Genomic DNA, 60,948 nt, shown 5'->3' with positions numbered 1-60,948 from the left:
TAGTTGCAGAGTGCTATACAGGCAGTACTGCCTTCTTCTATATTACTAACTATCGCTAACAGTCGTTTTACGGTAGATCCTATACTAAATATAAGACCTTCAGTGCCTTCTTTACAGAGCGCTCCATCTGATTCTACTTTATCCTCTAAAACGCCCACTAGTCCTTACCATCTACTCTTAAATACGCCTTCTACTAGCCTACTACCTAGCAGCCCTACCCGCAGCGATATTAAATAATTAGATAATAAGCTTAGCGCCTTTATTAAATGGCTATAAAGCCGTTATCTAGCTTTTATACACGCCTTTACTAAAGTAGAGTTAATTTTAGTTAACAAGTACTATACCTTTAAGATACTTAAGCAGGCGCTGCTTAATAATAATATAGGCCATGCAAAGCTGTATAGGGTTGGTTTGACGTACGGGCTTATTAATTATATAGTAGATAACTTAGAGGACTTTAGAATAGATTAGCGACGTTATAATGCTACAGCAGAGGCCTTACTTAACATCTTAATTGGTAGGCGCTCTATATAACAATAGACCTTATCTTTCCCTTTATTTACTTCTTAATACCTACCCGTAAGAAATAACCTTTCGCCCTTTTATTAAATCCTTATTGCTCTACTATATGGTTTAAAAAGTCGCTAAAGTTATTTTATAGTTTAGCTTTAAATTAATAAATACGCAGCCACTACTTTAGGTCGTAAAAAGAAGCCTTAATTAGATTAAAATCGGGTAAGTAAGGAGGAAGATATTTAAGTCTAACACCAGTAGCGTTACAGAGGCGTTAAACTTCCTAGGTTTAAGTAAGCAGCAGCGTTAACGCGCCTATCCTTTATAGTTATTACATACCTTATTGCGATGGATTAACGTATTATCTATTACTAGAACTAAACGAGGCTATAGATAAGGCTGTATACGAGTAAGAACCTCATTCTTTATCCACTTAATAAACATTAACCTGTTAATAGCGCCTTAATATATTAACCAACTAGGCATATAGCCCTACTAGGTGTACGCTGGCAGTAAGCTCCATCTTTTAGATCTCTTTAATTCCAACATTCCTTTAGCAGGCTTATTAATAGGTGCCTACCCATACTTCCTATTTATTGTCTTCTCGTTATAAGCTAATTTGTTAACAAAAATAAACTAATCGCGCCTATAGTCACAAATTTAAATAATCTAGTTATCTCTTAGGCCTAGGTTGCGTTGTTATATAATTATTCTTATAACCTTTCTGCTCTATCTCCTTCGCTTTAATCCAGCCGATAGCGTACTCTATGCCACTATTATATTATATTTATTATATAAAAACTAGAGCATCTCTTTAAAATAGGCGTCTGGGCTATGTAAAAGGTATTTAAAAAGGCCCTAAGGTACGCGTTAATAAATTAATATTAATAATACCTAACGTTATACATCTAGGGCCTCATCCGTAAGCAGCAGCGGCCTACTATTCGCCTTAATCGGTGGATCAATCTAGCTATATCTCTTTAAATTTACCCTCTAGCGTTAAAGAGTAGGTCGAGGAACGCCGGTCTTAACTTCTATATAGAAGTCGTCGTTGCCAAGGTTAATTAGAGCTTGTACAATCGACTTCTATTCAATTGACCAAGCAGGTTTACCCATGGCTTCAAATATAAGGTAATAATAAGGTGATGGGTGGTGGCATGCGCGAGTACAGAAAAAGGGTTCAAACAGGTGAGGATTCGGCAAATTTCTGTTTTTGATCATGGTTTCTGACATTTAATCGTCCTTTTCCGAAGCGACTGTAAGCTTAAATAGCAAGGGGTAAGTGTCAGATAACTCATATAGAGCTATTCATTGATGAAATGGGTTGATTAATTGATGATCTTGATTCGTCTTGACTTGATTATTGATTTAATGTCAATCGTTTGACCCAGGGCCCCTGGGGCTCTATGAAGAGATTTACAATGCACGTGCCCCGTGCACGTGACTCGTGTACGTGTCCCACGCCTTAGAGAATACAGATTATCTGACACACCCCCTTAGCTTCGAGCTCTTTGAGGTCAAAGCTAGCCACCTTCTCGTGTCCGTTAATGTGTCAATTAAACCCTTAATCTTATTTAAATCCTTCCTTCTTACCCTAACCTTCTCCCTTAGGTTCTCCAGTTGCTTCTCCTTATCCAGCTACTCCTTAATATCCACCCTTTTGACTAGGTTGACGAAGTTCTAAAACCTCTACTTAGGCAGGGCCTTTATAAGTCCATCGGCGATTATCTCCTTCGTTACTTTTTATTAAAATACCACTCATCTCATTGCGTATTCTTAACGCAACTAGTATTAATAGATGTCGATATATCAGAGAGTCGATAATTAAGGGCTCGTTTAGTTATAACGTTATTACTTTAAACAGCCTGCTAATAAAGATAGCTTCTTTCGCGTATTCTGCTTATTTGCTCTCCATGCGATCGGTCCCTTAAATAGCTTTATAATATATCCTTACGAGCTCTTTCTGTCGACGGAATTGTCCGTAAATAATACGTCGCTGGCATAGAAGAATAATTACGCTTTACTTCTACCGTCTCTTCCGTTGTCTCGTCCTTTATTGCGTATTCCTTTATCTCTCCCTCTACCGTTCGTTCCTTTCTTATCTCCTCTATAGTAGATTGCTCTGCTCCTCGTGCTATATAGGTACTGGTCTCTAATATAGCATCGTAGAAGCTGCTTCTCTTGGTAGGAATATAGGACGGACTAGTAGGTCTATATTGGAGGACGGACGCGTCAGACGGATTGATTAGTAATTGGTAGGGAGGAGTTTTAATTCTGCTATAGGAGTATCTGGAAGACGCCCTTTAAGATCTATCTTATACTAGTTAGCTATCTTCTTAATATAGGCTTCCTAGGATAGCTATAGGAGCCTCTGGCTATAATCGCGTAGCACATAGATTCCTAGGAACCATTTTTAGCTCTCTAAAGGTACTTATCTGGTATTCCTTGCTTAGCTCCTTAATTGCTTCTTAAGCTTTCTTTAAGGTCTTTTATATGCGCTTCCTTAAGGTTAGTCCAGTCAATATAGATATTAAGATAGGGTTTATTAATATTCCGATCTAAGAACCTTCGTAAGACCTAACGCTTAATTTTTAGTAAGGCTGCATATATTAACATTCCGTCATCTTAGGGCCTCGAAGCTTAATAGGTCCTAGATAGCCTAGACGCAGATACTATAGTCATACATTACCTTTCGAGTCTGGACAAACGTCTCTTAACGATATTCTGCGCTTCCGTTGGCGGCGTAGTAGTCGGCTTATATTAAACGCTAATAGACTTCCTAGTTAGACATATTTAATAGTCTATTATCCATAATATTCGTATTAAAGTCCGTATAGAAGGCAACGTCTTTAAAACATAGGACTCCCTTACTCTCGTCTTGTTGTTATTAAGCTTTATTTTCTTATTTAAGTCTAATTTTAGCAATTAGATTAGTAAGATCCTAGTTCTATTCTACCTTTCTTAGTGCCTTTTTAATACAATTATCTCTAACCATAACTTCTACAGGTCTCTTATCTTTAAATAAACACTAATAGTCCTAAAGTAAATATCCTTGTCTTTCACACGCTAAGTACTTGGGTATTAGCTTCTTTTAGGACGTCTCCTTAACTAGTAACCCGGCTCTCTTTAAGCGGCTAGTATATACTAAGGTATTTCCTCTCTATAAACCTTTAGTAGTATTAGAGTAATCCTTAATAGCTTACTCTGCGAAGTCTGTATTAAAGGTACTCTCTCTTATAGTAGTATTAGCTTTCTCTAAGGGTCTTCTAAGTCCTTCTTATAGCTCCTTTACTACTCTACGGTATTTAGAAGATCTTAACTTTTGCGGGTTATTTAACTTAGTTATATACTTTATACAGTAGGCATCGCTAAAAGGTTAAATAATTTCTGCTAGATCTTAAAGCCAGATTCCATTAGACATTTAGGGTATTTTATACTTCTCTCCTAGTACTATTACGTGTTCCCATTAATCTAGCCACTAATTCAATTTTAATAAGTGTGTAAACCCCTAAAGGGCTTCCGTATATTAGTGTTGTACCTTCTTCCTAACAAACGATAAGGTAGGTTCTATGTTCTCCTTTAATTAAAATAGCCATTCTTTAACTATAAGGGAAGGGTCAAGCAGTAGCTTCTTCTGAATTAATACTGTGGACGTAATTTAGGTGCGGATCTGTTAAAGATAATCTTTCTGTCTTAGGAAATACTTTATGTCCTAGTCGTAGTATCGTCTGCTGTTCTCGTACGCTTTCTGTTGATTCGATAAGAGCTATGTATATAAGGTTGCATTCTTATTAAAATCTGTAACCTTTGGATGAGGTGGTTTTTCAAGTAGACCTTCTTAAGGTGCTTCTATAGCTGGGTCAACGTGGGCCTAAATTTACTAATCCACGAGGGCTCAGAGTTGCTATAGCCATTGCTCCTAGTCTTCTGGCTTATTAAGGATGATTGTATTTGACGAACTCGACGTCGGTGGAGTCATTTGACTGATAGGCAGATGGGAATTGAGATGGAATTCGTCGTCAGGATCGTCCTTGTCGCAGAATCGTCCTTGTCGTCAGGATCGTCCTTGTCGTCAGGATCGTCCTTGTCGTCAGGATCGTCCTTTGACGATTGAGGTGGAGTCTTGTGGAATCTCGTGGAATCTCGTGGAATCTCGTGGAATCTCGTCCTGTGACAATTGAGGTAGGATTTCGATCAGGGTCGTCTTGTGACGATGAGGTGTCAGAGTCTGACGATTAGGTAGAATTTCTTTAAATGATTGAGTAATAGCTAAATAGCTTCTTGTGTCGGCGGACCGGGCTTATAACTGTCAGATAACTCATATAGAGCTATTTATTGATGAAATGGGTTGATTGATTGATGATCTTGATTCGTCTTGACTTGATCGTTGATTTGATGTCGATCGTTTGACCCAGGGCCCCTGGGGCTCTATGAAGAGATTTACAATGCACGTGTCCCACGCCTTAGAGAATACAGATTATCTGACAGTAAGACCATCCTCAAAAGCCCCCCAACCGTAAAAAGCCCCATAAGCTACGTTACCTTCCATGCCCTGGTACGACGCAGAGAAAAACTTTTATTTGCTATATCTAAATTACTTACTAAGTAGCTTACTAAATAGAATCTCCTATACACAGGTCACACTTTGCCTACTCAATACCTGTTCTTTATTCTACTAGAATGGCCACAGGTTGAAGAAGACCCACCCGCATTATGATTTGCGAATTCTGCGTGAAAGCCATCTTAGCGTCCGGCAAGCCCTGGGGTTATCACCAGAAAATCCTTTCAGACCTCCAGACCTCTAGTGCCTGCGTTTTCTGTGCGAGGCTGCTCCAGGACGTGGAAGAGCGCCGCGCGACTTCATCACCGCCGCTGACGAACGCCGCAAACTGGCCCTTGCATCGCTGGAGCGTGCGCAGGCCGGGCCGGATCAGGGAGAGTGCTGACGCCGTTATCGTCACGTTCCGGCCGACCTCCCACGACGGCGATCGCGATACGGGACAACATGACGAGCAGCCTGCAGTTGAGACGGCACTGCCGGAGCGGGCATTCTATCTCTTCCCGGAGGAAGGTAAGATTGCCATAAAGCTAGTCCGTTATTGGCCACGAGCTTCGGCTGACCGAAGGGAATAGATCTTGGACATGTTCCTTCACAGCAAGAGCTTGGGGTAACGACGAATCTTGAGGATTCAGGTCAACAGATTAAGAAATGGATGCAGAAATGCGTGACAGAGCATAAATACTGTCGGCGCCATCATAGCGGCGACTTCGTCCCGACACGACTGCTTGCCATTGGGTTACCAGACCAAAGTCGCATCCGCGTTATAGAAACGAAGCGGCATGGTATCAAGGGCCCATATGTGACATTGAGCCACTGCTGGGGCAAAGATCCTCTTATCAAACCCCTAGAAATCACCGTCCAGAACCAGAAAGAGTTCATGGAAGAAGGCATCACCTGGGACGCGCTCCCTGAGAACTTCAAGCAGGCCATCGAGGTCGGGCGATTCCTCGGCATTCAGCACATTTGGATCGATTCTCTATGCATCATCCAGGGCCCGGGCGGAGACTTCCACGCTGAGGCTTCACTCATGCATCAGGTTTACAGGAACTCGTACTGTAATATCGCGGCTGCCGACTCGCCTGACTGCAGGGGCGGGCTCTTCCGCTCCAGGACTGCGCGCGACGTCCTCCTCGCGCGGTACAAGGCGGACGGCACATCTGCCATATTCGAGCATAAAGCGTGGCGCGTTGTGCCCGAGGACTTCTGGGACGCAGAGCTGCTCCACACCATAATCTACACCCGCGGCTGGGTCTTTCAAGGTAAGTCAATGGCGAGCCACCCCCAGGCCCCAACCCACAGCGCCCGTACACACACCACACCCCAGGCCAGAGCAAGATAGTCAGATATGCTAACAAAACCCGACCCCGCCAGAGCGCATGCTCGCCCCGCGCCTCCTCCACTTCGCCCACCACCAAATCTTCTGGGACTGCGCCACCACCAGCGCCTGCGAAGCCCTCCCCTCCGGCCTCCCCCAGCCCCTCGACACTACTGCCGGCACGGACCGGCATTGGCGCGGGCGGCTGCAGGAGTCCGACTCCCTGCGGCACCGGCCGCTCGCCGGCGCGGCGGACGACTCGCTGGAGCAGTTCTGGAAGGCTGCGGTGCGCTCGTACACGGCGTGCGAGCTGACCAAGGGCCGCGACAAGCTGATTGCGATTTGGGGCATTGCGAAGCTGGTTCGGGATGCATTGGGCGAGGCGTACGGTCCGGGGCTGTGGGAGCGGAATCTGGAGGAGCAGTTAGCGTGGAGGGTGGTGGAGTGTGAGGCAGATGGACGGCCGGAGGAGCAGAGCCATGTGCCGAGTTGGTCGTGGGCGTCGGTGAGGGGGGTGGTGGAGGTGCGGGATCGGATGCTGCGGTGGCGGGTGGTTAGGGGACATGAAGGGGAACCTATTGCGTTTAGCTTGGTTGGGAGGAAGCCTTCTAAGCGGGTGGAGGAACGGTCGGACTCGTGGGATGAGGAGCTTGCAATCATGAGCCAGCACCTCACGAAGATGGAGAAGAAGCAGCAGGGGGGTAGGGAGGCATCAAATCATTCCACCAAAAAGGAAAGTCAATCGAAAGAGGTAGCGGAGCAGGGTCAAACTGGGAGTCATGCTAAAGCTGACGGAGACCAACCCCCCAAACTCCAAAGCATATCCATCCCAATCAGAGGCCACGTCGGCGCCGCGCCCCTCAGACGTGATGCCTTGGGAGGGAGGTGGACGCTTGAAATCCCCGAATGCCCCGAAATCGGCGAGGAGGATGGTACGCTTGAAGTATTTCCAGACGTCAAGCCTAAGTTTGATGATCTTGGAGGTGAGAACTGGTATTTCGTCGTTCTGGCTTCAAGTAGGCTGAACCCGAACAACGAGGTGGTATCTGCGGGTGGCGCCCACGCACACGGTGGCGACGAAAAGGATATCACATACACTTACTCTGGAGTTGGGATTACCTTGAAACCGGCAGAGCGGGACCGTCATTTCTACCGGACCGGTGCATTGCATTTTCGTGGCATTAGCGCGACCATGTGGACACGCATGCATACCACGTATTGTAAAGAAACTGCTTCACCAGATGAATATAAAGATGCTGAGGGCCTTAAGTTTTGGCTTGATTAGGGGAAAGAGCAGGCTGAGACTGGGAGATGTGCTAGTTTAACTTTCGCTCTGCGAATCTTACGGTAATAATTACAATGCGAAATGATAGGCAAGGAGTTCTCTATCTATTACAAATATCCCCCTCCTTTCGACCTTTCCTTCAGCCATATCATCCAATCCCTAAGTCAAAATTTTTGCTTGCCTAGGACCGATAAGTAGCGCTCCTAGGTAAAGAAAAACCAACGTTCTTGTAAGCTTCGTTAGTCTTCCTTGAGCTAAAGTTACTTCCTGTGTTCGTTAGTGTAAGCTTCAGCTTGTCGGCTAGGGTGAATGATCGAGCCAATCTGTCGAATCGCAACTGTGAACGCGCCCAAAGAAGAGACTCGTTATAGTCTTCGGAGGCGTAGAGATAGAAGTCGTTGTGGTAGTATTGAATAACGCGGTCCACTTCGGAACTAACGACTAGAAAGCCTTGTGCCGCTTGGAGAACGTCTTCCAAAGTGTGAGGAGGGATTTTTACCGCACCAGACTTTGAAGTGGCCTCGTGCACCCATCTCTCCAGGGTTGCGAAGGGCACCCCTTCATAGCTGTGAACAGCTGCCGCTATAGCACAGAGCCCCAACTCTCGCTGGGCGTCGGGTTGCTTCTCGAGCCGTTGGATGCCGGCATCAAAAAGCGCGATAATGTTTCCCGGCAAGCGGTCTCGGACTATCTCAACTGCCTCGAGAGACTGCGTACTGTGAACTAAGTCGAGTCTAAGCTTCGCGATTCCTACGTTTCCGAATGCCTTGAATACGATCGATTCTAAGTGGCGTTGAGCATCGCCGCCATGGCGCTGACGGAGCTCCTTGCCTCGACTAGACAAAGGGGGTTTCGTGTCATTCAAGCTTTGTAGGCCGAGATCTCCATGCTCTTTTTCGAGATCCCAGGCCACGAATTTCTGGATGGATTCGGTAGGGATCCAGCCGACCTCAAAGTCGATATACTCGTAAGGCTCAACAAAACCGGATGCACTGCTACTTTTGTGCCATTTTCAGAGTCAGTGAACGCATCAACAATTTTCTAGGAGCAGGAGATAGAGGCAAATACACTCCACTTGGACCATATTGATTTCGTATGCGTGGATTATTGAATGCGCTTCACTAGACTTACCAGTTTTGACAAACCTCCCCCTTCTCTCTGCAAGGATGACACATGATGAAGTTAGTGCCATTGCAAGTCTGACACTCCCAGAAGAGTCTCAAATCGGTGTGACTCTCATTAACATCGCACGAGATTGTCTCAGGGTCATCCTCGAGGAGAAGAGGGACTCGCGAGGTGACCATGATGCTCAGGCCCCAACGCTGCAGCTGCGACAGCTCCTCTATAAGGAGCAGACGAAGTGCTGGGCTGCACCAGTCGAAGTCGTCTACGACTAGAAAGGTGCGATTTAGATCGGAGAGGCGGGAGTAAAGCGCGTTCCGGATGGAGTCAATACAGGGTGCGGCGCGTTTAGCATTTTCACGCACCCCATGGCCGTTCAGATAAGCGCTGCTGGAGGAGTCATGGGGGAAGTTGGATGCAGCGAGCTGATGATAGATGCTCAGCAGGAAAGCGTTAACGAAGGCGGCCTCGTTGGTCAAGACATCAGATCGGATAAAGACAGCGGCGACAGCATCAGCACCGTGGCATCGTTCGTGGAGATATCGCACGGTCAGGGCAGAGAGTGTCGTCTGTTGGTCATCAGCGCAAAAACCGGCGATGACGGCTGCGCAAGTTGTGCATATGCATCATTCCTAGTGGAGGGGAGCAAAATACCTTGCCTGAGCCAGGGCCTCCAATACAGCGCAGCTGCCAGTTGCTGCCGCCCTGATACCAGCATTGAAATTCCTCTGAGGCAAAGAACCAGTCGAAGAGAGCAGGATAGATTTCAGACGAGATGGCAGGTGGTGCACAGAAAGCAGGATAGTTAGAGGGGGCAGCATCGCGTTCGAGTGGAGGCATGATGGAACTACGCTAAGTCTCGAATAAGCTTTAAGTTTCCCGTTAGCGCAGGTCCATCAAAACAGCTCTGTCAAATAGTCTATTGAATATATCGTGTACCTACCGGCCCTACACACTAGTTCGAAGTTGAGAGTATTGGTATCTACCTGATAGGTAGATACGATATAAAACTCCAAGAATTTCGAAAAGATACAGTCAACTTCTTTAGAATGTAAATCCCTGAAGGCTCCCGGCACATTTTCGGCCCGCCCGCCTGTGCTTACTCTAAGCGTGATTAGAAAATGGATTTTGTAGCGGCTTTAGCATGGATTTAACAGCACGCCGGACGTCTCGAGCATGTTGTGCATAAATCTGCCTCGACGCCACCCCTTTGTAATTTGCTTCTCATTGCCACGATGTTCCTTCTACATCACCTCAGTGCATCCGGTTGAAAGCGCGTGTTGATCGCGCGATCAAACTACGCGGATTCATACCCAAAAATACGTTAAAATACATCGAAATGGTCGTGCCTATTACCTTGGACGTATAAAATTGTGCCGTATGATCGCCAAGATCAACGTGAGGTTCCATCCGGATGCTGCAAGTGGCGTACAATACCCTTGCCCAAGCCCTAGGGCTCAGCCACCGGCTCCTATTTATACTCATTTCAGGTCACTAGGCTGTCGCACTTGCTTACCTAGAATCTCAATCGGGACAGAGGTTTAATTGTCACCGATGGGGGCCAAATCTCTTAACGTGGGCCGCAAGGCCCCTTTATTAATCATGCTGTGACCCGGAAATCACACATTAAGATGATGCCGCCGAGCAGAGGCAGACAACAGTAATTACAGACAGGCCTTCGCTCATTCTTTGTGCACCATGTCCTTCATTTACCTTTCGGTGCTCCTATGCCTGATCGGCGCCGTCTGCTCGAAGCCAGCCCCCCGGCCCATTCCCCAAAATACGCCGACGACCACTGGCGTCGCTGCTCCACAGCCGACTATCTGCGGTGATATTATAGACGAAGTCAACGAGGGTATGCTAAGATCAGGACGTCTGGCGACCACAGAATAATAACAAACGACTAACGGGTTTCCCAGGCTTTGTTGTTTTCTTCGCTTCCGACGCATACGACTGCCTAACTAGTGTTCCATTTAACCCCGCGGTAGCGACACGCTTCATCGACTACTATAACACCACGATCCAGTTCCAGAGTACCTTAGCTTATCTCAAGGATCCCCCACAGGGATATCAGCAGCCTGCCGCCGATGTGTTCCAAGGGCTGGAACTCATCCAGCAGAACGTTAATGCGGGATCTTATAAAAACCAGTATGCCTTCGAGGCCGATCTGCAGCTTCTCATCTACTCTATGCATGATGCCCATGTCACCCTCACCGCTGGCGCCCTCTCCGCTTTCTCGTTCGCCAGTCCGTACGCTATTACTTCCGCCTCGATTGACGGCCGACAGTCTCCCCAGGTTTACCTCACTGGTATTTGAACCCCCCATTCTCCCCTTCTCTCTCCCTCTCGCGGTGGAGTCTGCCTCCGCGCTCAACCCGCGCTAATGGGAAAGCAGATGACATTGTAGACAGCCAGCAGCAAGGATGGAAACCCTCTCCAATCGTCGCCATCAATGGCGAAAACACGACTGCCTTCCTGACCAAATTCGCAGCTCTAAACTCCATTGGCACGCTTGAACCCCATGCGGACTGGAACGAGCTGATGACGACCCCGTCGCTTGACATTCTGGGGTATCTGAGTGTCTTCGCCGGCGCAGCGACCTTCTACCCTGGCGATAATCTGACTTTTACCCTGGAGAACGGCACCGACATCGACACCTTTTGGCTAGCCATCTACAACAACCCAGACCCAACCGGCCCGCTCTCGACTGGCGGCGACTTCTACAATTATTTCGTCTTGGGACTCCTTCCTGCATCTTACAACGCGAGTTCGACACCTAGTGGCTTGCTAACTAACGACACAACCGGTGGCGACACGTCTCTAACATCCTGGTTTAACGACAGCTCCGGCGCGTACCCCGACAATCCGGATGTGGTCCAGCTGGATCTCTCTATCGCAGGAGGTGGCATCGTGACTGGCTATTTCCTGCACGACATCTCAACGGGCGTTCTTAGTATCCCCAGCTTCGACCAGTCCGGTTGGGACGTCGGAAACTTCTCTCTTACCGTGCAGGAATTCATCGACGGCGCGACGGCTGCAAAGCTCTCCAAGGTCGTTATTGACCTCCAGCAGAACACGGGCGGCAACATCGAGCTGGTTTTCGACATTTTTAAGCGGTTCTTCCCGGATGTGGACCCCTTTGCCGGCAGCCGAAGGCGGAGCCATGAGCTAGCAAATGTTCTGGGTGGTGCGACGACAAGTTTCTGGGATTCTCTACCGCTAGACGACGCGGCCTATTATGATCTCGCAGCAAACGAGTGGGTTATCACAGATCGGTTAAACGCTGACACTGGACGAAATTTTACCTCTTGGTCTGAGTATTTTGGCCCACTGACTGATCATGGCGACCACTTTTCACTGACAGTAAGTTCATATCCTGTCTTTTTTGTAGCAATTATCAGATGCTGAGCAACGCAAACTCTTCAGGAACGTTATAATCTTTCAAGTGTAATCTTCGATGCAGCGGCCTTCGACGGCTGGATCCCCTATGGCTACGGTCCGGCAAACCCAGTTGCGTCGACTCAGCCATGGCGTCCTGAAGACGTTGTTATCGTAAGTGAAAACCGCATGAAAAACAGTGCAATGGGATGATACTGACCATCGTCTAGCTCACCGATGGCCTGTGTTCTTCGGCCTGCTCCCTCTTCCTAGAGATGATGACCCACCAGGCCGGCGTACGCACCGTCGCCGTTGGCGGCAGACCCACGACAGGGCCGATGCAGGCGGCCAGCGGCACACGTGGTGCACGTGTCTACTCCGCCGATGCCCTTGACGGCGACTTCGAATTCGCAAGCAGCGTGAACCAGACCGCAAACTCGTCTCTACCGCAGGTCAGGGATTCAGGCATGTTTACCATTTACGCTGGCTTCAACCTCCGAGACCAGATCCGGCCCAACGACGCGGAACCACTCCAGTTCAAGTACGAGGCCGCCGACTGCCGCCTCTACTACACTCTAGCCAACGTGTACAACATGACGCAGCTGTGGCAAGACACCGCGCGCGCCATCTGGGACGACCCCTCGCTCTGTGTCGCGGACTCGACCGGGTACACGACACCCAGCTCTAACACAACAAACACTGCCAAGCCCCCTCCACTACGGACAGCCCAGCAACCCTCCCTGAACCTGACCATCGCCAACTACGCCGCAGACCCGGGCCTCTCACTTACCCAGCTAACCGACGGCCGCCAAGCCGCCACCCGCGTCGTCGACATTCAGCCCTGCGACCGCAACGGCGGCTGCACAGGTCGCGTAATCTGCACGCCTATCCTCGTAACCTGCACCGGCGGCAGCCGCGTGTCGACGCGCGCGTGTCTGCCCTCGTGCCAGAATCGCGGGAAGGGCGACTCGTGCAACGGCGCTAACGTCTTCTGCGATATCGGCGGCTTGCAGGAGAGCAAGCTGGCGTCGATCAACGGCGCGAGTAGTTCGTCGCCGAATCCGAATTTTGGAGGGTCGTTGAGGACGGGGCTGTGTAAGCCGCTGGTGGGGACGCCGAAGTTGGGGTGTCCGGCTTAGAAGGGGGATGCATTGGGAAGCGTGCGGAAATAAAGGATAGATTTAAGATGGGTTTGCATCCGACTAGGGTTGTGGTTAACGCCTAGCGGCAGTACCTTTAGTGTAAAAATTATAAGTCTATAGTCTTAGCGAATACTAATCTTTATTAAGCCGAAGGATTTACTAACTTCATAAAGATAGAGTTAAGGAGTCTCCCTCTTGAGCCCTTAAAAAAAGCTTCTGCCACGTAATAAATGAAGTCTACAGCCTGTACGAGCTCCGGCGCCCCCTATGTGCGCGCAACACAGCAATTTCGCTTCGTACGTACTAGAGAATTTCAGGTTTAACTCTTGTAATTAAGCTTAAAAAATTAAAGGTTTTGCCTTTCTTGCGGGTGCACAGCTCTTTTGGCAAGCGCACAGTATCTACGTTGGATGGTGATTACCGAAATTGCTGTGTTGCGCGCGCACATAGGGGGGGAACGCCGGAGCTCGTACGGGCTGTAAGAGAGTCTTCCCTTTGAGTTTTAATACAGAAGCTTTATAAATGTTGGTGGGGGCGTACTTGGACGGTCTCTATGTGCTCGGCGACGTGCACGTGATAGGTCACGTGACAGTGCGCGGGCCACTTGTAGATACTTCTCGGGACATCCCTCTCGGGACATCCCTCTCGGGTCATCCTTCTCGGGCCATCGAGCCCCTTTCCTCATAAGTTATTAAGAAAAAAACTTAAGTATAGGTCTAGAATAACGGCCAGTTAGCTGTTGGACGAGCGTTTGGTTAGCGTGAGAGTAGTAGGACCTCTGCAGTCAATTGCACGACCAGCGAGAGCTGCGAGGTTTCAAATTCGGTACGCGCATTCAATTTCGCTTAATCGCCACCAACGTACGTAGTAGTTATAGCGAACGGCTGTGGCTGCACGCAAGGACCTCTTTGGTTACCGTGGAGAATCGCCTTGGTTAGCCAGGAAAATCAAATTGAAGACGTGCGCTTCCTCTTCCCCCCCTTAACTACGCCTCCGTTGTAGCCGCTAAAACGCGAATGCAACGCTGTCCCGGCAATCGCCAATGAAATTTGGCAATATCGTACGAGTGGAAGCCTCACAATATTTGACAAAGATCACGACACTGCAGAGGAAGGCCGATCGCGAATAGCTTTAAGTCCGCCAGAGGCAAGGTTCTTGCAGCCAAGCATATACGGCTGTTAGACCCTTTTGCCGATCTATTGGGAACCAGGTTAAATCTACACGCAGTAATAAGGGTGAAAATTCGGGAGAAAATGAAGTCCGTTGTTTCGCTGTAGAACGCGTATACCTAGAATACGTCGTTCAGCGTGGCGTTTTAGTTGATTGGTAATGCTATGTAGTAAGGTAGCACAGCGAGAGTTGAGATAATCTAAAAGCATAAGTCCGCATAATCAATTAATGTAATCAATTAATGGCTCAACGAGCTACCACCTCTGAGAATAGCATAGTTCCTTTCTAGTACCAAGAACCGAGTACAAGTCCATCCTTCATGCCATTTTGACCCTGCTGAACCCAATGAGGATCTCCAAACCAAGACAAGTATCACCTTTACCAGATCTTGTTTGATGGTTCTGATGCTATTTGAGATGGTGTTTGTACTCGCGTTGGTGATGGAGATGGTGCTTTTTATGGCAACCACAGGGATGAGTTTAGAGCAACGTGGGCAAGGGACGTTGGTTGTGCCCGGGTTCGTCTCGGGGGTGATAACGGAGGCATTGCCGTGAGAAATCGGAAGAGCGCCTGATGCTTTCAGATTGGTGTCGGTAATTACGATGGGAGCATTGCTGCAAGATGTGGGAACAGTGTCTGAAGCATTCGGATTCACTATGGCAGCACTGTTGGGGCACGTTGTGGATTTTTGTTATACAGAGAATTTCGAGGGTCCATTGAGGAAGAGCTTGTGTTGTCTGGTTCGTTAGGAACTGTAGTGGAGTTATATATCCTTCAATTTTCGCCTCCTGTCTTAGGCGCTAGTGGAAGATGAACATTCTTAGTTGGACCGGGAAATTAACCTAGTAACACAGATTGCATAAAGAGATTAACTGTGTCACGTAGCTACAGATGCAAGCTATAAAGGGAGGTCTCCAGAACTTACGAAGAGCCCAATATTCTGTGAGATTCAAAAAGTCAGAAAGAACGTAGTGAACACCGCCGATGCAACTCCAAAGTTACCTATTCATCCCATTGTATACCCATTTGCACTCCATGATCTTCCACACTTCAAAGAGCTACCATTCACGCACCATACACGCTCGCCACAATATATTACCATTAGAAACTCTTTCCCATTTATAACCGTCGCCGTGAGCATAATGGGCCTATCCTTAGGATAGGAGCTTTCGATGTCCTCACAACCCAAGCTTTTGCTTCTTGATTCTAGGTAATACACCAGCAAGAGTGACAACTGAAGCCACGAGCACAGCCCAGAGCTGAATATGCAAGATGCCCTTGCTATAATCCGTCTGTGTAGCCGCAGCCACTGTCGCCAATCCCAATGTTAGAATAACATATCCAGACATCCTGTGATATTTGTAGATTTTCTTCGCATTATCTACGCTGCCGTACAGCTGCGGAACGAGATACTGGGTAAATCCAATAGTGGCCTGGATGAGTAGGAGAATGTAGGTGATCAACCCCATGATCGCATGTGGCGATTCGAAGTGTGTTCCGTGGTGTCCGAACTTGTTCAGCTCGATGACGACGAGGCCAGCGGTGAGGCAGGCGATGCCAAGATCATTAAGTGCGAGATGCACATAAGTACCTTGCCGCTTCTGGTCTGGCGTGTGTGTAGGCTGGAGTACGAGAGCTGCTTGGGTCACTAGAAGAAGGCCAGCCTTGAGGTGATTGTTAGTGGTGAGAGAGGACGCAGAGCGGTTTGAGCATATTTACAGAGTTGAGAAGCTGGGTATGGGGGTTAGCGTATGTTTTATTGTAATGCCAATTATATACATACAGGGTGTGCGGAGAAAAAAATGAGTTTGTGGGAGAAGATGGCACCCCAAACTATGCCGATGAGCTTTGTCTTGTTAGCACCTTTGTGTCCAACGGAACAGTCTGGAGCTTACAATCCAGATGCCTGCTTGCGCAACAACACCAGTTCCTGGAGAATTCAAAGATCAGTATGAACGCAATCCGAAAGATTTTGTGATTTTCCGGGCAACTTACCGATCAAGAAGTTGTGATAAAGCGGCTTCCCTTCTTCCAGGCTCGCATCCCCAGCTCTACCGAGCAGCGGCTCCTCTTCGCCGCGACCAAAGAGACCACGACCAAGGAGAGTACTCGGGGTTTCGGGCATGTCTGTCGCTGACGCCATACTTTCTTATGAAGATCAAGGTATGTCAAAAGACGTAGAGGTAAAGAGAGTGAAAGAGCGATGGGGAGGCGGGGTTCATCGTAGAGGCTGGAGTTTGTCAGAGGAGCTTGGACTCAAAACGTTGCCGAAATTTGCTCGTGTGGTCAGTGCAGGGCCAATGAAATAACAGATAAATGGCACACATGAGGATCCTATCACCAGTCCTCTGGTTGGTTACCATAATAGCCAGTATAACGTCAATTGGGCTCATTTGAAGTGACCGATTTACATTGAAGGGCCTTCATATCCCGCGCTGCAATCAGTATCACAAAGTCCGTTTAAGAAATTTCATAGCGGGAGGCTAGGGGTCTTAAGGTAACTTTTGGTGCTCGATTTTAAGAATACAATCGCTTTTACAGTACCGAGCCTAACCCATTCCCATGAAAGGGGATGCATTACGCCATGAAACAGCTACAGCCGGCGTTCGCAGTAATGAATGAATGAACAAATTGACCACTTATCGCTTCGTATTCATGAGAGACCCGATTTATCGCGATATGAATGAATAATTGCGATATTGTAGATTACCAGTCTTGGCATGGTGTTGTACTAAATCGAAGTAGTCCCCCCAACATTCACCAGTAGCTCCCCCCCCCAGCCCCCCACAACCCCTCCCCTTACCTACGACTTCAAGCACTTCAATCGCTTAATATTCACAGGCCCAAGCCTCGTGTGTTTCTAGGTGATTGTCAGCAAATCTAAATAATTTTACTCTTGCGTATATATCAGAACGTACGGCGTAAAATTGGTCCTATATTTACACCTCGGTATCCCTTTACTATACTGCAAGAGCTTTAAGTCTCTCTATATATTCATAATATTATAAATATTCATTTATAAGGACTTTCGGATTATCCAATTGTTATCACTCCTTATGAATGAATATATCGTTAAGAATCAATGAATAAAATTATCATTGCGAACACTGGCGGCTATTACACCAACCCAACATTCACGATCATAGCCGGGGCCGGGATCAGACGTAAATTCGTGCAAACACTCGCGAACTACTTGTCGACATTGGCTTGTATTGTGGGGTCGGGCGTTGAACCATGGTGTCATACTCACCTTAAATTGTCCAGGTATGATGGGCGGTCCATTCGAGAAAGGGATGGTTCCGTAACTTGGCGATGACGACATTACCGTCTGCATCCATCGCCTAGAAATGTCTGCGCTACAGATTCGAACTGCTCTCCATCCAATATTTCGAGGTATGACACCGGCCTTAGCGCTGTAAGACACGGCAGGCGCAGTAGGCACGGCCGGAGGGTAGAGACTGTTTGACTCACCCTGAATGGTTCTAGATTAGGAGCCTTGCGGTACTGCTGAGCGGTGATTGACAGAAGTATGCGGAGAGGCTCCATCTCATCCGCCATGCCCGCTTCACCACGTCCAAACGATGCGACGGCTGGAATCGTTTCCTGGTCCTATGTTGAGACGACAAGAATGGGTCTGAACTCGGATAAATTGGAAAATCTAGATTTGGCAAACTCCCGGATCAATTTGTTGTGACTAATTTATAGTCAGTAAATTTTCACAACCTGGCATTAGACGTTAATTATGTTATGAAGTAGGGCTGGCAGCATTTTCGGAACAAAAAAATCTTTAAGACTTAATCAAATAAGACCTCGATGAACGGTCTATAATATAGAGTAGTCAAGATATTTCTAAATTAACCTCGCATCTATCTTAGCATGGTGGGACATGATGGACTCCTGGAATAACTATGCCTCATACATATTCCTCGAGCTGCGCTCATCAAAGGGGGTGCATGGTGAGTGAGGAATACATACCTAACAATGTTTGTGAAGTTTTCATCCTTCTCCAGCAACAAAGCTGGGTCTTCTCCCAATAGAAGAGCAAGATTATCCTTGACTAGAATTTCGGGAGCTTCCAGTGTGGAGAGTAGTTTCCCGAAAAGCATTGCGGAAAAATCGTGTACCCATGCAGCAGTTCTGGGATTGGGGCGACTCCCTATTTCGGCGATCCATCGGTGTTGCCAGTTCGTCCGCATCGGTCTCGACCTATCCCTAATTGAGGCCTCACCAAAGTGCCACAGAAATTGAAGCAGCGTAGCTGTTCCCTAGTAGCTCCCCCATTTTGCGACTGGTAAGCGTATTTCCATATTGAAAGTAGTAATCCTTGTGTGGTGTACCAAGGATAGGGATTGTCGTGCGATTGCAGGGTCCACATTTCAGAATTTGGTTGAGGACGCTGCAAATCCAAAGAGACACCAAGGATAGCCTAGACTTGAAATATCGATAAATCGACGATAATAGGGAAGATACTAAGACTATCAGTAAAACCGTGGCTTGGGAAATTGAAACACGGGGCTGGGTAGCTTGAAGTTTTGGTGGGGACAACCAGTCATTCATGGAAGTGAGTGTAAGTGTGTTTGCCAATATCATGTAGAGTGCGTGAATTGGATAAGGGCAGGAAAGTTCATGGATAACTGGGACAACACTCCCACCTGCCCCGCCACAGAGTAAGAACGACGCCAGACTTGTTGGAATGAGCACCGTTTCAAAAGTGTCAGCTCTTGCTCGATGAACTGGGAAGAGGCGGACTGGCACACGAACTGAGAGTACAATGTGACAATTTTCTATTCACCTTCCACAAGCCCACCAAACAGCCAATTAGAGGGGGTATGACTGGTTAATCTGTAAACAGAAAACATGGTAAGACGAGATCCATTTGCGCCTGTTGCAGGGCAAAAATGAAGAATTGAATCGAAGAAACTGCAGGGCGAACCGCGAAAGAATAAAGCCTATTCTTTGATTTGTGGAAGGATCTGGAGAATTTTCTGGCGTTTTATTGGAAGCGATTGCACTCCTACGGCTGAAGGGAAAAAGGGTTGAAGTTATTGCACAAACGAGAAATATCAGAATTGCCAACACGATCCTCCCTAAGCTTCGGGCGGTATTTGCAGCTTACCGATAACTCTTCTTGCCACTACAAAAAGTGTCGATCCCAGGGATAGTCCATGGCCAAGGTATGCCATCTGCCGTGCGTATGCGTCAAAACAAAAGCTCTGAATCCATATTGAATTTACCGCTCTTCTATGTAATAGCTTTCCCGTGCCAGAAAACTGAGACCAACAAGATATCTATCAACAAGTCACCGTGAACGCGCCGGGATGCATTACCCAAGTAAGTGTATAACTAGATACCCAAAAATGCACCGGATTAACAAATAAAATATGACACGCTTTAGTCTAAGTCTTCGGGTCGCTTGACTGCAGAAGCTCTGGCAGGACTGTCTACCACCGATCGCTCCGAGGATAGAATTGGAGGTATGCTCAAGCTGGTTCGAATAAGACCCCTGGTGCTTGTGCCAGTCGTTGAAGTGCCACTAGCATCTGGGTCTATAGATAAGACCGGTGCGTACTCCTCTGCTGTCAGATGGGCTTCCATCCTTGCTTTATCTCTCATTTTCTTAATTTTAATATAGTTGTACGCCCCTATACTGCCAATGGTGATGAGAAGACCAGAGATGTTAATTGGGGTCAAATGGTCATCGAAAACGATATTCGCGGCGCTAATTGTGACAACCTCTTTGAAAATTCCGCAGATGCTGAGCGTCACAACGCTAGTACGCTTGAGTAAAGCGAACTCGGAAGATGTCATGAGGAACGCAAGAGTACCCGGAAAAACTAGCAATGCAATTCCCAAGGCATTGCCTTTGGCCGCAATCAGGTTGGAAAGACCTTCACTAAGCTCCGAAAATCCCTCAACAGGAATAGCTATGGCCAGAAGGCTTACGAACATGATTGGTGCAAGGAAGAATATCGAGGAGAATGGATTCGATGTAGCAGGATTGCGAAGAAGCAGGATTTGGGTCAACGACCAGCGGAAACCCGAAGATAAAGCAGATGACATGACTAGAATGAAGCCAAGAGCGTTGAAGGCCGTCTCTCCGGCGACCATCATCACAACACCAATAGTCATAGTGACAATGATGAAAACGAGCTTCCATGACGGCTGTTCTAAGCGGAAAAGGAACGCAAATAACAAGACGAACCCAAGGGCCGAAGATTTACACATTGCTATACAAAATCTTGTTAGCGCCCGGGAGTATGCAGAAAGGCGCTTGACGTACTGAAGAACGTCAAGGATATAAACTTGAGGCTCATATTTCCCAATCCTATGTCCAGGCCAGTGGCTGCTCCGCAAGGCCCAATGCGGGTCAAATAGAACCATCGAGTCATGAGAGGTTTCTTGGGATCCACAGGTTCTAGCCGGGGCGGCGGATTCCCGAAAGAATGAGGGTTGGTAATTGAATCATGCCGAGGACGAAATGCTGGGAAGAGAAATAGGACGAGTGATGCGAGAGAGAATTGAACAATCATGTGAAGGCAGGTTGTAAATAATGGGAATGGGAAGACGATCGATTTATCTCCATCCGCAGGGTTGCTCTTAAACATCCATTTGTTATACTGAACCGGATTAGCAATTGGCCAAGTATATCTGGGAATTCGATACACTCACCAATGAGATAGAGATTGAAAAAAGGTACCTGCGTGTTTGAATTAGCGACTCTTAATCTCAACGCATCCGGGAGGCTCACCATAACCCAATTAGCAAAGCATTGATGAGCATAGACTTCATTAAGCTCTGCGCGGCTAGCTTTTCCTCTTCCTTCGTGATCTTAACATCCGCAGCCACACGCTCATCCAACCTGGTGTTTCTCCTCTTGCGCCTCCTCCGTCTCCGTCGGTCCCTGCCCGTCAAACCGGTCTCCTCATCGTCCTCGAGGCCGTCGTCAGACCTCATGTCATCCAGCTCTAGATCAGTGCTCTCTGTCTTCCTTGATGAATCCGACTTGTCGTCGTCTGACGCAGAATTGTACTCCTCGGCTTCTAGAATATGCTTGGATTTTGTCCTACGATGCTTCTTTGTAGCTTTACCTACACCCTGTTTGCTTGAGCTAGCAGCTCCAGCTATAGAAGCACTCCTTCGTCGAGCCTGGTTCGTTGGAGGATCTTCCATAACAGGAGTTGGGGGGTGGATAAGCTGGGCTACTCCGGCGCGTGACACATGCAAATGGTCGTCCCCAGAGGAGTCCGAGGCAGTGGACGATGGAGGGTTTGAGAAGGTCGCAAGCGGGAACTCATCAGCAGGATGCAAAGAGTCGGGAGGGGGATTGTGGGAGGTTTGGTCGTGGTAAAGCCATCTATCAACAAAGTCGGCCATAGCCCGAGGTCGATATGACGGCTTTAGTGGCTTGGCAGCCGGATCAGCTGGCAAGAGGGCTATTTGGGCATCTCAGGAGTCAGGCGATGAAAATCGGGGTGGGCTCTGTGCGTTGGCGATCGTTGTTGCTGCGGTGTGATGAGTTTCAGTACCGCATTTATCCGGCTCTGTATTCTGCGATACCTATCCGCTCTCCTCTTAACGGGAGTGTCAGAAATGCTTCTTGGCCAAGGACCAGCTACCCTCAGGCTTCATCTGCAACCGCCATCACCGCAATTACTTAGGCCAAGTACTACTCTATTAATTTATATTGAGTATTTGACATATTATCCCTTATTTTCTGCGAATAGCTAAATTAACCAACGATTTAGCTATTGGATAAGCACATAATTTTCTGTCACCACCATCAATATCTGGGAGAATTGCTGATTTACAGTCCTCAGCCCACTCTTATATTACTTCGACAGGGGCCAGACTTCCAGTGGCCGAGCCAAAGTCTTTGGCTCGCTGACATAGAAATAAAATACACCTTTCCAAGGTCTTCTTCTGGCTAGCGCCGTTAGGGCGTCTGTTACTCCATGTTATGAATTCAATGCATGTTCTACTTTACATGTGGGTTTTCTCTATAGATAATCGCTCTTTCATTTTTCTTGATTTTAGAGGTGTTTTCAAGGTACTAGGAAAAACGTTGCACGCTTGCATATAGCGGCTACATGCGTTATTCGAAACCTTGGAACTCTCATGTCCTGCTTTGAGGTCATCGTCCAATCAAGCCTAGCAGATTACCAGAAGGGACAAGAGAATCGTGGGAATAGCATAAGTGTTAGCGGGTCTCCTAGTCTTGGAAATGATACCAAAAAGCCCACTATTACTTAAAAGACCCAACAGGTTAGATGACATTACTGGTATTACGGACATCGAGATTTCGTCGGGCAGATATTTATGGAATCGCATCGTGGTGTCTGCTCTGCTCAAGATCCATTTGGTGTGATTGTAGATTCCCCTTTACCTACTAACCTTACGCATGTACCCTTCACCCACCGGCAAACTACATACGCTTATTCACAGCTCAAAACAACCAACGTGCTCAATTCCTCTCCCTCTAAAATCCGCTCTCACCGCTATAATTTCCTCTATCCATCATTCAAACCGTCCCTCTCGCACGAGGTGCCCAGGAGCCATGTCCTCAACCAGAACCGCCCTCTCCAGTGGCAACTGGACTTTCCTCAGCTCCTTCAGCGATTTCGTCCCCGACGCCAATGTCTCAGACGTGGTTAACTTCGGCCGTCTCGCATGCCAGCGAGGCTGGCGGCTCAACAGCAGAGGCTGGCGCAGTCGATGGCGCACATGCTTCCACCGCGAATACATCCCCGAGCACAACCCCTATGCTGACCCTCACTTCGATTTCTTCATGAGCTTCCCCGGATTCAGGACTGAGGAATCGTGCGCAGTAGGCGACGAATTCGCTCGTTTGGCTCAATTCATGAAGTGGATGCCTGGAACTCATGAGTACAACGTTTACCGCAGCCAGGCGTTTAGATCTGCGTTTACGGTGCACTATGGCGCCGATGCGTCAAAGCTGGATGTGTGGCAGACGCTATGTATGGAAGTGGGGATTCAGCCTGCTCCGAGCTCTATCACTAAGTGTAAGAAGGTATTGAGAGATCCCGAATTAACACAAGCATATTAATATGTATATATATGCTGACTGGAAATAGGCCCTCAAACGTGTCCATGTTAACATCGTCGACTTGGTTAACTGCCGGAGGTCTGGCTCGACAGTGCAGCGTTTCCACTCTTACAATGAGCTGAAGCGTTACACATGTGAGAGGGGAAAGGGTCGGGTATTCCCACGGGAGCTGGCCAAGGAAGAGGGGTTTATCAAAGCGTTGCTGAAGGCCTTTCTTCATCCAGAATAAGCTTTCAGACCATGTAATCTGCGGATGACATAGCTGGAAGTATCTTCGTGGATTAGTAGCGTATCCCTCCGGAACGGTCCCAAGACTTGTTGGTGGGGTTTTTTGGGAGTCACCAGCGGAAGGGATACAGCTTCTGAAATGGAGCGCTTGGCGTTATTTCAATATGGAGCTCGAAGCTCCCGTTACAGATTCCAATTCAATATGGAGGCTTCATATTTGCACACGTCCATGCCACCCGTAGACGCGTGTCAAATCGGGAAGGAACGCATCCTTTCTGCCGGACTTTCAGTTCATATTCAATTTTGCAACCGAACAGACCCTTAATGGGCAAGATGCACGTAAAAACTTGCTAGACCAGAACGAACATGTGTTGGGAGCACAGCCTTAGAAATTTGATATCCTACGAATCTATCCTGCAAGCCTTGGTAAGTGAAACCGCATTGCCCAAAATAAATCTGGCTGTGGTTCGCATGCCAGCAAAAGAAATGCAGCGCTGAACTCAGCTCGACGCCTTCCATCATCGACTGCGCCCAGGATGCTTTCCCGCGCCCACGATCAACATTCATTCTGAACCAAAAACGCCAGACCATGCTGCGAAAATCAAACGTCATGGATAATGTCTCCTGAATATGTAAGGATCTGTCTCTGCTTAACTCAGCCAGCGTTTAGCGTCAAGGCTTGAGGTCGCTTTACCATTCCTGTGGCACCTGCGCTGGCGGCACTGGAGCAGGCGGTAGCAGCTCGATTTGCCGGATCAAAAAGCTCTTCTCGTCTGTGAACTGATCATCCTCGGTGCGGTCCTCTAGGAAGCTGGGGAGAAAGCGAAGAAGCTTGTCACGGTTACTGATGAGTATTCGTTGTACTGCGAGCGATTTATTTGGATTGGCTACGAAGACCTTGGGAATTGTCAACACAACTCGTCCCTATTGAATAAGAAGAAACTAGGGGGTAGCAAGAGCGATAAGAACTAAGGAAGAACAGACTTTGAACACGTGGAACCCTTCATAGTTGATCATCCGTCTATCGTCCCGCAATAACTTCATTATGATCTTGAGGTGCTCCCCGGAATCAACGTAGGCAGTCATAACACTGTAATTCGCGCGATCGAGCAAAATCTCGCCTAAAAGCTTGATGGATTGTCTTTTTGTGACATAGCTATCCGATTGTACCAGGACGGTGTTGTATTTTGCGAAAAAGTTATCGAAGTTGGTTTGTAAGAATGTTGAAATTAATGGCTTGTGCCTTGTCAGAATTTCCTGATAAATACCAACTGTCATTAGCGTAGAGTCCCGTATATTCTCCAACCCGAGTATAGATTTTCTCCGTATAACCCACCCTGAACGTATTAAACGCATCTGCGCTGACTTCAAAGGCTCCCTTATCTATCCAATCGAAAAACTTCCAAAATACTCCCTCTCCTGATGATGGTACTGCGGGATCCACAGTTGCCAGTTCTCGAACCTTCCCATCCGGACTCGGCTCATCGTATAGTATCAAAGCTGCGATCGCGTCGTACTTCAAGGCTTCCCGAAGAACTCCACCGCAGGGCATGGCGCTTTCTCGCCGTTCGTAGCCCTTACACAACGATATAATAATCTCTGGCCGACTCGCAATGACATAGTGTAGGACTGGTGGTTCTTGGGCTGCAACGCCGGGAGGCTTATACCGGAAGGCGCTGGAGAAAATGACTTGGGTGTCTTTGCGGGATTCAAACGGGAGCTTGTGAATGTTGTTGGCTAGTAATAGAAGCAGGTCTTCTTGTAAAATGAAGTGGACGAGCTGGTGGACCTGTTCAGGACTGACTTCTGCTTCTGTTTTGGGTCAGCTTTTACGATCTAGGAGCTGTTGTAGATCTTAAATGATCCATCTTTTGGGGTAGAGATGGTTGGGATAGCCTCCTGCAAAAAAGGGGCGTGGTACCAGGAGTGCCTTGTAATATAATCTTCATCTGCGCCAGATTTCGTGCTAGCTCTTCCTCAGTCTAAGGGGTCTCGTCAGGGATCTTGTCGAGGGGCGGAGAGGTGGGGGTGGATCTGACCTTTGGATTTGGCTTTTCTTCCAGCGCCAGTCTCTGCATCAACTCTCTTGTCGACCTTGCCAGCTCCATGCTGTTCTTCTGCCTGTTCCTGGAAAATAGGAAAGCCATGGTGTCTGGCAAGACAGCGGGTCTGTGGAGTGAAGGCTGGGGTTATGTTTGGGTTTTGGAAATGCAGCTGCAAGGCTCTAGCTGCTACCTGGCCGCCTGAGACATGCAATGAATATATGACGTTCTCTTTTATGGAGTGCGAGCGCAACGCTAACGAGGCTGTTGGGTTGTTATCGTTTTGGGCAGCTGGGAGAGACATGGGGAAGCCTTGTCTTTACGACGTGGTTATTGGACCCTGCATGATTTACAATTGGCCAAGCAACAAACCAATGGGAAACGTGACATGGGTTAAATTTATATGCACATCATAACGCATATATTGAGTGTTTTCCCAAAAGAAAATTTCTATTATTAGAATTTACGAGAGAAGCGAAGGATACCTTGAACTCCTCTAAAGTCATGCGGAGTGGTGATGTATCGGCTGCGGCTATGTAGGCAACGGTAAAGCTTTCACATGAGCCTGGGGTTTCTTATAGTCTATCAGAGATATCTTCTTAGACTTTTGTCTACGTATGGCCGAATTTAATGGCCTGCTATATACTAAGAGCTTGTGGAATCTATCGGATCTTCAAACCAATCGCCCTTGGTCTTCTCCACCCGTTATCATTACAACAACAGCATGTCCTCAGAAATTCTACTCCCCAGCGGTTTATACTGCTCAGTCCATAAAATAAGGATGCATTAACGCCTGCGTGCAGTCAGCCTACTATTTACTTCATAGTGTCTACTAATTCGACTCACCTGAGCCGCGGTCATCCGAGACTCACTTTCATATCTCACTAAGCTGCCAACCAAGTCGCATTCAGTCTCCGATGCTTCGGCAAGCAGGGCCGGCCAGGGCCTTGGAGGATATTCATAAAATTCCATCTTGCCCCAATCATGGAACTCAGCAGCTTCCTGGGTAGATATCTGTAAGCGAGAGGACATGTCAGGATGTATAATTGCAAGCTTACCGGCCAGACAGACAAATTGGGAGTGCCCAGTTTCTTGAAAATACTTTGAATGAGAGCCAATTCGCTACCAAGCTCCCCCGAATCGAACAAAGTTTGGTGACTCGGCTCCACAACTTCAGCTACCGTGCAACCGGCGGCCCATAGATCAAGGCTACACCCATACTTCCGATTACCAAAGAGGAGTTCTGGTGGTCGATAGCAGGTCGTTCCTACATCAGTGATCTTGGAATTTGCGGGCTCCGATGAAGGATTTTTAGCTGACCATGCAATACCAAAATCTGCAAGATATGCTGGGCCAGACGGAGATCTAAGCAAAATGTTTGACGGCTTGACGTCTCGATGTATTATACCAAGAGAGTGTATGTGGACAAGAGCAGTGAAGAGATCTCGCAGGCAGCTTTGAGCTTGTTTTTTAGATAGCATTTGCTTCTGCAGAAGTTGCTCCAAATCAAATGGCATGAATGGAAAGACTAGGACTAGCCGTCCGCCGCTTTGAGGGAAAACTTCCAACAAAGGAATGACGTTGGATGATCTTGATTGACTGAGTAGGCGCACTTCTCTTTCAGAGTTGTGAGGTGGTGTCATTGCTGACGGCATGGTGACTTTAAGAGCTACCACGTTACCCGAGTTTTGCATTTCTTGTTCGCTGGCCGGTGTGTCCTTGGAAGATGGAGCCTTGTAAATCATGGAGAATAAACCACTTTGGTAATGTACGGCGTTGTCATATTTCCCGACGCGAATGCCCGGAGGTGAGCATACCGCTTGTTGAGTCTTCGTTTCCTGAAAAGTCTATTAATTTAATTCATCGCCGTGCAAGAACACTCACAACGAATCCTGGCACTTCTGGTGAAGAATGACTTTGTGGGGTCGTTTTGAGGAGCTCTTGAAACACTTCTTCACACGCTTGCTCGTAAGATTCCTTTTATGAACTCAGTTATGCTCTCTTCGCCTTGTATATAGATATGCATATGCTTAATTTACTTACACGCGAAGTGGCATTATCATATGCTTTGCTTTCTAGGGAAGTCGACTCGCGTTGCGCTTCATCTGATGGGATGGAAGGATGGGCAGCACGGTATGCCGAGTTACTATTAGAAGAAATAAACGTTAGATGTTACATCGGTGTAAAGAGGTTATTCAGCTGTCAAATATGGCCGCTTGCGGATAGAAAAGTCGTGCAAAGAGGCTCGCTGGGTAATAAATCACCGGTTGACGGTGCCGGTAGCATCACCAAAGCAAATAGGATGCGGAATAAAAGGTATAGATGTTTGTATTTCCATTTAAAGATAATATAGACCATGAAACGCCTAGTGTAAACCCGAAATTGACAATCTTACGATCCGCGTGGGCTACCAGTGCTCCGCGGGCCCTGCCCTCTGGGAGCGCTAAGAGAACGAATGGCCTACATGCATTTTGATAACCGTGGCAAGTCGGTTAGAGAATCCCATCACTGAACGCCATTCTGATGGCGATGGCATTTTGATACCGTTCTGGACAGTAGTGTTGGAGAAGGCACGGGAAGGGCCTGGGTGATGTGAAGTTCCGAGAGTTGCCGCCCGAGAGCCTTGCGCAAGCCGAGTCCAAATCAAGAACAAGTCAATCGTTTCCCCTTGCAGAGGAGAGCGAGACGGACGGCACCATCTATCCTAACGCCTCCTCGGGCTGCGACTTGGGTTTTTTGTTGTCGCTGTCCTCTGTCAGTGCGAAGCCGGCCAGTGTTTCGTGACTAAGGCGCCCTCCCCAGTAGACAAGTGACAACGAAGTCGTCTTTACAGCTTCGCAGCACTGGCGCGGGAAGCTTTCCTCCTATGTAATCACCTCCCCTCGCATCTGTTCTGGCTTCGCGCCCCTCCAGAGCTTTCGCAATGGATCTTCAAAGAAAAGAATACCCGGCATTGCTAGTAAGTCTATTCGGTGAGGCTCTGCGTTGAATGCGCTTACCATCTATACAGGAATCCCTCCAGCCAGGGCAAGCTGTCAACGTCCTCCACGACAGAATAAAGCACGTTAGCAAGCTTAACTCCGACATTGCGGATTGGCTTCAGGTTAGTGGCTTCCCGCGAACCTGGTTTGCTGATGGCCGCTTAAAGCTTCAATAGGAACGACGAAGGGTAGAGGAGGTCTACGTTCAAGGGTTGCGGAAACTTGCACACAAGCAACCTCCGGATGAGCCCTCTGAGTTGGGGTTAGTATCCACTTCTCTTCTTGAGCCATCTATAGAGGTTACTGATTGTTCATTAGCATCTTCTCGACGCCATGGCAGAAAATTGTCTCCGCAACCGAAGCCCTTGCCGACTCCCACCACCAGCTCGCCCAGAAGATCGAAGTTGACGTCGAGCGACCTCTGAGAGATTTCGCTACAACCAACCGTGAAATGCAGGCCATGTCTACAATCTCGGGAAATTTGGCGGCTATGGCTAAAGAAATCGACAATACTCGGAAGAAGGCTGACAAGCTGAAGGATAAAGGCGCAAAGGCTGCTGCGGGAAAGGTAGCCAATGCGACCTCAGATATGGAAAATGCAACCTCTCAATGGGATTCGCAAGCTCCTTATGTGTTCGAGAAATTACAGGCGGTGGATGAGAGCCGACTCAACCATCTCCGTGATGTCCTCACTCAGTTCCAAACCCACGAGGTAGACCAAGTTGAAAGAAACAGGATTAGCGCAGAAGAAACACTGAACGTGCTGCTCAACGTTGAGACTGCAGATGAGATTAAGACGTTCTCACTGAAGACCCAAAGCGGAAAGTTGAAGCCGGAGCGGAAGCATAGCAATATAAGCACACCATCCAGGAGCCTAGCTCCGCCGCCAACAACTCCATCCACGCAGGCGGATGATGGCTCAAGCCAGAGAAGTGGGTCTGGTATTTATACACACATGTTAAGGGTCGAAGGAAAAGGAGCTAACATTAACCAGTTCAGGAGGTCAAACACGGAGGTCTGCATAGCCTCAAGCGATTTGGTACAGTGCTAGGCCGTCGACGTCAAAGCACCCATCCTTATGGACGTAGCATGTCTCCAGAAAGAAAGTCGTCGTCAAATCTTGGTGCAACTTTTGCGTCTTTTGGGAATAGGGGTAAATTAAAAGAGGGATCGCATTCTTCACCCTCTGATCGACCAGTATCCCCAGCAAGGAGACTCTCGGAAAACAGATCAACTCCTCGTGCTTCAGATGCTTCGAGCTCCCCAAAACAGATACGTCGATCTAGCAGCGAGAGACCAAATGGTACATCTGCAGAATCAAGTAATGAAACCCCTGCAACCTCTGCTTTTGTTAACGGGACCGCGCGGGAGTCTATCCCCGAGTTACAGGAGCCATTGCAACCTGCAACCCCATCTGCTCCACAGCCTGAGGTAATTATCATATACCCAAAGTATGTCTTAATCAACTATCGCTAATACACCATCTCCAGCCGGAAAAGGATGCGGAAGGCTATTCAGTACCTCCCTCCGCAACTGATGCAATATCTCAGGCAGAACATGATGCCCTATTGTAAGTCCTCAACCCTATTGCAAGCCCCTCCGACCGACTGACGAGTACAGAGCCAATGAAACCCCGACTCCTCAATTTAAGGTCGACATTCGGAATGCTCCGATACAGGAAGAGGACGGCGACGCGGAGACAGCTTTAGCCAACGTGGCCAACACTCTTCGCGCTGTAATATATACCAACCTTCTCCTAACTGATGGAAAACTAATGATCTTATAGCAAGCTGCCCCGACAAGGAAATCTGGGACAGTTCGAGGACGAAGGGACGTTCGGAACACGATATTTGTCCCGAACCCTCAGACCCCAGAGCTTACTAGTATTGTGGAAGGATCCATACCCCCGATGCCAACTACTATTCCTACCCCGGTATCATTACCCGCTTCTCCGCCACTGGGCCCACCGCATTCTCCATTGTTTAAACTTGGCCACCGCCATACCTTCCTAGGAGATGAGCACGCCTCTTCCGACACGCAATCTATTCGATCTGGCCGCTCCCTCAGTAGTGCAGGAAGCACAACAGTCAAGCATCCGGATATGCATGGCCCAGGGCTGAACGCCTCTCTAGTTGAAACTGTCAGTACCTGGATTGAACGTGGAAGTGTCACTAAGGCCATGGTAATCGGACAGGTTGCCTTGGCTTATAATCCGATTGACCTTTCTAGTCCCTTTGGCACTGATAGCATCCGGCTGGAGAATTTCCCTATCTTAGAGAAGGTTGCTCCCAACCCGGCTTTTATTGAGCAGATCCCCGATAAGCCGGGTAGCTACATTGTTGATCTTTCCAAGATCACCAAAACGTCGGTAGCATTCCATTACCAGGTGCACCTGGAAAGCAGTAACTTGGCATCGTATGCCCCATTGCTGCTCTCTCCGGCATGGAAGGTAGAATCCACACAAACGTCGGCTCTCCTAAATTATTCACTGAATCCTGCTTTTGCTCTCGGCGGTGCCTCTAGCGTTACGCTCCGTAACGTTGTGTTGATTATCAGCCTCGATCCTAGCGTGAAGGCAACGCATTGCCAGTCTAAACCGGTCGGTACGTTTTCGCGGGATAAATCGCTCATCTACTGGCGCCTCGGGGATGTGACCCTGTCTCCGGAGCAGCCGGTGCAGCAACTTCGGGCCCGTTTCCTCACGGATGGAGAGGCTAAGCCTGGTAATGTCGAGGCGCGATGGGAGATCAGCGGTGAGCTTGCGACAGGACTCGGAAGTGGCCTAAGTGTTAGCCAGATTAGCCAAGGAGAGAATAAGATGGAAGGCGAAGCGGACCCGTTTGCAGATGCGGACGAGAACGTCGCGCCAGCGAGCCCCGCAGTGTTATGGAAAGAAATCTCGACTGTGAAGAAGGTCGCAAGTGGTACATATGTGGCCGTCTAGAGGAATGGCTTAGAGATGGTGAAGAACGTAAAAAGGAGGACAAGACGCATGAAACGTATTATTAGCAGACGAGATTGGTTGCGGTTGATGTTTTAAGAGTTGGCAAGGTAGATCTGGAGAGTGGGGGCACGTGTTGAGGATATTTTTCAGATTCACTGTAGATAGTGGGACACGGGAAGGGTAATGCTGTATGCTGAAGTGACCGATATCTATCTACCTAGCCCTTAGCCCTATATATTGATTCTATTACTAAATCCATTAGCATTATTACTGTCACGACTATTACTACTGTTTACTACTGTTACTACTGTTACTACCGTTACTACTGTTACTACTGTTACTACTGTCACTACTGTCACTACTGTCACTACTATTACCGTTCTTAACACGGGTACACATCTTCCTTTGCTGTTTATATTTTTCTTCTCGTTTCTTTTCATTTTCCAACTATACCTAAAATTGAATCCGGCGTGAGCAATAGTGTATTAACCCATGCAAGCGGCCTTAATGTACAGTGCACGAATTTTTGTCGGGTGCAGGTGTCGAAGCTTTTGCCAAGTACAGAATTTGGTTTCGTAGCGGACACGTTTCGCATGGTCTAACTGTGTTCGCTGCACTCGAGCCCCCCTGCGGCGAGCTTGAGCCACTGAAAATCAAGACAGCGGGCTAATTTTCTGCTCGACGCACGACACCGACCTGACAGAAAGGCATGATCAGGGCGGAATAATTATGAGTCCAAGGCAGCAAGTGAGAGGAGTAGACTCCGATTAAGTGACAGGTCCGGCGAGTCGAATGCTTGCGGTCAGACGAAAATTGGCTCAGCTGTGTGGCTCCCCGGATCATACACGAATGACGACCCTGCTTTCAAGTTTTCCACCAGGGCTGCCTGTCCTTGGCATGACGTCGACCCTTAGAACTGTAGCGACTCCTTAGCAGATTGTGCGCTTTGGTGCTTTGGGTGCTTTTGGGCGCCCTGTGTGGATGAGAACAACAGAAGAGCAGCAGCAGAAGTCCTGAATTCTCCTACAAGCTAAGATCACTCTCTTCACCGCGCCCCCGTGCCCTCCACCCAGCATCAATCGGCTTCTCAAAGCCTCCCACCAGCCCTTGGTTCCCCGAACAGGGTCCGACTTCCCGTCCGTCAACAAGACAGGACCACCTAAACCAACCCTACCATTTTGATCGTCCTGCTACACCAGCCAAGAATCCTCCGGCGCTGTACACCTCGTCTTTTGCTTTGCTTAACCTTTCTTCTGCCCCCCTTTGTCTGATCCACGGCACCGCCACTGCTAAACTCAACTCTCGCGTTGTTGGCGCTTCGCCTAGTCGACGTCATTGTGGGCTTCCGCTAGACAAGCGCGCATTCTCCCTTTCATTCAGGGACCAAACGCGCTCAACAGCCCACTCGCTCGCAGGTCGCTCTTTCCGACACATCTGATGTGTTTCCAGTGCAGATGTGCTGACTCGGACGCCTCCTCTTCAATCGTTTGGTGTACCTTCCTGAGTGCGAGGAGGGAGGAGTAGGGGACGATATGAATAAATCTCCCTTACAGTCGCCTAAGTCTCCTAGACCGCTGCACTCACAAAACGTCATCGCCAACCCTTCCTCGACTTTACAACCCTCTGAGGACTCACGGTATCCGACAAACCGTCCACGCCTACACCGCCAACCGCGAAGCAGCCCTTCAGAACAGAGCGAAAGCCAAAGTCGCCTACTTCAACAATCTTTGGAACACCAGCTATCAGGGGATCATGCGCCAGAAAGTGATGTGAGCAGTGGACTGGGATTTGGCAGGGAGGAAGACAAGGAGATGGGAGGCGATGGAGGCCTAGAGGGGGTGAAGGGCAGAGCAGAGTCTCCTGATGAAGCAGAGCTGGAACGACTGCGTCAAGCAATTCACGAGAGAATGCTACAAAACCAGCAACGTGCTCGAATGAGTGCTTCTACGACGGGAACAAGCCCTGTGACACTAGGCGCGCGCAGGGTTTCACCCATTAAGGAAGAGGCTCCATCGGGTCTGTCACCTACGTTAGAGGCCTCGTTTAGCAGCCCTCTACCTACTGGACACACCACCTCTACTGAATCTACCGAATCGTCGAAGACAATACGAGGGAGTGTCCCTGCTCCACCCGCAGGACAGCCGTTGCGAACACCTTCGTACCCATTTCCATTCATACCTAGCACGCCAAGGAACTGGTCATCAACTTTTCATCAGCCATTCACAACGTTATCGCCAACTATATCTGCGACAAATGCTAGGGATGTTTCGACCCCTCGAGAGAATGTAGCATCAGGAGCTAGTACGCCAGCCGCTTCAACTACCACATTCATGCCTCCAGGCACATCTCAGCCTGCAATGGAAGATTCTCGATATCCGTCCCCGAATCTCTACGACTTAGTTCTTCTTATTAGCTCAGAGCCTGGCTTGGGTGCTTGGTGGAGTATAGTAACAACAATCATGCGAGACTGGTACGGCGCGGAAAGAGCCACACTTGCTGTGCCTGCGGATACTTCGGATATTGAGAACGTGCCTTGGGGCCAAAAAACCACGTACAACGTTGCCGGTCCAAGTGAAACGAGGCAACCGCTGCCAGCTCAGGAACCAGTATCATCGAAGGCACAACAGCCCGAAGTGGGGGGCTCATCGATACAAGAATCGGACAGTAGCTCCTCTCCCACAAGTCTAAATCCAGGGAAGCGGCCAAAGTTAGAATCACGCCACTCTTTTGCAGGTTATGAACGGCAGCGAAGGGATATATCCTCAGAAAATAAGGGCTCTGGAGCTCCAGTCAGACCGCGAGGCCCTTTGAGAACGGTAAGCTATGCTCCGCTGGCAAATGTTCGAACAGAGCATCCTCTTCGACAAGTTGCTCCCGCTTCACTCGATGGTTCGCTGTTCTTCAGCAAATTACAGGCTGGCGATCCACCTTATAGAGATCCATCTTTTAGTGACCCTGAATTCTCCAGCATTGGAGGTGATATACCTTCTGGACCGTATGCTGCCGTTTTTTCAGTTTTGCGAGCTCTGGATCATGAATCCGACGTACTTATCGACAACATTGGGGTTAATCGAGTGCTAGAAAGGGGAAGACTCGTTACACTTACGAGAGATTATTCTAGCACATTGACGCCTTCCAAAAAGTTTTCTGAGCCTGCGTCTGAAGAACATTTGAATAAGGTCTCTACTTTACAAACAACTCAGTCCTCGGTAGAAATTCAAAAAGTTGGCGGTATCCGGAATCGATCAGGTAATGCAGCTAGGCGATCAAGCTTAGATCACAGCGATCCTAGGCTAGCGCCTCATTATGAAGAGTATGAGCAGTTTCCTAGCTCTCCGTGGGCACAGTCACCAGCGCCATCACCTGCCATTCAAGCTGATCCCTCTAGTAATCCTTTCTTCACAGCGGCAAGCGTAGATGAAGAGACGTTCAACCCTACAAGTTCTTCTCAAGATTATTCTCAATATGGCCAAGTGGAAGCGATTGGAGTTGACAAGGCCAGTACAGTGACTCACATACCACTCATACACCCTATTCTGTCACAGCCTATGCAGCCTTTGAATCCAGGCACCCCCTTGCAAACACCGACCACATCAGGCCGATCTGCAGACAACTCAAAGCCAGCACCTTCGGAGCAAGGGGAATTCCAGAGAAAGGCACCAATTGCAATTTTGTCAATTTTATCTTCAACTGTGCCATATCCTCACAATCTTACGAATTCTTTGAAGCTACTAGGGCCTCATCTCGCGACATCATTCTCAAATGCGTGGCAATATTCAAACGCGCACAAGCAGGCCACAAATATAAAGTATCGTCATTCGTTATCAGGCCATCAGGTTGGATTCGCCCCTATGTCTGATCCAGATCGCTTAGGAAATCTTATGCACCTCGACATTGATGATATGGCTGGCTCGGCCGCAGGTAGTGTAACTAGTCCTTCTGATTACTCAGGTCGCTCGAGGCATAGTCCTGGTGGCTCAATTGGGGGAACGCCAGGGTGGGATCCCTCCACAGTTGGATTTTCAAGCAGACATTCTGTGGGAGGCACGCCAGGACATCTCTCAGGAATGGAGGCTGTTGAGAGCTATTTCGATGCAAAGAAGAGGTCGAATTTGGCAAGTACAACGAAACCTCCAACCATGCAAGTCCAACAGGATCAATCTGTGCGAAAGAATGCGATAGTTGCGGAGCAACGGCCCGTGATGAAAGCCGGATCTGTTAGTGGAGCAGATAATGAGGAGGATGCTGTTACGCCTAGGAGCGAACAAAAACCGAAGTCCGAGAATGCGGGCCCTGAGGAGATTCAGGAACAAAGCCCAGTTCAGTCAGCACACCCTGTATCACCTAGGAAATTACGAATGGACCCTTCCCAGCCTGGTCTGCCCATGGAGCGAAAATCACACTCGTTTTTGCACTCTTATGGCGCGGATTTTAGCTCATCATTCCAGTCCCTACCAGCTGCTACTACTCCAGGCCCACGAACTCCTGGACCATCACAAGGTCACGCGCGGACGAGCTCGATAACAGAAACATTGGACATGCCTCCTCCTTCCGAACGTCTGCTTCGCACGATCATCGATTCTCTTCCTGTACAAATATTTACTGCGCAACCAAACACCGGCGTTCTGACTTGGGTGAACTCGAAATTTTTAGTCTACCGAGGCCAAGATTCGCGACAAGTCCTACAGGAACCTTGGCATGCAATACATCCTGAAGATAGAGGAGAATATATGGAAATGTGGAATAAATGTCTTCGTACGGGCACGCAATTACAACAGAAAGTTCGCCTGCAGAGATTTGATGGACATTACCGGTGGTTCTACGTTCGAGCAGCGCCTTTGAAAGATAGACGCCAGCAGATTGTGCATTGGATCGGCACAAACATGGATTTTCACGAGCAACACCTTGCAGAAGTCAATTCTGCTCGCCAGCAAGAGACGGCCGCTTCAGAAGCAAAGTATCGAGCACTTGCTAATTCTAGCCCTCAGATCGTTTTTGTGGTGACCAGTAAGCGGGGCATAACATTTTGCAACTCGCAATGGACGTCATATTCTGGCCAACCGGAAGCACAGGCCCTGAGCATTGGCTTCCTGGAGCACGTTCATCCTGAAGACATTGTGAAGTGTAGACTGCCTGAAATGAACGAGGATGGGTCTGCGCCTATCAATGTTCCGACTTCCATACCAATTGAGCGTACACATCACCCATCCCCGTTGTCTGACAATTCTTCGGAGACAAGCGAGACAGTGACTAGCCCAAGTGGTTCGCCACATACGATGGAATTACCACAGGCTAAGTTATCGAAGCTTGCAGGTGAAGGGATTCTAAAGGTGGCGAAGGATGCTGATGGTCGGCCGTCATATTCAACAGAAGTTCGTCTTCGGTCAAAAGATGGGAACTACCGCTGGCACCTTGTCCGAATTCTGTTGGAGGATACCGTCCTCTCAAATGATAACGAGGAGGAAACGTGGTATGGTACTTGCACAGATATCAATGATCACAAGTTGCTCGAACAGACTTTGAAAGAGACGATGGACGCGAAGTCAAGATTTCTGAGCAACATGTCCCATGAGATCCGAACACCATTAAACGGCATCACTGGAATGGTTAATTTCCTTCTCGATAGTACATTGAGCCCAGAACAAATGGAACAGGTTAACATTATCCGTAACAGCACCGAGGGCCTGCGTGATCTCATCAACGACATTTTAGACCTATCAAAGGTTGAAGCGGGCATGATCATACTGAATGTTGACTGGCTTCACCTTCCGTCGCTCATTGAAGAAGTTAACGATCTCACCTCCGCGCTTGCGATTGGCAAAGGACTAGAGCTCAATTATCTTGTTGAAGAAGATGTTCCGTCCATGGTAAAAGGTGATCGATTCCGAATTCGACAAGTTTTGCTAAACGTGATCGGTAATGCGATTAAGTTCACGCAAAAGGGCGAAGTCTTTGTGCGATGTCAGCTCCCTACGGAAAAGGGCGCCTCTTTGAAGAAATATGAGACTTTGATTCAATTCGAAGTCATCGATACCGGAAATGGCTTCACCGAGAAAGAAGCAGAGTTCTTATTCAAACGTTTCAGCCAGATCGATGCAAGCAGCACTAGACAACACGGCGGCACAGGTCTTGGCTTAGCGATCTCGATGCAGTTGGTCGAACTACATGGTGGCAATATGAAAGCTACTAGTGTTCCTGGCAAAGGTTCGAACTTTACTTTTACTATTAAGTTTGCCTTACCATCTGAGGACGATCATCCTCCGCCTGAAGCCATTACTCCTAGTTCATCACTTGCAGTTGAAAATACGCCTACGCCGCTGGCTCTTGACTTGACTCAAGTGAGCACTAGTACAAGTGAGCAACGAATATCTAGCGAATCTTCTAGTCAGGGCGAATTAGTTAAATCGCCAGTACCGAGCTTGCCATCATCCGAGCGTTCCCGAGACTCGCCATATTTGTCTTCTGGTAGTTCCGATCCGTCCGTCTATACTGGTCGAACTAGTATACGCTCCGAGAGGTCCTCCGCTTCGTCTTTTATGCCAGATACCTCCTTGCCAAATGCATCGATTACACTAGCCCCTCCTCCAGAAGGCCGCGCAACAGGGAGTCGAGGCGAATTAGATGAGCCGTTACACTCAAATGCGTCGTCTGACACTGTTAAAGCAACTCCTATGAAACAAAGCCTTTCTCCACTTGGTAGCTCATTCCAACCACCGATGTATTCAATACTTGTGGTCTGTTCGTTGGATTATAGCAGAGAAGCTACCGTCAAACACATCGAGATGACTCTCCCAAAAACAATCCCGCATCAGATCACAGCACAAGCTAGTCTCGTCGATGCACAGAAAACGATTGGGGGGGACGACCCTGTTCTCTTTACGCATGTAGTCTTGGTATTGCATGAGCCCTCAGAAGCTATGGCTTTGATGGATGAGGTCTTCAAATCCAGTGCTCGTTCGTCCACATCAATCGTTATTATCTCGGATACGATGCAAAAGCGTGAGATCATGAGGAATGCGCCGGATTATAATTATGACAAACTCGTCCAAGACCGTCGCCTTCGTTTCATCTACAAACCTCTCAAACCCTCGAAGTTCGCAGTGGTATTCGATCCCCAAAAGGAACGGGAGATGAGCACTGACCGTAATCAAGACAGCGCACAACAGGTTGCAATGAGCCAGAAGCTGGTATTTGAGGATCTGAAGAGACGTCTTGGCAACAAAGGGCATAAGGTCCTCCTGGTTGAAGACAACTACATCAATCAGACAGTATGTTTTATTTCTATTAGAACCGCTTTCCCACACGCTAATACCTCAAAAGGTTGTTTTGAAGTTCTTATCTAAGGTCTCGGTAACCAGTGAAACAGTCCTGGATGGAGTTCAATGTACCGAAAAGGTTTTTTCTCAGCCCCACGGCTACTACTCGATCATTCTAGTGAGCAACCCCGCCATTCAACGGCCTATTTGGTTTTCCAATGCCGGGTAACTAACTGTCCTTCTCAGTGTGACCTTCACATGCCGAATAAGGACGGGTATCAAGCCTGCAAGGAAATCCGACGATGGGAGAAGAAAAACAAGTACTCGCATCTCCCGATCATCGCGCTATCAGCCAATGTTCTTGGCGATGTCTATGCCAAGTGCGTCGAGGCTGGCTTCAACTCTTATGTCACTAAACCAGTTGAGTTCAAAGAGCTCTCTCTAGTTCTAACGAACTTCCTGGATCCCGAGAATCCTTCCAAACCGCACAAGTTCATGCGGCCACGCGTCAAGTCGTGAGGAGAGGGCGTCCCCTCCCCCGCGTCTTGCTCTGCGTTTTCGGTTTTTCCTTTGCTTTTACTACTTGTTTCCAATCATTGGCATCAGCGGAACCGGCGCATCACGGGAGTCTTTTCGGCGGAGCAACGGCATGGCGTTGACTTGTTTTCCGCCGCAAAATGTGGTGTACACGAGGGGCAGCACTCGAGCACCCAAGATAACCGGGGTCTAGATTCCCCGAATCATCTAACTTCTCCGTTCTTGCTCGCTCGCTCGCCCTCACCGCTTGCCCTTTTCGCTGTTTATGATTGCACTCTCCACTTTGCGTTTATATGCACTTGCACTAGCACTGCAACTCAAACCTCGCTGCATTTCTCGAGCGCTGGAGCACAGCGATTCCCCCCTTTTCTTTTTTCTTCACGTACGTAATGTCTAGCATGCTTGCTATCTGCATATTGCATCTGGCGAACTGGGTTCCTGGGCGCGCGGGACTTTTAACTAGGCTAGGGAGGTTGGCTGGGCGGGATTGGGTTTTTTCTATAGGGATTTTCCTGCGGTCCCAGGAAGGCGTTTTGAAGCTTTCAGACTCTTTGAGTAGAGGGTTGGGGATGATGACGGATGAGACTTGTGTATGATAGATTAGATAACTAAGTGGAGCTCTGTGGTGTGAAGGTTAGCTGAGTGGACTGAAGTAGAGATTATGATGTCGTGCTGAGTTGGAGCATGAATGTGCTTCGAATAATGTCGTGACGAGTATGTGAGGGTGTAGTACTAGCTGAACTGTTTGTCTTTGCTTGAGAGGTTTTAGCGTGTGAAAGGGGGGCAAGGCGCAATGCCCTTAGTTCTTACTATACTGTACTCGCTTTAGATGAGCTGTTCAAGGACTCTAGAGCAGAATATACAGTCTTGATGAAAGCCTCCGGGCCTTAAACACGGGTGCTATATCCCACAAGCTGCTGCTCAATGTGTATACTCGGGAGAAACTATTCGGTGAGGGATTAGTACGTCCGTGTGAGCCTCAGACCAATGGGTAAACTGCTTAAGACTTGGGTATTCGGAGGAGCTTATGCGGTTCTCTGGAGTAGCTGAAGCTGTCGAAAAGAACGCGACCGGGACACCGGAAGTGGAGTGTAGACTTCGACTGTGTGTGGAATAGGACGGCGCTGTTCGAGACTCATGCTACGCTTCGTTCTGTGCGCAGGCGGGAGCGCGCTGAAGGGTATGCACGCCGCTGCTGCCTTCTGCGGTCCATCTCCACTCCGGCCACGGTCGTTGAAACTAACATTTAGAGGGGTGGTGGACACGCTGATCCAACCAAGCCCACTCCTTTACTCCGGGTAGCGCTTACCACTGCCGCGCGGCGGCGAGATCTGCAGGATTCAGGATATGTAATTTTCTGACACGAGACTAGCGCGTGGAGTGGGTACAAGCGGTGGAGTTAAGCTTTTTTCCAAATAAGAAACTTAGATATAGTACTCAAGTCCAGGATCCCGATCCTACTGCTTCCGCAGAGCAGCAGGCAAGCAGGGGTGTATGGTAACTTTATCTCTACTACCACTCGCCCAATCCGTACTATCCATCCGCACATGAAAGACTCTCGACGTGATATTGTGAAGAAACTGATACAAGGAAAGAAAAATACGAAAAGCCTACCATAGATTTCCCCTTTCGTTGCCCGAAATGCCGGTGCGCCTGCAATGCTCTGAAATCGTGAAATACCGTATATGCTGCCCTGTCTAAATTACAAACATTTTAATTCGTACTTCTTAATAAAACTTTTTTTTGGATGAGTTGGAGGAAGAGAAAGTCAATCAAGTCTCCCACCAATGCTTCTTCTTAATTTGCCCGCCCTGGCTATCGTCCGCGCTACGGTCCGTACTGCGTGCCGCCTTGTGGTAATTCCAGCGGCCTCGCTGCTCCCAGAACCACCAGCGGCCCAGCTGCTCGGCCTGCTCGACCCACGCGGCTGCGGCGTCGCCGTGAGATGTCCGCACACGTTTGATGAGCTTGTCGAGCGTCCATTCAGTCAGTGGATGCTCTTCGCTGGGATCGCTATCTAGGTCTGTGAAGCGGAGCGCAGAGGACGAGCAGAGGGGTAGCACGAGACGCCAGGGCGCTGCGGCGGAGCTGACGGCGAGGAGGGACCCGCCGGGATTGATGATGCCGAAGTACCAGAGCTGGCGGCCGCCGTTCTTAGACGGTACAAAGGTGCGGATGAGCGATTGGCCTTGATACTGGTGGATGAGGCGGGATGTTGTCTCGGCGGCGGTTGGGTTAAGCGAGTGGGTTTGAATGAGCAGGTCGAGGACCGTCGGGACGATGGAGAGAGGGGTCGTTTTGGCGGTCAGTTGCACTCGTGGCAGGTGCGGGTGCAAGAAGAGGAGCGGGACGTGGAAGTTGCTGATGTGGCCATTTTCGTAGGTTGACGAGGAGCCGTCGGGCGTGTCGAAGGCCATACCACTAAAGAGTGAGGTTAGTATGAGAACGGCAGGTGAATAGGCATGCAAGGCGAGTATGCTTACTGGTCGCCGACGATGACGACGAGGGTCTGGTCAAAGATTCCGACCTCTTCCAAAAGGTCAAAGATTGTGCCGATCCACTCATCTTGGTACTTGATGGTGTTAAGGTAGCGATTGAAAGAGTCCTCGGAACCCCACCGCCCCTTCGCAAGGTAGTCTTCATGCTCCGTCCAGTTCTTTGGAGTATTGTAGGGATGATGGGTTGTGCTCGTTACATGGGACAGAAAAAGTCTACGGTTATCCTGTTCGGCTTTGGTAAATATATCGCGTAGGTAAGGCAAAACTTCGGTTTCTGGGAATCCGAAATAATTGGACTCTTCTTCTTTTGGAGGATAATATTTGGAAGATGGATTAAGGAGCGTCGACTTCATTACAGTGTCCTTAAATCCCATATGCTTATCCAGGATATCTTGCGAATCAAATTGGTCAGTAATTGACTGGACAAGTACAGATTCCCAAGGTGAGGAAAGAAAATCCGGCTGGTCCCTTGATTCATTCGATGTTTTCTCGCTTGAGGTGTTTTTCTGCTGCTCATTGAAAAGTTCCAGAATCTGAGGGACACAGGGCTGATATATGCGGCCCTTAATTTCCTCGGTAAAATCAACTGGAAGTGGCTCCACGCCGCAATGACTTCCGAGTAGGCTCTTGAATGTGAAGGCGCTGCCAGTTATAGCGCCATGCACATTTATGCCGCCGTACGAGTCATTCAATTTACTTTTCCAATGAGCCTGAGATGGTTGCTCATCTTTATTCTCTTCAGGATAGTCAAATCCACTTGATTCTCCTGTTAATATTTCCGTGATTGGGGTTAGCTGTGAAAGCTTCTTGTTAAGCTCATGCTGCGCAGCATTTGCATCCTCATAAGTAGATAGGATCTTATCGTATATAAGGCTCTCCTTTCTAAAAGGGAACATATCCTTACGCGTACTCTCCAGTGTGAGTAAAACGACATGCTTGATTAACGGACGTTGGGCGCTGAAAACAGCTTCGAGAGGTTCTAAAATTTCCTTGTCCAAGTTGGTGATTCTCAGGGGGTCGCAGCTTGGGTTGTAGATTTTAGGACGGTGTTTTCTATGCAGATCCCTTCTGGGTTCAATCCACGCTTCGTGGTATTCCTCTGATCCATCCTCTGCTGACGGTGGAGCAGAGAGCCCTTCATGCTCATGGGGGTGATGTCTCCTCGGATGACATGTCTCTGATTGCGGCATCCAACCTGGAAAAAGCCCTTGCGCAGGTTCGACCGTGACATTTCCAAAAACTTCACTGAAAGGAAACTCGACATGCCTGCGAGGGTGGGGAAGACAAAACTCGGTGTTTCTCGAGTTGGAAAAAAGAGATTCAAGCATTGTAAAAGGAAGAGATCCCGACATGTGCGCATACGGCGGAGTAGTCGGTCGTACTATTTGAAGAGTCATGCAAGTGACTACTACAGATATTACGGCTACCGATATTGCGAGGGCTCTCCGTATGGATGGCATCGGCTTTTCCGGCGGTTCTCTGTTTACTATTAGATGAGAACAAACAAGAAAGGAGAGCACTTACTCATCATCAAGGCTGCTCTCTAGATTCGATTCGTCAGGAATCCTCATATACGACCTGCGCCCGGTGAACACGAAAACACGAAGTTGTTTAAATGCATTAAAAATGCCGGCGAAAAGAATGTCTGTGGTATCGTAGAAGCCAGGCGTGGCTAGCCACGCTGCGCCAAAGAAAGCCAGTAAAGAAATCGTGAAGACAGGAAGTCCTGTCATTAGCATGTGAATCCCTCCTGGATCAGACGCGAGACTGCCGGCGGCAAGCCATTGTATCTCGCCACCAGTCTCAACATAGAATGATATTTGCGATGCAGATGCTGTTGCGGTAATAATCCTTGGTGAAGTCAGTACGAAAAGCAAGATAGTCAGCAACAGTTGCCGAGTTATTAGTAGCTTACGCGAGGAGTGCTCCCAGTAGCTTCCTTGGTGCGCAAAGGCTGCCTCTGTCCTGTTGAAGAAGAAGTTTACTGCAAAGGATTAAGATTAAGTCTGGTAGAAGGAAGGTTGGTAGGTAGAGGAGAGACAGGAGAACGGGCAGAGAGCTCCGGTGGGTGTAAAGGTGCAAAATTTTGCTGGAAAAGGAGGAGATTATGAGAAGAGAAAATTGGAATTTAGCTTTAAGAAGGAGAGTAGGTGAGCCAAGAACCGCCTCTATAGTCCTCTTGGCAGAGGGTAACGAAGTGGAAGACATTGGCTCCATTTGTACATTTAGCACGCGAGCAGCTGCGAAACGCGCAGCGACATGAGCGGCGGTATATAATCAACACGCTCAGATTCAAGTTGCGGCACCTAAGGCGCAGAATCAGCCTAGAACCTCGCAGTGAATTTTGGGAATTCGTGGCGTTGGAATTCACAAGGGGCAACTTATTGGTTTGAGCAATTGTTATTTGCCGCACCGACCCAAAACGGCCCCTGCGGACGCCCGAGGGCTGAGATTTAGGTAACAGCCCCAAGCCCGCGTTCATTTGGCAGGCGCAGGCAGAAAAGATTGCAGCGGATTACTCCGAGGCGCTAAAGCCAAGCTCAGCTGGCGATGCTTTTTGGGATGAAACGTGAGCTGATGCTATAATTAATTTCCTCATCATGCTTAGACGTGGGGGAAATATACTTATTAAAGACTTCATGTAACGGCCTGCGAGGCTGCGAAGAGTCCTGCATCCTTCAACCGTCTCATGTCACAACGCATCCATTCTACACAAGAAACCTGTCGATCACACGACCGAATCAATCACGAATTGATCGCACGACAGATTAGATCGTACGAGCAATACGAAAGAAATCGTAACAATGTATCAGGAGCGGCATGACTGAAGGCATAACTGCGGTGAGTCGCTCTCACTGAATGGTTGGATGCTTGTCTTTTACCCGTCAGCTCGGCGGACGCCATGTATTTGCCAGCATGTAATTCCGCCAGGGCCTGAGAACAAGATAAGGGGTGACTGTGCTGTTGCTGTCCTGGTATCAAAAGCTCGGCTCCCGCTGAGTTGCTTGACTGCACAGACCCTGCTACCCCCCTGCCGATATTCGCGAATATCCATGTTGCCACCTGCGGCCATTGCTCTCAAGCGGCAGGCCAGAAGCTCCAAACGCTGACGCCGGAAGTTAAGCGACAAACCGCCCATCCTTCCCGATCCTTCCCAATCCGTCTCTAGCCCAACGGCGGACCAAACCCCTAATTTTATACGGAATTTCGGTCACACCTTGCCATCTCCGGCCAGGGCGAACCTCTTTTCCCTGGGTGTCATGCACGCAGCGGTTTTGCTGTTAATCTAAGCAGCGTACAATAACTTTCCCTCGGGACACCGGTTTCATCGAGAGAGTCTTATTTCGACCAAAGCAGCGGGTCGCAGCGGTTCCTTTTACGAATACCTAGGACAGCCCTCGTAACGGCTTGAAAACTTCAATTAGCTCGGAAAGTAAGACCGGACTGAGAATCTTACCCTCAGGCAGATCAAAGCTTATTTTCCAGTGGGGTCGAAACGCTCTAAACTTTATTCGTATTTCAGTCTTGTGGACTGGAGGGGTCGACTGGAAGAATATTTTCCTGATCTTCTTAGCCGTTGCCTATAAAGCTCCTGTCAAATCTCTCTTTCCGCATCCGGTACCTCGGCTCTCGGACTGGATGTGACAATCACCCAGGCGAAAGGCGAGTGGATTTCTGCAGACGTTCCGGCCAACGATATCTGCGACGATTTTCTTACCTCGTTATTTGCACAGTATTTTGGTCTCGGTACCGTTTAGACTTATCTAGGATAAGGCCAACAATGGGAGAGTTCCACTTACAGTTTCTTTGGATTGATAGTCCTCGGATTGTTTCCCATTTCAGTTTTTAATTCAGGATCGCTCTACTGTCTTTCCTACAGGAACTTTAGAATGACAGAAGCGTTTCGGAACCTACTGATGGCATAAGCCTAACGATGAAGACAGGTTCCCAATCCCTATTGCTACAGTTACGACAGTGTACTAGGGCATTTTGCAAACCAAGCATGCCACAGAGTATTGGGGAAGCACTTCTTCCTGGCATCTTTGTGGATATGAATACCCAAAGAACAATTTGCATGTGTTGGCTCCGGTGCTGCCGATCTCGGGTTCCAATTGTTGCAATCGATGATGACCCCTATAGATAGAGACTAAATGGGAATAGCCGATTATGTGATATATCTTAAGCCCCTATTAGAGAGACAGTTCAATAAGTTTTCAACGCCAATGATCTTGGAATAGAGATTCTGTTCCGCTTTGAATTTTATAACTCAAATACGAGGTGGACATTATATACTGCATCCTCTGGCTTGCATCGCTGATAACATGCCATCTTACAAAATGAAATACGGCAAACTAATACCTAGATCTTTTCGATATAAGCAGTGCTGCAAAACCGCCCTTGTGCGAAGTCCAAAACTTACTGTGAGCGGGCTTGACAGTTCTTTGCTTCCGCAAAAGCTACATACAATTCGAGGCAAGGTTCTTGTTGTAGGAGACTGGGCCACTCGATTAACGTCAAGCACCGGGAAGCGAGACACCCCCCTAAGCGAGACACTCTTAGCCTAACTTATAACTTTAATAACTTTAGTAATATTATTCTTAAATAAAATATAAAATATATTTATATAAACTATTATATTAGTAAAATAATATTTAGGCCAAAAAATAAAAGAATTATATATTTTTTATTTTAATAAAATTATTTAAAAAAGGCAATATATATTATATTATATTATAGTAATTTCTTAACTTAGGGTTATATATTAATATTAATATTTATTTATTATATTTTTAATATATTATAACAGTTTACTAATTATAAATATAATAATAATCTCTGCATAAAAAATTATTATTATATATATAAATATATTTTAGAAAAAACATTCAAAAAATAAAAATATTATCTATTAGCGACTCAGTTAATTAAGACATAAGCACGGCAAAAGGGTCGCGCAAGCCTATATAATTAGATTGTCTATAAACAAGAATCTAAAGCTAGGGAAAGGAAAGGAGAAGAAGAGCAGCGCCGTTTGGTGTTTTATAAAATCTTTGCGTCACATAATCGCAATATGCGGCAATCTGTGGCAACTTACCGGTGCGAAGTTCTGCCAAGTTCTACTAAGTTCTACTAGTGCCGTAACATTACCCCCCCCTCCAAAAAAGCCTGCCCTTAGGCTTTGTTACTAAAAGTCTTAGCAAGAGAATCTAACCAATTAGATAACTTTAACCGCCGGTTAAAGTTCCTAAATATCTTAACACCTTACGTAACTAAGAAATTTCTAGGGCGTTTTTATCCTTATATTCTTCTAGTAGCTTATTATCTTTATTATACTAGCATTCTATCCACTTATTTAGGTACTTTAGCGGTCTAGGTTTATTAAGATAATAGCTATAAAACTCCTAGAGCTTATAGGGACTACCTATAAAGTTCTATATAGGGTACTAAGTGGGGTCTGGGTTATATCCTTTCTAACTAATATAATACTTTAACGTTCCCTTTATAAGTTTATAGGCTAGCACTTCTTTAATTTCCTATTTATTATCGCCATTAACTTAAATTAGTAGGGGAGGTTTATTCTTTTATCTAGGTAGTAAGTTATTTATAGCTTTCCGTAGCTTATCCGGTAAAAAAATAGGGTAAACTTTAATTAAGTTTAGGAGCTTAACCTTATATAAATTGCCTACTTTATTAAGAATCTTATATAGTCCTACTATTTTATAGTCTAGCTTATAGCTAGGCCGTTCTATCTTCTAGTTCTTTATTATAACCTAGACTATATCACCTATAGTAAAGTTAGGCTCGCGCCTATGCTTATTCGCCTACTATTCTATTAACTTTTAAGCCTTTTTTAGGTTTATATAGGCTACTTTCTAGGCTTCTTTTAAGCGCTTAGCGTACTACTAGGCTTCCTTATAAGATAGTTTTTTGCGTATAGTCTAGGGCCCTTCTAGTCTTTCCTAGTTAAAGCTTATATGGGGTAGGTAACCTATTTCTAGTTAAATAGGGACAAATCCGGTAGAGTTGTAGGGTAGGGTTACTTAGGCGTAGTCTATTAAGGGTAATAGTTCGGCCTAGTTATTCTAGAAGTAGTTAATAAAAGGCCAGAGTCTCTAGTCTAAGTATTAATTTATAATCTCTGTTTAACCGTTTGTCTAGGGGTAATATATCATAGAAAGCTTTAGCTTAATACCTAAGATCTAGGTAAACTTATTTTAAAAGGCTAATATAAACTACGGCCTGTGGTCGGATATAATAGTATCTAATAGTCCGTAAATTCGGTAGATATAGTAAATATACAGCCGGGCTACCTCTTTAGCATTAATATTCTTATAACAGGGAATTAAAAACAGGCGCTTGCCGAAGCGGTTAACCAAAATTATAACTATATTATATCCGTCACGGTCTAGAGGTAGCTTATAAAAGTCTATAGAGATATATTATTAGGGGCGGTTGGGTATTAAGAGGGGTTTTAATAGTCCTAGGGTTTTATCTCGTAGAATTGTAGACCTATAGTAGTTATTACAGTTCTATATATAGCGGTTAATATCTATAATTATTTCGGGCTAGTAGTAGCGGTCACTAATAATTCTATAGGTTTTATTTTTTCTGGGGTAGGCTATAGAGACCTAGGTATATACTTCGGCAATAAGCTAAGTCCGTAAGTTCTATTCCTCTACTACTACTAGCCGTTTACGGTGCTTAAGCAGTCTACTTTTAAGGGACTATAGGCTAGAAACATTCTTTACCTTTTTATAGTACTTCTATAGAGAAGGGGCCGTACGGTTTACCCGTAGTAGTTTATTAATAAGGTCTAGTTCTATAGAGTTAATAGGGTATATCTTGGCATCTAAAGAGTCTATTTTTAGTTCTGCTTATATCCGGGAGTTAAGGTGCTCTAGTTATAGTAGCGCTTAGGTCCGTAATAAGATCTTTACAGCTATCTAGTTATTTATATCCTATTTACGCCTTATAAGAGCATCTACACGGTTAGTAGCGCCTGGCCTATATATAATTAGGAAGTTAAACTGAGATAGGGTATCCGCCTAGCGCGCCTATTGGGCTATAAGGGCCTTTATTATTATAAAATATTCTAAGGCCTTATAATCGGAAACTACCTAAATAGACTTAGGGGTGCCTTTTAGTTAGGCTCGCCAGTGCTAAAAGCTAGAGATAATAGCCAACATTTCTTTATCGTAAATTGGGTAGTTTAGCTTAGTATCTACTATAGTCTTTAAATAGTAAGTAATAGGGTGCCATTTTCCGTTTATCTACTTTTAGGAGTAAACACTAGCTATAATACTATCTAAGGCATTAGTTTTTAGCATTAAGGGCCGTTCTAGGTTAAAGTAGGCGAGTAAGAGAGTAGAGACTAGTTATTTCTTAAGCTCGTTAAAGGCCTGCCTATATACGGTGTTAAAGTAAAAGGGCCGGTCCTTATAGGTAAGTAGGCTTAGTGGCCAAGCAATCCTACTATAGTTCTTAATAAAGTGTTGGTAGAAGTTATAGAACCCTAAGAATAACTATACCCCCTTTATAGTTCTTAGGGGTACCTATTAGTTAATTACGGCCGTCTTTTCTAGGTCTACCTTAATCCCATTTATACTAATAATAAACCCTAGGTACTTTATACGCTTAATACTAAATTCTAACTTCTTAATATTAGCTTAGAGGCTAGCTTCCTAAAGCCGTTATAGGACTTTACAGATATACTCTTTATATTCTAGTTTATTTTTAAAGTAGATTATAATATTATCCAGGTATACTATATAGAAGTCGTTAAGGTAGTTAAATAGTACGTTATTTATATATTATTAGTATATAGCCGGTCCGTTAGTCAGTCTAAAAGGCAGTACTTTATATTTATACGTTCCGTAACAGGTCTAAAATATAGTAAGGTTTTCTAATTTAGGGTCTATTCTAATCTGGTAAAAAGCCTAACAGATATTAAGCTTTATAAAGATCTTAGCTCTACTTATTTAGGCTAAAGTCTTATTAAGTAAAGGTAGTAGGTAGCGGTCTTTAAGGGTTAAATTATTAAGCTTATAGTAGTTAATACAGAAACAAAGTTCTCTATTTGGCTTTTTAGCAAAGAAAATAGGTAAGTTAAAAGGGGCTTAACTAGGCTTAATAAAGCCCTTATCCAGGTTATTAATAAGATACTACTTTATAGCCTATAATTCGGCAGTAGATTACTATTAGAGGGGGCTATAGCTAAGGGTAACTACCTTATCCGGCTTAATTTTAATCTTATAGTTATATGGTCGGTAAGGCGGGAGTATATTAAATACTACTTTGGAGAAAATGGTTTTAAATTTCTAGTATTAACGGGGTAGTTTCTATTCTACTAGCTCTTTATATATAAGCTCGCCTTTCTCTTAGGCTAGGGCTTCTTTCTCTTTAATTATTTAATTAATTTTATATAAGCTAGTTATAAAGGCAACGGTATTAGGCTAAACTAGGTTTTAGTAGAATCCTATAGCGCTAATATAGCAGATATTAACTAGCGGGAGGTCTATAGGTTTCTTTACGGATATTTATTAGGCCGTATTTTATAGTATAGGGTTTATAGTCTTCCTTAGCTTATATTCCATTTTCCGTAAGTTATCCTTTTAGTTTATTAGTTTAGTATATTATCTAATATCCCTAGCCTTTCTTTATAGCTGCGTAGGGCCTAAGTTCTCTATTAGGGACTTAGCTAGGCCATTACTAACTTCCTAAGTCTCTAGTGCGGGTAGTGTAATATAGGTAGTCTAGGGGCGGCGTAGTATACAAATCCGTTGCAGATTAAGCTATATATTCTTTTTAAAAGCCTAGTCCCTACGCGTTGCATTAGCCTAGTAAATAGTATTTATCTACGGCCGTATAAGGTTTTCTATTATAATACTAATCTCTTTTATAAAGAAAGGCGTTAGGGGTATAGTTTTGGGCTAAATAAGCTGCCTATTCCGTATGTTAAGCTATAAGCCTAAATAGGCTAGCCATTTTCTCTTTAAGATTATATTATAGCTTCTAAGGTCCGTAATAAGGAAGGGGATATTATACTACCTTTATCCGTTAACGCGGAGGTAGATCCGTAAGATAGTTATAATAGGTAGTTCTATCCGTCCGTTATAACCGCAAATAGGGACTAGTTTAGGCAGTTCTTTAAGGGGTATATTTAAAAAGTTAGCTAGTTTTACAGCGCACTTTATATTAATTAAGGTAAAGGTATTTGCTCCTAAGTTAGCTAAAGTAGAGGTTAAAACTTAATATTTATTACAAAATAAAGTATAAGGGATAGTATAGCTTCTTCTACTAATTAGCCGACCTAGATTAATATATAATATATTAATCCCTTTTAACCCTAGAGAGGAGTCTTCCTCTAAGGTTCCTCTTTTTCTGGCTTTATACTATCCTTCTAAATTAATAGGACCTTATTTATCTTTACCTTTATTAGGCAGTTTCTTATAGGGTAGCCTATTTAACCGTATAAGAAGTAAGCTCCTTAATTGCTAAGGGCCTATATACGGGGATTGCTATATATAAGCCGGGTATACACTAAGCCCGCAGTAGGGGTAGCTATATAGCTAGCTGCCGGGTTAACTATAGGAGTTATTAATTATACTAGGGCATTACGGGCCGTACTTATAGTACTTACGGCCTAGTTTATAAGGTTTCTAGTTTTTAGCTAGTTAGCGCGTGCCTTAATTTAATAGAGGCCTTAGTTAATAGCTAGGTAATAGTCTATAAGTTCCTTTAATATCTATACCGTAGTATAAGCTAGTAATACGGCCCGCTATAGGTCCAGGGTAAGCTTATTAAAAAGGTTTAGTAGTAGGTCTTCCTAGAGGATCTAGGCCTATCTAGCTAGGTGTAAAAAGCGGGTTTAGAAGGCTAAAAAGGTCTCCGTTATTTTTATATTTAGGCTTTTATAGCTAAGGTAGGCGTTTTATACTTTAAAAGGGTCTTTATAAATAGAAGATAAATATTTAATTATTTCTTTTTTAGAGATAAAGGGGTGTCACGGAACCCTACCGTAGGGGCCTCTATAGGAGAGCCCCGTACTCTCGCGTACACCTCGCGTACAGCTTATGTCAGCTACGCGTAGGTATATTACCTCCTTACGCCCTCGACCCTTACGATCGATCGCGTAACGTCTTGTAGACTCCTTAAATATATACGCTCTATAGCTACTGCCCCTGTTCTATAACATTATGTTGCGCCTTTTTTACTACTAACGCCTAGCCTATAACCAATTCTACGTCTTTATAATACTATAGGCACTGCCAGAAGTAGCGTATCTATAAATTACCTCACTTTATACTTCTAAGGAACCCATAATAGTAAGACAATATTCCTTACTAGCTACTATATTAAACCTAAAGAACAATCTAATACCTATACTTAACCTACAACGCCAATTAATCCCAGGAGAATTCGATTTATTAGCCCTAACCCCTAAGGAAATAGATACCAATAATGTCTTATCTTTTATTAACTATATAACTACGGACAAGTAAATAGAAGGGCTACTACCTATTAAAATCGAAATACGAGACGCTAAAATATTTATAAAAATAGTAGCACAAGACCCTAATAAATACTACCGCCTTCTATAGAACTACTACCTAAAGCTTATATAAGCTAAGATATGTATTACCTAAGATCGCGATATTATCTAAGACCTATAAGCTTATAAGGCGCTCGCCAATAACACATATTAAGAAACTAAAGATAACCTCCGTGTATTTAAACGCGACGTCTAACAGTTAAAGAAGAATAAGATTATATTAATTGCTATAGTTACTAAAAAAGAAGGTATAATTAAATACCTATAATCTTAGCTTAATAAGTATATTCGTAATAATACTAGATACCTCTCTACTATATATAACGCCACCTAAGTCTCTACGCCCCTAGCAACTTTACCTACTTAACGCTTAACGGAGGGTTAGCGCTAAGCAGCTTTACCTAATAGGAACCCCTACTAAAGCAGCAATAATAAAAGCTATAATAATTGGACCTAAACTGCCACCGTAGGATCTAATGCACGCTACCCTGATCCCCTAGTCTTCTAAGGAGATTGTAAGAAATACAGCTACTAGAAGATATAAATCCACAAAAAACTAACTTAGAGCGCCTACCTTTTTCCTACGGAAGATACTAAGATTAGTTATATTATTAGGCGAATAAAGGGTATATTATTTAATAGACTCTTCGCCTAATAGGAGACTAGTAGCCCCTAGAAGTAGCAGTCTCACTAAGAAGTCCTTAACAATCTTAACCTAATATACCGCAACTATGACCTACTAGCTACTAACTAAGCTAAACTATATACCCTAAAGATAAGCCCTACTAAATTATTTAATGAGTTCTATGTTAAATTCTAGGAATATACTAGAACCTTTACCTAAGATAATACTAAAGACCAAAAGGATCTCCTTAAAAAAATTACTTATTACCTTAGTTACGCAGCCGCCAGCTATAACTATAATAATGTTTATAAAATAGTAGCAGCCCTATAGAAAATTAAACGATAACTAAATTAGATTACTACTGCTAACCCTTATTTAAAGACCTTTTTATAGAAGCCCTCTAGGCCTACAAAACCTATATATACTAAGCCACCGACGCCTACTACCTTAGGTGCCACTAGAGCCAATATTAACCTCTCTATACTAACCTTTTCGTAAAAACTCCTAGATAAAGAGCGTAAACTACTCTAAAAATTAGGACGCTGCTATAAATGCTATTAAGAAGGCTATTATTATAATAACCTAAACTGCCTAATAGCTAGGTTTAGTACCCGCCGCCTAATATTTAACCTAATACCCTAAACACTAAATATGTTGCTACGCGCCACTACTGTATAAGATAAAGATGTAGTAATAGTAGTAGAATTGGATATGGAAACGGAAAACGCTAAGTCCTAGCCCTAAGTTGCGGGTTAGGATGCCCTAATAATAGAGGGATCTATATATTAGCCTACTTAATAGATAACTTAGTAAAGATAAACAAACAGAAATAGATAGTTTTATCTATAATAGGAACTACTACTATAAAACAATATAAAAGCCGTTTTATAATTAACTGTAGAGCTACTAACCAATTTATAGATACCTAACTCGTGCGTACTTATAACCTACCTACCTTACCCCTTACTAAAGCCCACGCCCTATAACTCGCTAACGGTAGTTATACCGTATAAAAGATTACCTATATAGTATAACTCTACTTAGATATAAATAGGCACTAGGAAGAGCTCTAGGCCTATATTATACCACTTACTAACTACCCTATTATCCTTAGAATAAGCTAGCTTAAATAACACAACCCCGCTATTAACTGGGAAAAGAAAGAAGTAACCTTTAACTCTAAATACTGTAGAGAGACTTACCTAGGACATAGCCTAGCCGCCTTTATTTACTTACTAGGATATTAACCTAAGAAACCCCTTATTATCCCACCTATAACTAACTACTATTATATAAGTGCCGCGGCCTTTTACCGTATAGCACGTAGGAAAGGCTAGACCGTTGCTATAGCTTTCTAATTACGACTATATAAGCTTAATAAAGAATAGGACTATGTCCTCTATAGCAATAGAATAGACATAGTTAACCTTTTAGAAGATAACGCCCCTGTGGAACTCTATAGACTTTTACCTTTAGACTTTAAGAAGTTTATAAAACTTAAAAAAGGACTTACTAACAAAGAACTCCGCAAGCTCCTCCCTAAGAGGTACTACAACTTTATCAATATATGCTTATAAAAGGGCGTAGATATATTCCCCCCACATTAACCTAATAACTATGCTATTAACATTAAATAAGGAAAAACGCTACCTTATAAGAGACCCTACCTAATATTAAAAGACGAACTTCTAGTTATAAGAAAGTATATTAACAAGCACCTTAATAAAGGGTTTATTCGTCCCAGCATATTACTAGCAGCCGCCCCTATTCTTCTTACTAAGAAGCTAAAAGAAGGTATTTAATTCTACGTTAACTATAGAGGACTTAACACTATTATAATTAAAAACTAATACCTAGTACCGCTTATACGGGAGACCCTTAAGCGGCTTAGCCAAGCTAAAATCTATACTAAGCTTAATATTATTGCCGCCTTTAACTATCTCTAAATACGGAAAGGTAACAAATGGAAAACCGCATTTACATTACGCTTTAGCCAATTTAAATATACTGTTATACCCTTTAGCGTATATAACGGCCTAGGCACCTTTTAAAGTTATATTAATAACGCCTTACGGGACTACCTTAACGACTTCTACTCCACGTACCTGGACAATATACTTATTTATAGCAATAACCCTTTTAAATATACCAAACATATTTAAAAGGTCCTATAGCGCCTTAGGGACATAGGACTTTATATTAACTTAAAGAAATACAAATTCTTAGTTATAAAAGTAAAATACCTTAAACTAATTATTACTACTAAGGGTGTCCGTATAGACCCTAAGAAGGTATATACAATTACCAAATAGTAAGCCCCTAACTGCATTAAGGATATATAAGCCTTCCTTAGTTTTGCTAACTTCTATTAAAAATTTATATATAACTTCTTAGGCGTAGTAGTACCACTTATAGTAATAATACAAATAAAGGGCCTTTCTATAAAAGGAAGAAAAACGCACCTACGCTTTACCTAGACGCCTAAATATAAAAAGGCATTCTAAGACCTTAAAAATGCCTTTACCAAAGCACCTATCCTAGCCCACTTTATACTAGGACGACAACTCTATCTTAAAACCAACTCCTTAGACTACGTTAACGTAGGTATCCTCTTCTAGATAAGTAATGACGGTTTCCTTTACCTAGTCATATTCTACTTATCTAAGCTTATACTATAAGAGTATAACTATAAGATCTATAATAAAGAATTCTAACCAGAACTCTCCTTAGTAGAGCCTAACTAGCCAACTAAAGTCCTTACGGACTATTGTAACCTTAAGTACTTTATAACTATAAAGCAGCTAAACTAATACTAAGTATATTAAAACGAGTTCCTCTTTAGTTTTAACTTTAAAATTGTATACAGACCAGGAGTATAAGGTACTAAACTTAATAGCCTAATACGCCGCTCGCAAGACCTTCCTTAGTCTAAAGATAACCCCTATAATTAGTTTTAACAATAAACAATCCTAAAAGTATAAAATTTAGCCCTAGGTATACTACCTACAATAGAGCTAACTATACCTTAGCTTTATACTATAAAACTAAAGTTACCTCCCGAAATTAATAAGCTTATTACTACAGTATATAACACCTCTATTAACCTATTACTGTATTAACTTATTACCGTAAAGACCGCTAGCGCCTGTACGCTACCTACTAACCTTTAAAGCTTAGGCTAAATTAATATAGTAGCCTTAGAAGTAAAAGAGAACAGGCTCTATTACAGAGGTCGCCTATTTATCCCTAACTTAGAAAATCTATAACGGTAACTAATCTAAATAGCCCATAACCTCCGATTAAGCGGCTACCTAAGTAGAGGAGGAACCTATAAGCTTCTTAGCCGATACTACTTCTAGCTAAAAATAATAGACTTAGTTAAACGCTTTATAGGCGCCTACTACGGTTATAAGCGCGCTAAGGCCTTTAATATAAAGTACTAAGGACTACTGTACCCTCTACTAGTACCTATACAATAATAGGCAGATATTGCTATAGATTTTATTATTAACCTACCACCCTATAAACGACACGGCCGTACCTATAAGAACATTCTTATAATAATATACCAACTTATAAAAAAGCGCCACTATGTCCTAACTAAAGGCGTAGCTATTAGCAACGTTACTAACGCCTTTCTCTACGAAGTTTACCGACTATATAGGCTACCTAACTCGATTACATCCAACTAAGGTATATAATTTAACTCCAATATATAGAGACAAATCTGCTAACGCCTTAGCATCTCTGTTAAAATGTCTATATCCTTTTATTATAAAACTGCTAGGTAACCAGAAAACGCTAGTGCCAGCATAAAAGTATACCTATAATAGGTAGTTGCCTATAGTTAAGATAACTGGGTAGATTACCTCCTACTAGGTAAATTCGCAGCAAATAACTACGTCTTAACTACTATAGGACTTACCCCGTTCTTCGCAAATAAGGGTTATTACCCCTAATCTAGTATAGAGCCACCAGAACCTATTAATAAGAAACTACTATATAAAAAACGCCTTAAGATACTACTTACTAACTAGTATATAAACCGTATAAAAAATCTACTTAACTACTATAAGGGAGAAATAGCCTAGGCTTAAGCAAAGTAGGCCTACTTCGCTAATTATTATAGAACGCCATTACCGGAGATGTGTATTGGCGACTAGGTATAGCTAAATATATATAATATCTCTACGCAGAGGCCTATAAAGTCACTTAATTATAAAAACCTTAGCCCCTATTTAATTAAATAAGTTATTAATAGGGGGGCCGTATATAAGTTAGAACTCCTACCTACTCTAGCCACTTATAGGATATAGCTTGTATTTTACCTATAGCTATTACACCTCTATTAGCCTAACCCCTTACCAGGGCAGATATAGCCTAAACTCCTACTAATACTAATCTAAGATAAGAATAAAGACGAAAACCACAAGGAGTGGACCGTTAAATGAATTATTAACTCTAAATACTTTAGTAAAGGTAGAGGACGACGGCTCTACTATAGAGCTATATACATAGGATTTGATATAGATTAGCCAGAATAGCAACTATAGAAAGACTTTAAAAATGCAAAGGATCTAATTAGTAACTTTTACTACGCGAACCTATAGAAACCGGGCCTAAGCAGAGATTTTATACCTAATCCTCTATAGAAGCCTTTATAGAGTTAAACTGTTATATATTACTATATAAGGGCAAATTGCTATTAGATTGCAGTAAAGTGTAATTATATAACTGGAATATCGTTAAGATGTCCAGGAACTTTAACCGGCGGTTAAAGTTATCTAATTAGTCGGATTCTTAGATGCCAAGCCTTATTATATAACATCGTTTTAAACCTTTAGCGATACCCCCCTTTCTTCTTTTCTATACCTTAAGTGTCCCTTTTATATATATATAGTAACCACAGTGTCGCTAGAGCTCCGCCTTTATAGAAGGGGGGGTAGTATTACGGAACCCTACCGTAGGGGCCTCTATAGGAGAGCCCCGTGCTCTTACGTATACCTTACGTATAGCTTATATCAGCTACGCGTAGGTATATCACCTCCTTACGCCCTTAACCCTTATAATTAATTACGTAACGTCTTATAGACTCCTTAAATATATACGCTCTGTAGCCACTGCCCCTGTTCCATAACAAGGGGTCTACTAAGTCTTTAGTATATTGTAGGCGTAAATATATTTAGGTGTTTTTACCAGTATAGCTAAAAATATAGGCCATTCTGGCTTAGGTGTTAGGGAAGTGGTCTATATTAACTTTAAGCTTATTTTATAATTAAAGCTTCTAATTATTAAATATAGGGTCGGTTCCGTCTATAAGTAGTAGGGGATTTATAACCTTTACCAACCGCTTTAGTGCTATATAGGCCTTAGTAAATCTACTAAAGCGCTAGGATAGGGCCTAAAGGACTATAGCAAGTCTTTAGTTGTTTAATAATAACTTATTATTAGATATAGGGGTATCTCTAACTTTAAGCAGCTCTTATAGTTGTTTAATTTTGGCATTAATAGCCGTAAGCTCCGCCTAGGGGGTTAAAACGTTAATTATTTCTTTGTCTAAAGTATTTAAGGGTCCTACAGCTACTTTACCTACTACTGTAGTTTGTGGTATAGTAGTAGGGGTATTAGGTAATTTTGGGTAATTTCTTTAAGGATTCTGGTCTATGCGTATCTTATAGGTTCTTTCCTTAGAGTTCTATTCTTTTCTTTTAGGTCCTATCCTTATAGTCCTAGTAATATCCTTAGGGTCCTATTCTATGTTTTTATAGATATATTTAAGTTTCTTCTTAGAAAAAAAGAGTAAAGTAAGCTTTAGATAATATTAGCGACTTAGTTAATTAAGATATAAGCACAGCAAAAGGGTCGCGTAAGCCTATATAATTAAATTATCTATAAACAAGAATCTAAAGCTAGGGAAAGGAAAGGAGAAGAAAAGTAGCGCCGTTCGGTGTTTTATAAGATCTTCGCGTCACGTGATCGCAATATGCGGCAATCTGTGGCAACTTACCAGTGCGAAGTTCTACCAAGTTCTGCCAAGTTCTGCCAGTGCCGTAATATTATCACTATAAAAATATTGCTTTAATATCCTATTCTTAATGCTTTTATATATTTTTTAATATATATACTAAGTAAGATTAGTTAATAAAAGTATAGTTTACAAAAATTACAAAGTTTTAGCATAATAAATATTAAATAAAGTAATATATAATAATTATTCATTGCTTAACGTCCGATTCGGATCCCTATTAGGCCTACACGGACTACTCCTTTAGTAATATATATAATATTACATATAAATGGCATTATTTATATATACTTATATATACTTATAATATTATATAATAAAAAGACTTAAAAAAACTATATAAAATATTACTAAAATATATAAGTATTTTAAATATTTTAAATATTTTAAATATTTTAAATATTTTAAATATTTTATAAAATACATTATTTTTATACCTATAATAGTAATATATTATTATTATTATTGTTAGTTACATAAGGGGGATATTACGTAGCTACGGTTCGTAGATAGTATAATAATTATTCTATTTTCTTCTTAAAGAAAGGGGTAAGGAACTTAAGGTTCCTTACCACGCTAGTGCCGCGGCGGCATGTAATAGCAACTTGCCGTATATAACGGCAACTTGCTATATATAACGGCAATATACCTTATATAGTAACCATTTGCCTTTATTCCTAATACTAGCAACTCTTTTTTTATAGTTGCTATCTATATATATATACCGCTTAACTAGCGGAACAAAAATTAATTCTCCTTACTTACTATTGCTATTGTAATATAAGTCTCGCTATCCCAAAATTTGCCTCTTAGCACGTGGTACTTTCTTGCTTATAAGTTATAGGTAAGTATCTTATTAGTAGGGCCGCTAAGGCGCTAGCGGTAAGCGAGTTAATAGCGATTTTCTATCCCAGGGATGGAAAATCCTAATTAGCTAGTTTAAGTTAGGGTCTGCAGAATCTAACCAATTAGACAACTTTAACCGCCGGTCGAAGTTCCTAGATATCTTAAGACCTTATATAACTAAGAAATTTCTAGGAACTCCCTTTTAACCCAACCTTTAACTCGTATATATAGAGTATTTATGTTAATAAACGTCTCTAGTGCCTTGTTTGGGTTTACCTTTATTATTATATCTGCTAGGTTATCTTAGCCATTAATCTATTAAATCTTAAAGAGTTTTTAACGCTTATAGGATTGCTAAAGTGCTATAATATTAATTATAAGGCGCTTCTCCTTTATAGTACTAAGCTTAACTAAACACTTATAGAGGGAAAATAAATTAGTGCATACGATTATAGGGATAACGGGAAGTTTAAGTTAATTTATAATTATCTTTAGGGTAGTTCTAATTATAATTGCCATATTAACTCTACTAACTATTCTATATATCTCTAACGCTAAAACACTTTAGGTAACACGCTTGCTCTTAGTTAAGCTCTAATAGATAAGATTGCTATAGATTATAAAGTTATTCTCTCTAATAAATTTGTTTATAATAATAATCTTATATCCTAACTAGGAGCTAAAATCTTTATTATTTACGAACGATCTATTAACAAATATAAAGAGCTTAGCGGTAGGAAGATTAATAGGCACGTAGAGTAGTCCCTAATTAAGATAGTTTATTTGCTAGAAAAGACGTTTATTTAGGGCAAGAACGTCATCCTTAGTTAGTTCCTAGTATTAGGCGGCAACGGAGAGATTAAA

The 60,948-nt window shown here is 44.9% G+C and overlaps 10 protein-coding genes across 10 annotated transcripts; 5 read left to right on the top strand and 5 right to left on the bottom strand.

The window, feature by feature from the left end:
• Nucleotides 1-5,226: 5,226 nt before the first annotated feature.
• Nucleotides 5,227-7,674, top strand: K441DRAFT_675782 (HET-domain-containing protein; the record flags this gene model as incomplete). The annotated part of the gene is made up of 3 exons (XM_067650889.1): nucleotides 5,227-5,584; nucleotides 5,647-6,333; nucleotides 6,446-7,674. The coding sequence occupies 3 exons, from the start codon at nucleotides 5,227-5,229 to the stop codon at nucleotides 7,672-7,674; spliced, it is 2,274 nt and encodes a 757-aa protein (XP_067505844.1).
• A 148-nt stretch (nucleotides 7,675-7,822) lies between these two features.
• K441DRAFT_694885 (uncharacterized protein) lies at nucleotides 7,823-9,796 on the bottom strand (the record flags this gene model as incomplete). The annotated part of the gene is made up of 5 exons (XM_067652762.1): nucleotides 9,740-9,796; nucleotides 9,451-9,664; nucleotides 8,806-9,365; nucleotides 7,898-8,672; nucleotides 7,823-7,855 (listed from the first exon to the last, which is right to left on the bottom strand). The coding sequence occupies exons 2-5, from the start codon at nucleotides 9,634-9,636 to the stop codon at nucleotides 7,823-7,825; spliced, it is 1,554 nt and encodes a 517-aa protein (XP_067505843.1). The 5' UTR covers nucleotides 9,637-9,664; nucleotides 9,740-9,796.
• Nucleotides 9,797-10,494: 698 nt separating this feature from the next.
• K441DRAFT_552384 (uncharacterized protein) lies at nucleotides 10,495-13,313 on the top strand (the record flags this gene model as incomplete). Its single annotated transcript, XM_067643146.1, has 5 exons — nucleotides 10,495-10,651; nucleotides 10,716-11,105; nucleotides 11,189-12,159; nucleotides 12,223-12,348; nucleotides 12,405-13,313. 5 exons carry the CDS (start codon nucleotides 10,495-10,497, stop codon nucleotides 13,311-13,313), a joined length of 2,553 nt encoding a protein of 850 aa, XP_067505842.1.
• A 1,914-nt stretch (nucleotides 13,314-15,227) lies between these two features.
• Nucleotides 15,228-16,720, bottom strand: K441DRAFT_656931 (uncharacterized protein). Its single transcript, XM_067648095.1, has 5 exons — nucleotides 16,482-16,720; nucleotides 16,382-16,416; nucleotides 16,270-16,332; nucleotides 16,206-16,217; nucleotides 15,228-16,150 (listed from the first exon to the last, which is right to left on the bottom strand). The coding sequence occupies exons 1-5, from the start codon at nucleotides 16,627-16,629 to the stop codon at nucleotides 15,665-15,667; spliced, it is 744 nt and encodes a 247-aa protein (XP_067505841.1). The 5' UTR covers nucleotides 16,630-16,720; the 3' UTR covers nucleotides 15,228-15,664.
• Nucleotides 16,721-19,459: 2,739 nt separating this feature from the next.
• K441DRAFT_656930 (TPT-domain-containing protein) lies at nucleotides 19,460-21,893 on the bottom strand. Its single transcript, XM_067648094.1, has 4 exons — nucleotides 21,235-21,893; nucleotides 21,156-21,183; nucleotides 20,767-21,103; nucleotides 19,460-20,713 (listed from the first exon to the last, which is right to left on the bottom strand). The coding sequence occupies exons 1-4, from the start codon at nucleotides 21,858-21,860 to the stop codon at nucleotides 19,878-19,880; spliced, it is 1,827 nt and encodes a 608-aa protein (XP_067505840.1). The 5' UTR covers nucleotides 21,861-21,893; the 3' UTR covers nucleotides 19,460-19,877.
• Nucleotides 21,894-23,040: 1,147 nt separating this feature from the next.
• On the top strand, nucleotides 23,041-23,779 carry K441DRAFT_694881 (uncharacterized protein; the record flags this gene model as incomplete). Its single annotated transcript, XM_067652761.1, has 2 exons — nucleotides 23,041-23,514; nucleotides 23,579-23,779. The coding sequence occupies 2 exons, from the start codon at nucleotides 23,041-23,043 to the stop codon at nucleotides 23,777-23,779; spliced, it is 675 nt and encodes a 224-aa protein (XP_067505839.1).
• A 178-nt stretch (nucleotides 23,780-23,957) lies between these two features.
• Nucleotides 23,958-28,158, bottom strand: K441DRAFT_704374 (Mo25-domain-containing protein; the record flags this gene model as incomplete). The annotated part of the gene is made up of 11 exons (XM_067653531.1): nucleotides 23,958-24,424; nucleotides 24,473-24,675; nucleotides 24,763-25,035; nucleotides 25,115-25,590; nucleotides 25,700-25,760; nucleotides 25,818-25,961; nucleotides 26,667-26,822; nucleotides 26,879-27,658; nucleotides 27,705-27,797; nucleotides 27,864-27,966; nucleotides 28,085-28,158. Coding segments are annotated over 11 exons (2,364 nt in total). The 3' UTR covers nucleotides 23,958-24,423.
• Nucleotides 28,159-28,743: 585 nt separating this feature from the next.
• Nucleotides 28,744-31,745, top strand: K441DRAFT_675774 (uncharacterized protein; the record flags this gene model as incomplete). The annotated part of the gene is made up of 8 exons (XM_067650888.1): nucleotides 28,744-28,779; nucleotides 28,831-28,923; nucleotides 28,978-29,063; nucleotides 29,120-29,733; nucleotides 29,796-30,232; nucleotides 30,292-30,371; nucleotides 30,422-30,536; nucleotides 30,588-31,745. The coding sequence occupies 8 exons, from the start codon at nucleotides 28,744-28,746 to the stop codon at nucleotides 31,743-31,745; spliced, it is 2,619 nt and encodes an 872-aa protein (XP_067505837.1).
• Nucleotides 31,746-33,277: 1,532 nt separating this feature from the next.
• On the top strand, nucleotides 33,278-39,520 carry K441DRAFT_552571 (uncharacterized protein; the record flags this gene model as incomplete). Its single annotated transcript, XM_067643155.1, has 4 exons — nucleotides 33,278-36,064; nucleotides 36,137-39,013; nucleotides 39,066-39,179; nucleotides 39,248-39,520. The coding sequence occupies 4 exons, from the start codon at nucleotides 33,278-33,280 to the stop codon at nucleotides 39,518-39,520; spliced, it is 6,051 nt and encodes a 2,016-aa protein (XP_067505836.1).
• A 1,555-nt stretch (nucleotides 39,521-41,075) lies between these two features.
• On the bottom strand, nucleotides 41,076-44,419 carry K441DRAFT_44059 (alkaline phosphatase-like protein). The gene is made up of 4 exons (XM_067641671.1): nucleotides 43,952-44,419; nucleotides 43,561-43,887; nucleotides 42,022-43,515; nucleotides 41,076-41,959 (listed from the first exon to the last, which is right to left on the bottom strand). The coding sequence occupies exons 1-4, from the start codon at nucleotides 44,251-44,253 to the stop codon at nucleotides 41,311-41,313; spliced, it is 2,772 nt and encodes a 923-aa protein (XP_067505835.1). The 5' UTR covers nucleotides 44,254-44,419; the 3' UTR covers nucleotides 41,076-41,310.
• Nucleotides 44,420-60,948: the final 16,529 nt, after the last annotated feature.

The sequence above is a fragment of the Cenococcum geophilum genome (assembly GCF_001692895.1).
Source record: "Cenococcum geophilum 1.58 unplaced genomic scaffold K441scaffold_13, whole genome shotgun sequence".
In the NCBI taxonomy this organism is placed as follows: domain Eukaryota; kingdom Fungi; phylum Ascomycota; class Dothideomycetes; order Gloniales; family Gloniaceae; genus Cenococcum; species Cenococcum geophilum.
This window is presented reverse-complemented; position numbering and strand designations above follow the sequence as displayed.

Bases quoted from the DNA above. Each gene is read 5' to 3' on its own strand.
- K441DRAFT_656931 (XM_067648095.1), bottom strand. From the start codon at position 16,629: ATGGCGTCAGCGACAGACATGCCCGAAACCCCGAGTACTCTCCTTGGT. The intron at 16,417-16,481 runs GTAAGTTGCCCG...TGAATTCTCCAG, and splicing joins TTATCACAACTTCTTGATCG to GAACTGGTGTTGTTGCGCAA. The intron at 16,333-16,381 runs GTAAGCTCCAGA...AACAAGACAAAG, and splicing joins CGCAAGCAGGCATCTGGATT to CTCATCGGCATAGTTTGGGG.
- K441DRAFT_656930 (XM_067648094.1), bottom strand. From the start codon at position 21,860: ATGGCCGACTTTGTTGATAGATGGCTTTACCACGACCAAACCTCCCAC. The intron at 21,104-21,155 runs GTGAGTGTATCG...AATCCGGTTCAG, and splicing joins TTTCAATCTCTATCTCATTG to TATAACAAATGGATGTTTAA. The intron at 20,714-20,766 runs GTACGTCAAGCG...GATTTTGTATAG, and splicing joins TATATCCTTGACGTTCTTCA to CAATGTGTAAATCTTCGGCC.
- K441DRAFT_44059 (XM_067641671.1), bottom strand. From the start codon at position 44,253: ATGGAGCCAATGTCTTCCACTTCGTTACCCTCTGCCAAGAGGACTATA. The intron at 43,888-43,951 runs GTAAGCTACTAA...GACTTCACCAAG, and splicing joins CTACTGGGAGCACTCCTCGC to GATTATTACCGCAACAGCAT. The intron at 43,516-43,560 runs GTAAGTGCTCTC...AATAGTAAACAG, and splicing joins GAGAGCAGCCTTGATGATGA to AGAACCGCCGGAAAAGCCGA.